The sequence below is a fragment of the Carex rostrata genome, chromosome 9 (assembly GCF_964058835.1).
Source record: "Carex rostrata chromosome 9, lpCarRost1.2, whole genome shotgun sequence".
Lineage (NCBI taxonomy): Eukaryota > Viridiplantae > Streptophyta > Magnoliopsida > Poales > Cyperaceae > Carex > Carex rostrata.
The window spans coordinates 1,795,593-1,867,681 of record NC_135926.1 but is presented as its reverse complement, the minus strand read 5'-3'; the positions used below and the strand labels follow the sequence as shown (position 1 = coordinate 1,867,681).

The following is a 72,089-nucleotide window of genomic DNA, read 5'->3' as shown; positions in this document are numbered from 1 at the left end:
GGAGAAAGAAGTGAAGCCTTTGACCAAAGAGGAGCTTGGCAGGGCTACATGGACTTTGCTTCATACCATTGCAGCTCAGGTGTTTGATATTTTGCCTATATGGCTATTTTTCTTCTCTCTATTATATTTCATTGGCAGTCATTATTTATTGACCTGAACATTTTTTTTTTTTTTTTTTTGCACTAGAAGGCTGACAGAAAATTAGGAATCCAATTAAATATTTTCTCTATTCTTACGCCTTGGTTACGGTACTGTTAATCAGCAAATTGCCTTGGGGAATAATAGTTTAGGTATTTCTGGGAAGCATTCTCTTATGCTTGGTTTCTGTGCTATTTGGGATTTTCCAATTATTGGTCTTATGCTTATACACGTTTTCATTGTCTGCAATTTGATAAATTAATCTCACCTTCTTTTTAACACGTTTCTTGTTACCTATTCAGTATCCAGACCAGCCGACCAGGCAACAAAGACGGGATGCCAAAGAATTGGTATTCATTATATTTCTTTCATCTTTTTTCTCTGTCAAAATTTTTGGGTTTAGGAAGTTTTGGGTTCTGCAGTGTTTAATGTGGTACTGCATCAACCAGTAACAGGTATGGCAGATAGTGGATCTGCCACGGTCTATACCAGTGTATGTCAGACCTTGTGATGCCTAACTTTGTTGGTGGTTCTCTTGTTCAGTTTATCTTCATTTGTTTTTTCCAACAAAATATTCTTTTAACGTGTTCAGTCTCTATTGAAAATTGTTTTGTGTCATTGAATCTGACAATAGGATAAAAGGTTGTGTATTCACTTGTAGATGGCTATCTTGTCACGGATGTACCCCTGCAAAGACTGCCAAGATCATTTTAAGGAAATTTTGAAGTGAGTCATTGTGAATCCTACCTTGATTCTGCAAAATTACATGGTCAATTTCATATTTTCTTTTGAAGTTGCACTTTCTTTTACATTCATATCTTTTAATGTGTCATGTTTCTTATTGGAAACTATATTAAAAGCCACATACCTTTTGGAAGCGTAAGTTCATGAATTCTCATTATTCGGTTCTCACAGAAGCTGTGTTATCAATGTAACTATTTTTGTTGTCATTTTGAAAAACAAGGAATATGTAATCAGAAGATCTCTGTTCTTCCAATACACTGTAAAGAAAATCAATAATGATAAGTTTATTGTTTTTGAAATATCATTCTGAATAGAATATAATTTGTCATGCAAAATAATAAAGTAAGTTAAAATTAGAATATAGCTTGCATTCATTGCTGGAAACATTTTTTTTTAAGAACTGATAGATTTTTTTTGTTAAAATAACAGAAAAAATCAAGGGATGTTTTTTATTATCCGTCCAAGATTTTCTTACTGAGAGATATTGCAAATCGATTATTTTTCTTTTTGTGGGTCAAAGATTTACCTCATTATTGACAATTGTGAAATGAAAAATAAAATAACTGAAGTGTGTGCACTAGCAATGTAGTGAAGTCAGATGCCATTTCGTACTCTTGATGTTTGTATTGTTTTGTATTCGTGAAGTCAGTTTGTACTTGTTTATATCCTTTTGATCATTTCTTTTATGTGGCAGAGCAAATCCTGTGCAGGCTGGATCACAAGAGGAGTTCTCCCAATGGCTATGTCATGTCCATAATGTGGTCAATCGAAGGTAACTAACAGAAATCTTTCTAAATGGGAACATTTGTGTCATAACCTCTGAATGAAATCAACACCAACAATGGAATATTAATTCTCAATTAGAAAGTGAAAACAAGGAATACTTGGTTTATAGTTGCAACAAGAGAAGTAGCAGACATGATCCAGAAAACATGCTGAGTATCTCACATTAACAAGGAAGAGATATAATAGGGTGCATTTTTTTTCCCTGATGAACTAGGAGAAGAGGTAATACACTCTATATGTGATATTGCACTTGTCCTCAAAGTGTACGCCTTATAGTTTGATTATTTGTAGGGGTGTACATGCAATTGAACCTTGGCGTTCTTGTAATTTTGTTTTTACTTGTCCTTGTTATTATTAATAATAATTTTATTTTGCAGCCTTGGCAAGGTGATCTTTCCTTGTCAGAGAGTGAATGCACGGTGGGGCAAGTTAGATTGCAAGGACCGTTCGTGCGACCTTGACGGCACTCCAGAGATTGATATTAAATATTAATACTTGTGCATGTTTTCATTCTGGGTAAGAGCTTATGTAGTGTTTTGGAGGAACTGGTAGAATGAAAATTAAAATTTATACATTTTCTATTTTGGCTTAGACTGAGAATTTAAAACTGCTTGATACAACTGCAAGCATGAGTGTGTCTGTATATGTGCCGAATTGATAAATTGAGAACCCCATAAATTCATACCATGGTTTATATTCCATCTTACAATGTCGGTGCCATCAATCCAAGTCGTCCAATATGACATTTATCGAAAGATTATCTGCTACTATTTTATTGTAAAAGAAAAGATTATCATTATACGTCGCTAAAAATGCAAGATTATTGTCATTATCATGAGTTAAGTTTCTTATAATTCAATTTTACAATGTTATCATCACATCGTTGACACAAGTTTTTATCATATACTAATGAATTTTTATAATTTTTGGTTTATTATTTCCCTTGTTAATATGCTACAAAATTTTAGCGGTGTCTCATATTCTGTAAGCTATTTTATATAGCCGATAGAGTCAGAAAAATCTACATATTAGAGAAAATATAAGAATGGACACTCGGTCATCACTACAAAGGATGCATGCATGCAGCCTATCTTGGACAAGTTGCAAGTATCCTCGCCAATGTGCGTAAAAGATTCCCTTCATTTACTCTCAGCTGTTTTGAGATTCGGGCTAGCGCAGGGTCAGTATTATTTGGGTTTGTAGATTTGTGCAAACTTAAAAGATCGGGATCCATTCCCTTTCACGGTACCGGGGAGGGTGTGAATTCGCCTATCTTACCGATATTTATTATGCTTATGCCACTAATGCATGGCATATCCTTACTTTTCTGAGTCTTGCAATTGATTAAATTGATGGAGAACTTGGTAATTTGATACCTTGGGGAGCAATTTGAGTCCAACACCCGTCGAACTCAAATTTGAGTTTAATAGGTTCTCAGTCTCTCCGATCTGTTTTAAGATCCATGTTAAATCTACATTAATATTAAAGCAGATGTGTACAGATCTTAATGCAAATTAGACGGATTAGGAACCCATTAAACTCAAATATGAATCCGATGGGCGTTGTTGGACCCAAATTTCTCCCTTGAAAATTATTACATTAGCTTCTATGAATTGAGATTAACTGAAAATTTGTTTAGTTTAGAATTACACTGACGAGCAATGGAGAGGAAATAGAATAAAAAATTAATTTCCAATTGCCAGATTAATGATGACAAATGATATTCCAAGTATAAAAGCTTTCAAAAGCACTTTTATTTGAGAAAATTAGCAGTTATTATTCTTTAAAAAGTAAAATTTTGACATTAATACCCTTTCATAAATACATTTATTTTATAATTAATGACTGCTTTCAATTTAACAACTGTCTTGCAATTGCTAATCAATTACATTGATGGAGATGCTCTTAACAATGCAACATGTTTAATGATCTCAATGATCGATCGAGAAATAATCAACGATCAAAATTAGCTCCAAAAATTGATTAATTTAATCTGAGTCCTGACGGATCATTACTCTTAATATGAACCATCAGTGGATCAAGAAATTACATACTCGATATAAAAAATAAAAGATAGAAGATAAATAAAATAAAAAGCAGGTGGTATAGATTTGCATACAACTATAGTAGTATCCATACAAATAATTAGAGGGAGCCGAACCGCAGTATCAACACCTCCAGGCTTTACCGCCGCATTAGCACTTCGGCCCATGTTTTGGTAAAAATAATATTGGAGCCCGGCCCATTATAAGTAATTTCCAGTCTAGGGTTTTGTGTTCAGTATAAAAACCTCTCCTCCAGTTTAGCGCCGCACGTCGCCTCGCCTCTATTCTTCCGAGAAATACATTTCTAGTCGAGGGAGAGAGGAGAGAGGAGAGAGCAGGAAAGAGAGATGGGACACTCTAACGTTTGGAACTCGCATCCGAAGAGCTATGGCCCTGGATCCCGCGCTTGGTATGTCGATTCTCTCTCTCTCTCTCTCTTTTTTTATCTTTTTCAATTGTTAATTTTGTTGCATCGTAACCAGAAAGTGCAGAGATATTGGTATTAGCGATATAAATAGAATCGTTTTGTTATCTGAGATTGATCAGTCGTGATTGCGAATTCAACTGATTTTTTAGTTTGCTGATTTATCATCCGTATAAGAGAGGTCGGTCGTAAGCTGGATTTAATCCAATAGTATGGGTTTATTGATCCGTCAGCTGTATAAGGTTGACCGTCGTGGTTAGGAACGGTTTTACTTTATTTATCCTATCAACTTGGTTTCTCTGCTATAAACTTTTTTGTGTCCTTAATTACATGGGAAATGAATTAAGTGTTGCATATCCAATTTAGTCTTCATACAATGATAGTTAATGGTTAAATGCATGTTGGACTTAATTGCTCGACACATTTCGGATGCATATATTCTCTATCAATGTTAATTTGTGGTATTTTTTATGTTTCATTTGTGATCATTTATATGTATCTGTATGTAGTTCTTTTTGTTGTATTTTTCATCTAATTTCATCAACTTTCATTTGCAAGAAGCATGTAAAAAGAAACATGTCATGTCACACTATCATTATAGGTCTGATTAGCAGCGAGTAAAGAGTACACTAAAGTGTCAGAATCTGCTTAATATAATGATGGCAGTTTGTGTCTTTCCTTAGTTGTATGAGATGATGTTCTTTTATGATAATCAGCTATGTTGACCTTCCTGTTCAACTGGTGTTATTATAATATTTGGATTTTTTATAGCTTTATAAACATATATATAATGTTGGAATCTACAAATAATAGCTTGTTTTAGAGGGTGATTCAATCACCATATGCTGTAATAATGCATTTCTCAAGTTTCTAATATTACTTTCATGTATTGATGTAGCCGTGTGTGTGGCAACCCACATGCCATAATCAGGAAGTACGGACTGATGTGCTGCCGCCAGTGCTTCCGCAGCAACGCCAAGCAGATTGGCTTCATCAAGGTACTATATTTTATTAATGATTTATTTTCTTCTGATGAAGTAAAATGTGAATACACAATGGTGATGCGTGTTTATCACGTGAAGATAAATTGGTTTGTCTCAACCTGTGATGTGCAAAATCTGTTGTTATGACTTATAATTAAGATTTGATTTGCTGGACTGGCCGATCTATGCATTTAATGGTGTACTGTTTTTAAATTTGTTTCTTGGGTATTTGGCCTTTGAATATCTTTGAAATCTTCTTTGGAGTATCATTTTGTTTGATTATTCTGTTTGTGGTGATTGTTTATTTTGAATTATACTACCAAGGGTGACTGCACAGCAATAACTGTGTATATGTTGGTTCCTGAATATGTGTTTTTACTTTTTGTTTGTTTGTTTGTTTACATCTGCAGTACCGCTAAACCAGATGGAATAGAGTGTGGAACTTAGGGATCAAGGAAGTTAACGTGTACTTTGATTTATGCAAAATTCTACACCATGTTACCTGTCTCTTAATATTTCAGTACATCTTGTTTTGCTAGTGAAGAATTATGTGATTCTTTTTTTCTGTGCCAGTTGAACCTGTAGTCAATCTTAATGCTTCTCCTTTTTGATCAATTTACTTGAAAAATAACTAAGTTCCAAGTCTCTTTTTATGGTTTGGAATGCCTACTGGTGATGAATGCAGGTCTTATCTTGTTTCATTTTCCTCCCCTGGAATTTATTTACCCAAGTTCTTTTATGGTTTGGTTTTGTTCTTTTCTAGGGTGTCATGCACTAGATGTGCCTTGCATTTTTTAAATTGTGTTTATATATAACGATAAACATCAAATGTGTATACTGAATCTTATTACTCATTTTGGGGGTTTACCATTTGCTATATGCTTAAAAGAACTGGGTTCTGTTCACTACTAAAACCGACCAGTCCGATTCTGATAACACTGCTTTCAAAAATACATAGAATGGTTCCTCGTTTGTTTTCGTCAATCCTTATTTGTGGTTGAGAATTAAAACTTATGATCAAAATTTAATAATGCAATAAACAACATTTAGTATTTTTTGTCTAAGCAATAGGGTGATAACCATATACATTTTTATGGCATTTGTTAATATTATTTACATACTGCAGTTGTACGGATTACAACTAGATATGCTTATGAACAGATTATTATTTGGAAGTTTTCAATTTGATATTTAAATATATGCTTAGAATAGTAAAAAAAAAATATATAGGGGATTATCGGGTCGAAGTAGATGAGATTTAGGCCCAACGACAAGCCCAGTTTAACAGGTTGAATTTTGAAATAACAATTTGAGCAGGTTTAATGTGTCTAACCTAATTGATCCTCTATATGACTATATTAAATAAGAATGGGTATCATATGAGATATTGTTTAGAGGATGAGAACATAACAGTAATTCTTAATTAGTATAGGTATAGAACAATCTATAAAAACCTTCAAAAGGAAAAGGCGTGCTACTAAATTAGGGATGTGAATAAAATTTGTTTATCTATTTATCCAATCTAAACTAATATTACATGAGATGGGTACGAGTACATATATTTTTGTTAGTGTATTAAATACAAGTACGGATAAGAAAAATATTTAGGGCTTGTTCGGCTACTTCCCACAAAATACTGTTCACGTGGGAAAAATAAAATTCACTTAGGGCCTGTTCGGATGTAATCCCGAAAATACTGTTCACGTGGGAAAAAAAAAATTCACTCAGACTGAATTTTTTTTTTCCCACATAAACAGTAAATTTCAGTTCAAAAATTTTATGTTCCTATTCCTATTCCCATTGTGCAGCCGAACAGGCCCTTAGTTAACACACATTAGAACTATTTCATATGAGCTCTGTCTTATATGAGTGAGGCTACAATACTATGCATAACGAAGATTGATCCGCACTAAGAATTATATTTTCACAAGTCCAAATAATTCATGTGAAATGTTCAGTGTGATTTTTATATAAAAATGTACTTGCAAACTAAAAAATATATATATTTTTATATTATTTTTAAATATAAAATCACCACTTTTGAATGGTCTAGAATATTTAGATCAAGTGATTTTCTATTTATCTCAAAAGTTTCTAAAAAATGTGAAATTTGATATATTTTCATATAAAACTCATATTGAACGGTTCATATTGTATTTGGACATTGAAAAAAAAAATGATATGTAGTACACCAATCTGCGCTATGCAGAGTAGCGTAGCCTCACTCCGTTTTATAGTATATCATCTTTTATGTCGACTCATTTTCACCTCATATATGTTGATCGATACTTCACAAGTGCCAACAGTTATTTATTAAACGAAATTTTATTTACATAGATTTATATATTCGTAACAATTAATTTTAGTTTACAGATTGACAATTATTAGTTGGATACAAAAGATGGACAACAGTGGGTGGATGCCTAAGGCTCTCCATTTCATATTCACTATCCTATATAAGATGAACAAAAATATCATATATGACGATTTGTAGCTATCCATTTAATCATATAATATTGCATATAATGACAATAATTTACATCTAAGCTGCATTTTATATAATTTTATTTAATTAATATTTATATTCTATTATTGTGACTACCAAAAATATAACTTTTATTATATTGTGCAATATTATATACATGATGTTGTTTATTTTTTATCATGAGATTAGGATAAAAAAATTTCTAACTCACAAATACTGAATTTCAATCATGCTCCTCTCACACATAGAACAATGCAAATTATGGTTTAAAGCATTTTAATTATCTGCTTGCTATTTATTTGATCTAAAATTATATAAATTATTATTTTACTTGATTATCATTTAATCATTTGTTATTTATTAATTTTAACAAATAAGGCACAAATAAAAAGTAATAAGAAGAAAATATGCATATAATATTGATTCTTAATTTCAAATTTTGAAGTACTCTTTTACGATTTACCATAAGGTAAAAGCGTGAAAGAGCAACAGAGCAACATGATAACTTTTTTATTCTTCTTCTTTTCATTAAATATCTCTGTTCCTCTCTCTTGGCTCGATTTCCATAGCATCCTCTGCATTTAATCCTCCTCTGCGCCCCATACTCCCTTTCTCTCTCTTTCTTGTGTGAGAAATTAGTAAAATAGAAGGAGATAGGTGTGGGAATGGCAGTGCATTTCAATTCACCTTTCATTTTTATTTATCTGTACTCTGTCAAATTCTATAGGAGTTTTTCCTCTTTACTTAACCTACCCACATATAAGGAAGCAATTCTGTAATTTGAGGGGGAAAAAAATGAGGAGATTCAGACTTTGGATTTTGGTCCTTGTCACAGGATTTGCTCTTGTGATGCTGCTTTTGTCAAACCACGACAGCAATGTCAAAACTGGTAAGTCCTTTTTTTTTTGCCTTTGGTAATGGTTTGGTTTTTTTTATTAGATATTTATTACTGTTTATTTGTAATATGCCTTCCCATTAGAAGTTGATTGAAGCGCAATGGTATTTTAATTAGGGGATATTTTACAACTATCATTTAAGAAGAGCTTGTAGCCTAAAATCTAAAATCATAAAATATGTTCATAAGAGATTAAATGATAAGTTAGCAATGCCAATAGATCATTCGGATTTAAATGGGTAATGTTTATTTTCTCATAGTTCAATTTAAATTTCTAATATAGTTTGCCTGATTGCATGCACCTCTAATTTACAACCACAATCAATTAACAAAATCCATTTTATGGACATAAGTTCTGATTGATACAAGAAAAAATTAGTGAAATTATAGCCATTGTTTGGCTTTTTTCTGCTGCTTTTGATTTAAAATTTTTTCCAGTCCAAATCAAATAGCAGCCCTAACAAAGGAAAGGGAAAGAAAATACGACCGATAAACTTGAAGATGGTATTAATTCACAGATGCATTGAAGACGATTCTGGGTTGACCAATATTTTTGTTTAGCAACTTCACTTTATTTACTTCGTCGAAACTGTGATGGTTATATATATTTGGCGTGTCTGAAACCAGAAATACATTCAATACAGGTTTGAACCATTGGGACAATGATCATTCGGAACTTGCTCACAGAGGAATCAGTGAAGTGATCACTACTACAAGAAGAATAATGAAGGTATTGTTTTGAGAAGACTTCATTAGATTTAGCTATTTCCCGTGTCTCAAATTGACCACCAAACTATGATTTTTCAATTGAAATCTATTTGTCTTTCTTTCTTTCTTATTTTATACTGAATGGAACATTGTGTTAATTACGTCACTCCATTTATTCCAAAATTCAAGTACACCTCAAGATCTTATCGAAAAAGGTACATCTGAAGAAGAATTTTAAACTGATCAGATGATCTCCAGATGAATTTTGACCGATTGCATGTTTTTCATTATTAAAGGTCAGGTACAAAGTACAGTATTTACTACTGATACAAGGTCAAACCCAGTCCAGTGGCAGATGCTTTATTTGAATTAATGTGTTTTTAGACTTACAGTAATGATATAGCTTCAAAGAACACTAGAAAACATGTACTGATTTAAGGCAAGGCTTTAGCCACTCCCAAGTTCAATGAGTTTGGTTGGCGTGCTATCGATAGTATAGCGACATGCCGTGCTATAGTCTCGAAAACCTATTGTATAGGCTTCAAACGATAAATTCACACCGTTGAAACTGATCTACTTCACAAGTGATGCGTTTACATGCAAAGTTTGTGAATTTTCGAACTCATTTCGTACAAAGTCAAGCGGTAAAAATGAAGATTTATAAGTTAATTTAATGCATTCATTTTTCATCATTTTGTTACTACTTGACTTTATACTTATTGAATTCAAAGCCTTATAAATTAATGTTGCATGTAAACACATCACCTTTGAAGTAGATTGGTTTCAAATGGGCTGGATTTGTCATTTGAAATCTATATGATAGCTTTTCGAGGCGATAGCACGGCATGTCGCTACATTGTTGTTGTTTTTTTATCATTAACTGCAATACAAAAGCATATATATATACACAATCTCTTTTAAATTTCTCAGGAAACAAATAGCATGACCAAAGCAAGATCCAAAACTGAAATCAACCCTGAGAACTTCTATGTAGAAGACTACCCTCACTTTGATCCAACTCCAAATTCAAAGGCCAGCATAAAAAATGGGCCGATTGAACATGGGACTCCTCTAATGCCATATATACCTCGACCTACCCCACCTGCTGCTACACCTAGGCATGCATCCGGGTCTGCACCTGGGCCCCTCAACCAACCAGTTTTTTCTCCACCTCCCAATATGTAGCAATTTATCTTCTACGAGTTTGAAAATGGTTATGTTGTATCCTTTTTTCTTTTCCAGATTACGTGTGCTTGTAAGATGTTAGATGTATTATATTTTTCCTACTTTAGGTTGCTTAAAATGCCAAGGAACAGCTTTGTTTAACCCCGGTACTAATTAGCTTTGCACGATTTGTATTCACTCTGCTTATCATTGCTTCTAGTATTGCACGATTGGTATTTCACTTTGGTTATAGTGCTTCTAATATAAAGTTGTACACTTATCTGCTGTAAATCAGAAGTTATTTTATTTTATCCTAAAGTATATCTATGCATCTGCTGTCTAACTCTGGTAAACGGAAACTAAATACATATTATTCACCTCCATTGCAATGTCTAGATGAAGACTCATACAACTGAGTGCTTTGTATTTTTATGAAATTACCTGACATGAATTATGGCTGCTGAATTTGTACTTGAACAATTAATAAGGTGCATATTATAATTTCTTTTTCTTGCAACACAGTACCTAGTATACCGTACACAGGGTATGGTGCGCTTGTTAATCCGAGCGAATTTATATATGCAGTGATTAGGGGTGTCAATGGGTACGATACGGGTAGGGTGGAACTATTTTCATATTTATATCCACTAAGAATTGATCTTACTCATACCCATTAAAATTTTTCCTTACCCTACCTTATCCATACCCGTTAAGATTAGCGGGTAACGAAACGGTAGTGGACAAATAACGAACAATACAAATATAATAGTTTTATTATTTTTACAAATAAACCATTAAAACTTATCATGTCATACATATGCAATCACAATTACTAATATAAAATTAAAATATAAATATGCAATTAATTATAAGTAATAGTTTTTTATTAAGAAAAAAAAATATCACAAATATCTCTTCTAACAAATTCAATTTCTTAACTAAATAATAAATTAACATTAAAATAAAAAAGTAAAATATTTAGCATAATATTTTTCTTATGATATAATTTATTTTATATAATTACCCGTTACCCAACGGGTACGAAATAACATTTACCCGTACCTATACATGTTTATCTAACGAAAAAAAATCCTTACCCATACCCATACCTAATAAGTTAACGACAAAAAAATCTTACCTATATCTGTCTTATCGAATACGATACGGGTAGAGTAAACGGGTGTCATTGACACCCCTAGCAGTGATGAAGCTTTCTGGATATTGAAATTTACTCGATTGCTTTTGAAGTACTCTTGTAACCTGAGCTTAATTTGACTCTACCTATTTTCTGGCATTCTTTAGTGCATGTTTATTTGTTCGTGTGGTGTTGGTAGGGAATTCATAGCAAAGACGATAGTCATTTAGAAAGTAACAATTGCTGGGTTATAATAGTGGCCTTGTTAGTGATTAATTAGTTAGTGAATTGTCTAATCCAAAGTTGAACATGTATGTAATATAATTATGAATTGTATATTGTCATATATGATTGTTACAATTAAGTGATTTAATATGAAATTAAGATATTAGACAATCTATGTATTTAATAGGATGTGTTCTATAAATGTATATAACAATTTAGATAAATATCAAATCATTAATAGATTGATTCTGAGATTTGCAATTCAAAAAACTGCCTATTCAGAGGATTTGTGCGGCCATATGTGTGATCCTATGAGGCTGCACAAAACCAGAGTAAATGTACAGAGATGCACATCGAGTTGGATTGGAAAGATAGAGCCCATGCGGCCATAGGTGTGGCCCATCATGGCAACACTAATTGTGTGCGGCTGTTTGTGCAAAAAGCACGCATGGCAATTTTGTGTCTGGCCGCACAAAATTCCCGAGTTTGGTATTAAGCCTTACAAGCAATTATGTGTGGCCGTTTGTGTAGCGAGGCAAGGTAGCACAAACCGGTACAGGTTAATTTTGGACTTGGGAACGTGGACTGAAAGAAAGGCGGTTTTATAGTACAACCGACTTGGTTTGTGTAGCCGCATGCGTGGTTTGGAAGTGCGCCGCTATATGAGGATAGGTCCTCAAGACACAAGATAACGAACAACTCAGTTTCTAAACAATCACAATTTTACAGATGTGAGTGTCTTCTCTTCTTCTTCCACCATCAAAGAAAAGATATGAGAGATCCATTGAGAAAATTGGAGATATATATATCTCGAGAGCCACATCTTGTTGTCTTGGAAGGCCTAATCTACGACCATACGATGAACCGACAAAAAGGGGGCTTCTTGCCATTGAAGACTTGTCTCACGCACATGGAGACAGTAGGCAGTCTCTTGAAGGATCGAGTTATTTCATGAAAATATCCATGAAATCAGATATTATGTTTTGCATTTCAGATTTAAGTTTATGGTTGACTTCTGACATATGACAGTCCTTAAATTAAGATGAGAATTGCTTTTTGGATGTAATTATTTGATATCTAAATAAAGCGTAATTGTTTGTTCTTTATAATCCAACATTGTCATCATTAGAATGATTTTTTTTTCGCACGAGTTCTTGTAAGGTTATAATCTAATCACTTCCTTTTGATTTATTGATTTTTTTTTTCTTTACCAATAACTGGGGTCTATTATACTTGCCAAACAGGGTTGCAATCAGTTTCAGCATTATATTAATGTGCTATGTTTCCTGGAAATTAAAAAAGTAAGAAAGCTTTTAAAGTACGCTTTTGGAACTAAATAAAACCCAACCATCATTATACAATTCAATGACATATATTTTATGGTATCTCTTGTTCTTCACATTTACAAGTCACAACAGATGGTACAATAATCCATGATTGGTACATTAAGCAGATTAGATGTTTGGTGAATTATTATAATCTTGGTTATGAGGGCGATTAGCACTAGCTAACAAAATTTATGCGTGAACTATCATTCTCTAGATCACAATCACAAGCAAAATTAGAGTCTAGTTATAGATCACATCAATTTTTCTCCTTCATTTATACTATTTTAGGTGGCACTTAATTTCACTGACGGGGCACCTATATTGCTAATACTGCTAACAAACTTTCCTCATTAGTGGAACATGACGTAAATTGATTGAGTACTAAGTTTCTAGTGATTACAACTTTGAAAAGGCCAAGATGTAACCTCAAATGATGCCTCTTCTCTGTTCACATCCATGTTTTTCTCTTGATATGTGGTAGTTTGATTATGTACCAACTACCTATGAAATGCTGTACTGTATTCTTGACTTTCAATAGCACATAAAAATGGTGTATGTTAGTTTAATTTTGTTGTTTTGTGCGTTCAATTTTAATGGTTAGGTAGCAAAAATATGATCATATGAGTCACATGATTGACTCTTTTTAACTTTGGTGAAAACTACTATTATTAATTCTAAAGATAATATAATCAAATACAAGATAACTAACTGCTGACAACAAGCTTCTGCAGCTTTATCTATTATTTTTACTCATCTCAAGTCTAATGATGAATTATTCAAAGAAGAAAAGATATTCTAAACCAGGAGCAACTTTGCTGAAATGATATACTAGACTATACAAACATCTGATTTTAGTAATACCACATGCAAAAAGATACCACCAGCTTCAGTAAAATTTTAATAAACTGAGTCTGCACATATTGAACATTTGGACCAGTATAATTGTACAAAATAATTAAACAAAAACAATCTGACACTGCACATGTGAAATATTAGCCCATATTGAGTATTGACCGCGGTTTAACAAATTAGCCGAATTGAAGGGGGGGAACTGATAAAATAATCGACTGGAGAAAAGTACTTGAAATTGAAAGTTACATACCTGTATATTGCACAATGCACAATGCACATTGCCTAAGCCAATTATTACTCTTCATTTCCCATCCGCACAAAATAAGTCTAATTCATTACCATCTCCACCAACTGTACCAGCACCTGGCTATTCTGAGAAAATGGCGTGGGCTGAGTCATGCATTCTTTGATTCATTATTAATACAAAGAAAAAGAAGTCCATATAAAATGAAGTTTACCTTTATTTACCTTTTCCAATAGAAGGAAAAAGACTCCAGTCGCAAATTTAATTTATGGTTATTTTTGTTTCATTTTTCGAAGTAGATGAAAGGCCTATCATGCTACTAATTATTATGCTTATCAAGTGATGGGAATTTGAATCATTCTTTTTTTTTATAATAATTGTGCTAGTGACTCATCACTTGAGCAATAAGCAATTTGCCATTAATTAGTCTTTTTGAAATCTTCGCATAGGCTGCGAAGTCGTGAGCGGGGCTCGAACTTTCAACCTTGGATAGCCCACAGTCCTAACTTTTTTTCCTAGCCAACTGTACTACCGCTCCATCTCCAATTTGCCTTTAATTAGTCATGCGCTTCATACTTTCATAGGCTATCAAGAAGGATGAAAAGGCAATTACCCAAGAGTTAAGGGACAAATTTAGTAAATTGTCATGGTTTCTTAAATTACTTGAATCTTTGCTGATACACCAAAAGTGAAGTAGATCCTTTTTCTCCCATTTGTGTCAGTGACAAGAGCAGTTCAGATCCGAGACGCAATATGGGCCCCTCAATCTTTCTCTAATTAATAAGCCGTATAATCACATGGCATATGTATATTTTTAGCCAGACTAAATGTGAAATGGAATGTAAAAAGAGTTATCTAGTGGTGCCTATCTGTAAAAGAGATTAGAGAGACCCCAGAAATCAAAAGTGAGGAACAGCAATCACTGTTTTCTTTGTCAATAAACCCTCTTCATTTATCATTATGCTGGTTTAATAATTCTATTTTAGTTTTCTTATGTTGGAAAATATGTTTTCTCAGACATAAATGATAGTAATCAGATCGACTATAAGAAAAAATGACCGATCTTACAAATATTATGGATAATTCTAGTGGACATTAACATTTTATGGCACATTAATATGATATTTAAAAAAATATTGTTCCAACTAAAATTAAATTCATAGATATGTTATTCATCATTTAGATAGAAAATGCATTAATTTTTGTTTAAAACTTGATCGGACATTCATAAAAAAAAGTTCAAATTCAATCATTAATTTTTTTAAATTAATTGATGGAACTCTAAAAGACTTTTCAGTTGGACCAAATTTGATACATGCCATATTTTAGTGATGCAGAGCATATGCAATTTTTTTGTGTTTAAACAACAATTTTACAGATATTGAATGGATGTACTATAAAAATAAAATATAAGCACGAATCAATTTTCCAAATGTTATATACAATGATAGTTATATTGGTTATGTTTCCTTTTGCCCCTACAAACAAACTCTAATTTTTAATGTCATATTGTTGTGTGTAAAACTACTTTATAAATATGGTGGAGTTTAATATTTCCTTTTTCTAAATAGGTAAAAAGGCTATCAAAACCAACTCCTAAGCAATTAAGCAAAAGAGGAAAAAACAGAGTGGGACCAGACAAAAAGCAACTCCTAACACCCACAACAAAGCTTAAATTGCAAATTATAGTGACCTTAAGCCGCTTCACTAAAAAATAATAGTGTTACTTGAACCCAAAAACAGGTTACTTTCAGTATCTTATTTTAGTTCAAAGCTGAGCTTCAATTGAGTGCTACAGAAAATAATGCAAGGTTCAACTGTTCAAGCAAGAAGAGGCAACTTCATGCTATAGCTGATGATTTGGTTTCTAGTTTTCGGCTGATTTGAGGTACGAAATCATTTAGCTTTCATTTTTTGTGTTTGATTGTTTACTCAAGCATGGCGGTTTCTAACTTCTTACAATGCTTGTTACAAAGATTCATGCTATTTTTTAATTTTTGAAAAGCTGTGAAAGAATATTTTGGTTTTGCATTAAAAAGTCACTTGTGCACTAGTTGAAAAATACGAGTATGAATGAGAGATAGATCAGATAATAGTAAGACTGCTAAAATAAATGTAATTCGACAAAGAGTACTCCATTGAAGTGGTTTTTCACATTGTATTGCATGGATACACCATTCGATTGAATAAAAAAAAAGTAGGAAAACTTTACTTATTGTTTAGACTTTCTATATTTTAGAAAGAAAATATTCACTAATAAATATTGATTATAACAGAATTATTTTTATGTTTGTCATTTGATTTTAGAAAATTTCAATAAGATAGTACAACCATCCGATGAAATAAATATGAACTTAATGTACTAGATTGATTTTCGCTAATTATAGACACACAAATATACATATTAGGATCCCGAATCTATTGTTTTGTAAATAGGAACTCATTTAGCATATAAGCGAAATGTATATGCTGCCAAAACAATTATTTACCAGCAGAAATGTCATTAAAAGAACAGTTGATCAAATATCAATGTGCATCTAAACAACATATTTATTATTCGGAATAGTTAGAATAACTGCTATTATTTATTCCTTATAAATGTTGGAATAGCTAACTACTATTCGAAAATGTAAAGAGGAGGAAAAATGATTCTTTCTCGAATTTTCGTCAACACACTTCCGAAATGACAAAATTGACACTACTTTATATTATCTCCACGTTATGACAATTCGTTTAAGACCCCACTTACCTATATTTCTTCCTAATTAGCACCTTGTTAACACTATTATTTATCGGTTATAACTATTCACTATTCTAAATGTACAACCCAAACAACATTTTTTACTAATCCGAATAGCACCATTTTCACACTAATATAAAAATTACTATTTTTTCTCTATTCTTATTTACTATTATCAAATTTTGCTATTCTAGCTATTCTAGCTCTCATCCAAACGTACTTAAGGATGCGTTTGGATGCACTTAAAGCCTCTTTTGCTGATTTGCTTCCTCTCCGGATAATGTCGGTTAGCATGATTCGAAATAACATTGTTCGTAATTATACAACTAAAAAAAAATATACACTATTCGAAAGTAACATAAATTAAAACTATTTCCCATTACTCGGATTAATATTTTTAATTAAACATTAACTAAAATCATACTATTTTGGCATTGTTTCATCCCTGCGTAGAAATGACATAAAATGAAAGCATAAAGAAAGATTAAGCCCACTGATTCACTGAAAATAGTAAAAAGCCCAAAACTCAAATTGGGTCCGATCCGACCCACACTCAATTTGCAACGAGAGCTGAACTTTTGTTGGGGAACCACTGAACCAGAAAAAAGCGAGAGGAGATGAGAGATAGATGCAGTGAGGCTGTGAGGCGAAGCTTTCCAGCGCTAAATCCATGCTGATTTATGTGCAAATCATAAGAGCATGTGCACTGTCGACTTATTTGGTCCCCTTACCTTTCCTTCCATTCGTTGTAGAATCTCCTTGATCTTGATGTTGTCTCTTTACACACAATATTAAACACCTCTCGCAATTAGTTGCTTAAGAACCAAGTACTAACTATAAATGCTACAATTAATTGGTTAATTGGTTAATTGGATTGTGAGTTATAATAAATTTTAGCTTGTGTTTCTACAAACAATTGTGTGACAGAAAGGGATGGTAAGAAAAGGAAAGAGAGACGAGAGAGTTCACTTTCTCTTCATCTCCAAACCGAGGGTACGATGGCATAAGTCAGAATAATTCTTCCCCTACATATCCTTTCTCAAATTTAATCCGCTTAGGCGACCTAATTCATCCGCGATCGCACGTGCCAACATAAGCACTTGTTATTGACCCCGTTACGGATTTTAATTGATTTAATTTTTGCAGCATTCGTAGTGTTGGTATTCGTGTGTCGAGTCACAAAATTTATAACAATTATTCGATAATAATAAATAAACGACTATCTAATAATATTGACAGAGCAATAATTTATGAAGTTGCTTAATTAGATAGCGTCACATGTGAGATAATATTTGAACATTCATCTACTATGCTAATAAATATTTGCTTATGCAGCTTCTGATTTTTTTTCCATTCAAAATTATTTTGTTCCACATTTCATACAAATGAGGACAACTATTCGATGATAATATGATAAAATTCCACAATATGATTTATTTTTCCTGAATTTTTCACCAAATAATTTTTTTGTTTAAAAATCTTATCATGCAAGCTGACTAATTTTGTTGACAATATTCACTTTTAATTAAATTTGTCAACTGCAAGATTACATACTTGTTAGATTACAGTTTCACTATTAATTGAAAAAAAATGTATTGTTGACTAACATTGTTACTATTTTCCGAACAAGACAATCATGTTGGAGAAAAATATTAAATTAGCATTCATGCATTGGATAATTTTCTATATTATTACATTTTATAGGTTTAATCTAATCAAATTTCGAAAGATTATTGACATAGTCATGAAATATATTCAAAATTAAATTTATTTTTCTTCAAGAGACGATACAAACATTTTAAAATAGACTTAACTTGATGTAAAATTTTACTAAGTTATATACATTACAGAAAAAAAAATTAGAATCATTTTAAATTCAAATTTCTGCCTATTACTAAAATTTACATGGTCAATATGCACAATTTTTGAATAAATTATAACAATCGGAGTTTATCGTGGAAAGCTTATACGTAATAATGATTTACGATTTGATCGAAGAAGTGGGGGTCAATTGACTCCATTTAAAAAAAAAAATTATATATATGACCGTTCATATAATTTAGAGTAAAATATAATGGTACTGTAAAGTTAATCATTATTCTTTATAGAAAAATTTTATGTGATTGATTTCAAATGTGCGTTTGACTTTCATAATTTGTAAGTTGGGCTTCACCGCTTCAGCCTCTGATCTTAATACAAATTAAATGAAATAGTATAACAATAGGTGAGGAGTACTAAAAAATTAATTATAACAACTACCAAAGCTCTAAATTGCATTACACATTTATACATTGTAACGAGTAGCTACACTCATTGCTATTGGTAGAGCATTTGAAGCACATCAATTAATTAGACTTCTCATATCATAAACGACTCGACTCATCATTTTATTGATATATCAAAACAAAAAAGTATAGGCCAACAACCCAGAACGGTTTGGTTGGCTGTATTTTTCATGCTACATCAAAGGGGTGTTATTTGAATAGAAGAACGTGACTGCACTTGATCATCTTGTCATGCTTTTTTTTAAATTTTATTTTAGATGGTAAGCAACCAATTAAAGAGAGAAAACGAAATTATTTAGGTAGCATTTGATTGAGACATCATAGCTGGAATTTTCGCTTTAGCGAGTTTCAATTAACGCAAAGAAGGTGATTAATTAGCATTTTTTTAGAGATGTAACAGAATTTTTTATTTTTCGTCCTCATCGAAATGTATACTTAGTCGGTACAAAAAAAAAAAAATCTTAGTTATTTGTTCCACAAAATTAGAAAATTATTATTGTTTTGCTATTATGAGATGAGAGTGGGTGAAAGCGATGTGGATAATATCCGATCCGTATTCGAAAAATTAGATGTAGATATATGATATCTAAATATTTGTGTGGATATAGATACATATATAGTTTTATGTTTCAATTATCTTATCCGAATAATAAATATATACCATATAGTTTAATATATATTATAGACAAATTATGTTATTCATCATTATAATTAGATAAATATTATAAACTTTAGTATTTTTATATTTTTTTAATAAGTATTTAATTCAATCTGTATCCGTATCTGTCTAATATTCGATCCGTATCCCTATTCAGAAAATTAAAAAAGAATATGGATATAGATATGATTTTACCACTATCCGCTCCATATCCGCTCTTTTTTCATCCCTACATGAGAGTCATTTTTAAAATTAAATGCACAAATCATGTTTTGTCATGTTTAAATTAAAATAACTTTTTGTCAAATATGGATCATGTTTAAATTTAAATTAGTGTGATGTACTGTGCTCTGATTTGTGAGGTGAAAATGACCTAAATTTTTTGTTTGTCATTTTGTCTTGAGTTAATTTGTCAAACTAGTTAAGTTGTCAATTTAACTATTTCAGATTGACGCTTATTTATATTTATATCTAAATTGACACGGAGAATTTATTAAGTGAAAACTATATTTACCAGCTGGCTAAGAGATGGAGCAAGTACTCATAGCCTTTAGCAAAAGATGTCATCTTCAATTGAGTACATGATGATTTTTCATTTTGCGTTGGTTGATGATATGACGTAAAATGTCTCTAAAGTAGACTTCATAATAAGTTAGTAAAAAAAAAAAATCTACGCACAGGCGGCATGTTCACATGTGATTTAACATGTAACATGTTGCATAAATAACTACAAGTTTAATCATGTCACCTCTTCATTTTTTTTTTTCACTTTATGCTTCTTATTTTATCACGCCACTTATCATTTATTTTGTTACTTCTTCAACAAGTGAAATGTTTAATTTAGCGAGAGACTAAACATGCCACTTGTCATTTAGTTATAACACATGTTAATTACTTGTTTAAAGTTTAAACACACCACTTATTTTTACTGTTCTTTATAGCCGAACATACGCGATAACCCATTTTGTCAGGGTTACATGAGAAATTTTCCATGTGTTAATCTATATTAACTGAAATGACTTTCAGTAATTGCTTAGTTAATTACTGGTTACTGCCACTGTAATAATACAAAATGGGTGTTTGGAATCTGCAATTTACAGTTCTGAAAGTTTACGACCGAAGGCGCTCTTTTTGTTTCTATCAATTCGGACGTTCTAATCTGACAATTACATGCCTCGTTTCTCTTAATGTATTTCATTAATTGACTACAAATTATGGGAATGATAATTTAATTATTCAATATAATGCACGCCTGCTCTCGCAAGTCTAACATCTAGAACTTATTAGTAGCGTAATTAAAACCCCATCTTCTCCAGGTCTTGGGTTCTAAACTGTGGATATAAGAGTATTTGAATAATTTGCATTTCAGTCCTTCAGTTTATATGTTATTAGCTGTATAGCAATTGAATCCGAGCTCCGTTTGGTTCGTCTCAAGTGGTTTTGCATTGATTTGGATTGGAAGCGACGCTCCATCTGTTATGAATCATGTAGCTAGTGATTACTTCTTGGTTATTTGAAAAGCTACAGAGATAAGAGCATCAGACGATCCATTAAAGAAACAGAGATACAGTATTTATCCAAACTACTTACTACTTCCAGGCTCCAGCTGACTAGCAGCAAGTCATTAAATTGTCTTCTTAAAAGAAATTTCTTTTAGAAAATTTTAGAACCAACTTCCCAACGCCTCGCCTCTCTGTTCTTCTTTTAGAAAAACAAATAAAAATCGTACAGAAATTATTCGCACGCACTCAAGTCTGCATAAATGCATAATAGCACGATTGGTGACAGCTCGAGGACCAACTTGTGACCAAATGCAATATATTTTATATTGCGTACTATATCAACAATTTCTCACGTTAGTTACTCATATATTGACATTATAAACTTTAATTGATGATATTTTTTTTATGTTATCATCAATATTTATTCGCTGAAGAAATTCATTTGATATAAATTAGACGTGAAAAAAGAAATAAAAAATATATATAACCAATTGTTAATTTTTAGATATGTTAATCTTGAATTAATTTTTTTATTAGATTTTAAGACCTTTTTTATGTATGTGATTTGTTATTAAATTGAAATCATAAATTTTAATTAATTACCGACTAAGAGGAATAAGAAATAATCCGCACGCTTAAAGTTAATGTTTAGTAAATAATTATAAAATACGAATAAAAACAAGTCTTAATATAAATACGAAAATACCTCTACCTACCAGATCATACCGTATTGGTTGACATGCTCTAAACAGGGATAGATTTAGTAATTTTAAGAAATGTGAAAATTGGCTGAAATTGTCTAAAGACAAAAGCTAAGAGATGTTAACCAAAATACAGAGTTTACAGGGGCTGTAAAGAAATTTCCAAATAAAAAGAGAGAAAAGATATGAAGAAAGAAAGAAAGAAGACAAAAGTGATACAACGTACTTTCTTTATTTTTCTACTCAGTCTCTCTCTTCACTCTCTTTCTCTCTCTCCTCTGCTCTTCCCCAGGAAGCCAAGCACCGGTCTTCCCCAGTAAGCCAAGCGCGGCCGAAAGAGACTCAGTACTCACCACCGCCACTGTCTTCTCCTTTGCGAGGCAACCTCAATTTCCTCAGGATCTCCCACCACTACCCATGGTGGCCGCTACCACGGCCACCGTCTCCCTTCCCTCCGGCCGTAAATCTACCTCTGATCTCCCCACTCGACCTCGCTCTCCGCTCATCCCCTCCGAAAAGGACAATGCCCCTATATCCCACCATCGCCACCACCGCCGCTCCAATTCCACCTCCACCTCAAGCTCTACCTCATACTCCTCCAGTTCCTCCTCCAGTTCAACCTCCCGCCGCCATCCTTCTCCACTTTTAAACGCTCCTCGCCCCTCCACCCCTCCTACATTGCCCCAATCTCGCTCCCGCTCTGCAGATCGGTCCCGCCCCTCAAGTGGTCCCACCATCGTACCGCCTTCTACCAATGCGGGTGCTAATCTATGTACCACTACTCGAAGCCTCTCAGTCTCCTTCCAAGGAGAGTCTTTCTTCATCCAGACGCTCCGCACCAAATCTTCCTCACCTGGTGGGACCACAGGCGCAGCTAGAAAGCCCACCCCGGAGAAGCGACGCCAGACAGCGCTCTCTGAAAACCGGCCGCATGACAGGTGGCCTGCATCCATGGCCCGGTCTGGTCGGCAACCCAACCCACTTGCAAAGAGCCTTGATTGTTCTCTGGAGAAGAAAGATTCGATTTTAGCTACTGTGCATTTGTTGCAGCAGTCGATGGTATTATCTGATGGTCTGTCAAGGCGAGCCTCATTCGATGGTGGAGATCTCTCCGTTTCATCAGATACAGATAGTGTTTCTTCTGGAAGTAATTCAGGGGTTCATGAGTTTAGCTTGCCACCAAGAGCTAAGGCTACTTCAAGAGGTAAGTTTGGTGGCCTGGTTATAATTGAAGCTGTAACTCCCTTTCCAATTTACCACTCCATATGTTCAGTACTATACCAGTTAGGCCAGTAACAGACTGTCAAAGTTATATTTTTGCTAATGTGAGGGTTATGGGGGTACGTAGCTTATTATGTACAGTTTAAGAAACCCAGCATATGGATGAATTTTTTGGTACTACAATAATGTTGGTAATTGTTACCTGTAATCACTACTGGTACCTGCTGGACTGTAAAATTTCTCTGGAACAATGCTAAGTCCAGTATGAACTATTTTGCCTAATTTTCAATGTCATAGGAAGACAAGCTATAAGGCTTGCCAAAGCATCATATAATGGGAAACCTACATGGTTTGCATAAAATTGCAGGGGTGAAATTCTTTGGGTGTGTAGGTTATAACTTATAACCCCAAGGTCTTTTAGGATTAATCACAATTTTAACATTTTTGAGAAATCAGCAGGCAAATTGACTTGTTAATTGCCCAGGGATAAGCGTGCCTGCCAGATTCTGGCAAGAAACCAACAGCCGACTTCGCCGATTCACGGAATCCAATTCGCGAATGCTAGGATCTGGTTCACCACCTGTTAGGAAATCTCTATCAGACAGCCCCACTTCATCCCCACGTGGGTCCACAAGAGGGTCCCCAAGCCCTCTTAAAACTAGAACGGGATCTGGTACTGGTACAGGTGTGGGAACAGGATCTTCACCTGCAAATGCACCTTCAATTATTAATTTCGCAGCCGAGGTTAGGAGGGCTAAGAAAGGGGAGAACAGAATTGAGGAGGCACACAAGTTGAGGCTGTTGGATAATAGACATCTACAATGGCGCTGTGTCAATGCGCGTGCTAGAGCTGCACTCTCGGCTCAGAGATCGGCTGCTGAGGTAATATAGCCTTTTAATTTGCAGACCTTTTGCCCCCAGATTTAATGCAATTGTTGTTTGTTATTGTATTTGAGAACAGAACTCGACAATATTAGTTACATGCTAGGTAAATGATTTTTACAGTCATCACGATCTAATATCCTTTGCCACAATTTATATTTTTCTGCATCCAATAAATGGTTGGATTTGAACTGCTTGAATCCATATCTACATCCCAAAAAGTTCTGGAATTTGATTATATACCTGTCTGGTTGTATTCACATACAAGTACTGACATTGTACAAGTGTAGGCTGATATGAATACAGATATGAATTTTGATTTTAAGGCAAATATGATCAAATACAGATACTGTCTCTATCTGGATTGAGAAAATCCTGACTATCCAATGAGTAAACTTGGGTTGTATGAAAATGTCTGAATTTCTGTTGTTTAGGAGTTAAAAATGGTTAACAGCTTAGACAAGCAAATGCTCGTTAAAACAAAGAACTGAAAGAAATGCATTCCATCCATAAATCATTTCATATCTTGTGGTAAACACTTATGATTATGTCAGATTTTATTATAAAAGCCTTATGGTAGCTGTCAATATTGCAGTATGATATACTGATGTCAATATTGGAGGAATAGTATTATCCAACATATTGAATTCTTCTTTCTGGAGTAGAACTAGGGTGTTCTTAGGTTCACCAAGTTCCTTGGTGAACTCAAGTAGGGGTGATTAATGAGCGAGCATGAGCGAGTTAGGGTATGCTCATGCTCGCTCATTAAGTAAATGAGCGAGTTGTTAATGAGCGAGTTTAAATGAGCGGATAAATGAGCGAGTTGTAAATGAGCGAGCTTTTAATGAGCGAGTTATGAGCGGCTCACGAGTTATGACTCATAACAAAATTATATAGTGTGCCCATGCATAACAAAATTTGTTAAAAGTCGTCATAACAAAATTCAACAAATTGTCATAATTCATTTAAATGAGAGAGTTGTTATGACTATTACTTGTTTTGGGATTTAGGCGGAGGTTTTAGTTCTGCCGATTTACAAAAAAAAAATGAATATGAAACTATGAATATTAGTATATTACACACGATTAAATGTTACATTGTGCTCACTATATTACACATGATCAAATATGAAACTATGCTTACTATCTATCAATCTTAATGAGGCAAGGTTGATGTTACACAGAATTATATAGGATTAAATGTGGCAAGGATTAGATGTGGCAAATGCTTAATGAGCGAGTTTGGTCATGCTCATGCTCGCTCATTAAGTAAATGAGCGAGTTGTTAATGAGCGAGTTTAAATGAGCGGATAAATGAGCGAGTTTAGACGAGCTTTTAATGAGCGAGTTATGAGCGATTTACTCACCCCTAAACTCAAGTCTAAAACCCTTCAAATCGGCTTCAAATGACGAATCTGAACCATTGAAACCTGCCTACCTTCAGGAGCAGACCCAAGATTTTCGTCGGGGGGGGGGGGCAAAAAAATATCGAATCGGGTTTAAATAACTTATTGGATTTAAACCCATTAACTAATTGGGTACTCGATAAAAAAAACAATGTTTTGACTTATATTTTCCAATACCCTGACTTGTAATTTATGATCCTATAACTTATAATTAATATTACCAATAATAATTCAAGAAATTTATTTTAATTTTAACGCTAAATTTAACCCGAATTACAAATCAAACATCCAGAGGGGGGCAAAAAACATTTTCAGGGAGGGGCAAAGTCGATCGGTACCAATAGATCACCACTAAAACTCGAAATTTAGCTGCCCCCCCTGTGCTACAGTAGATCCGCAGTGGTACATCTACATATGAAAATTTTAAACATTTGAATTAATTTAGTATAAAGTCAAGCGGTCAAAATTAGAAGGTTAATAAATTAATTTTAATGCATTCAATTTTTGAATGTTTTTTTATCACATAACTATGTACAAAATTAATTTCAATTTTTTTTTTTTTACGTGTAGATGCATCACTTATAAAGTAGGTGAGTTTCAACGGTTCAGATTCGTCGTTTAAAGCCGATTCGATGGGTTTTAGACTTGGGTTCACCAAAGGGCTTGGTGAACTTAAGAACACCCTAGTTCTACTCCTTTCTGTGTGTTTAACAGCCAACCTGGGAATGTATCAAAGTCTTATTTCTACCTATGTTCCTATCTAGTATCTACTACTGATCCGTTTTCACCAATAGACTCTGTGTCCATAAGATACCATTTGGACCCACTTGCTGGTTATGTTGTTTAGACCCGTTATTCTAGTTCAATTTGTGTTTGAATTATGTTATCTAGTGGTAACTCCAGTGGCAGTCGCTGTCAGGCTAGAATCATCGTATTCTCATAATGGTTATGGTTGGGGGGATGATAAGTGCAATGTAACTATAAACTTGCATTATCATAAATATATTTATGACTTACTTTTTGGTCCCGTTCGGTTGGGGGGAGGGAGGGGGGTCAGTGAGGTAATCAGTATATTATAATTGTGCCATGCATGATTTAGGCTTTTATATCACAAGAGTACTGGCCAGAGATTTTAATTAACCCAATCATCCCTGCTCTGTTTTACAAAATAACCAACAATGGTGATTGCCTATTAATTTCAAGCCATGCATAAACTGTTTTTTCTTTACCTTTGTTTTGGGTTTATTGGTTGATTAAAAAACAGCAAGTCTTCTTTAATTCATGAAAAAATCCTCATATATAGGATTGCTTTGTTTACCTTAGTGTACATAATTTGATGATACACACTATTTTTTCTCATGATTAATGCAATTATTTTATTATTGAATTCAGAAAAGTTTGTACAATGCATGGAGATGTACATCTGAACTAAGAGATGCTGTGGCAATAAAAAGAATCAAGCTCCAACTCCTGACTCAAAGGCTTAAACTAACATCCATCCTTAGAGGACAAGTATGCCTTACCTTTATATTTTTTCGCACTTAATTTTGTAAATTTAATTAATTAAGCACAGTTTGATCTTTAGAAACTTCACAATCTTCTATTAATTTATAGTTTTATTCATAAATTATAAGTTCCACACTTCCATCATTATATAATGTGAATCAATTAAAACATAGATGTTGGTTGAGTTGGTTCAGGTGTGATCCGTACATGGATCCCAAGATTGCTAGGTTTGGGTCACTGTGTAAGTTGAATTGCTACTATAACTGGACATCAAAATTGTTAGGTTTGGTCAAGAATCACGGGACAGCCCAGATTAGAGTTACTTTCCTGTTATAGTTACTGGAAGATACCATACGGACTAAAACCAGTTTCAAAGCATTATATATATATAGAGAGAGAGGAGGGTTCAAATGCCTCCACCATGCCTCTATTTTTAAAAACTTTAATAACTCAAAATTTAAAACTTAAAAGTCAAAATAAAATCATTAGATGTGATCTATATTATTTTCTCTCTGTGCTCATAAAAAATTATCACATTTCAATTTTGTTTTTATGTGAATCAATAAGTTGAAAAATCAACGTCTATAAATTATCCACATTAGTACATTTTTTACAAGCTCTTGATGACAACCAAAACAAAATTGAAATGCCATAATTTTTTACACGTGCATAGATAAAATGATATAGATCATATCCAACGGTTTTATTTTTACTTCTAAGTTTTAAATTTTGAGTTATTAAAACTTTTAAAAATGGAGGCACGGTGGAAGCACAAAAAATGGAGACATTTGAAGCCTCCTCATATATATATATATATATAGAGAGAGAGAGAGAGAGAGAGAGAGAGATGTTCAATCATTAGATGTTTGAGTTGATAGTAGGTTTACATCTTGTAAAAATTATAGTTCCTTCAAACCTTTATCTACAGTAGAACTTACAAAATAAGAATATCTTGAAATAGCACTGAAAAAAAAATAGAGTATAGCCATTTTCCATATTTCTAGAAATTACATGGCCTTCTAGTTGACTATGTATATATAATATATTCAGATAACCTATTTGGAGGAGTGGTCACTAATTGAGAAGGATCACTCCCATTCTCTAACTGATGCAACTGAAGCGCTAAAAGCAAGCACTCTCCGACTTCCCGTCGTAGGTGGTGCAAAGGTACCCTTCTACCCTGTGTTGAAAATCTATCTCAAAACTGCACCAGTCAGGCTTGTGGCCAATATATAGTTTATTCTGAGACATGAGTGTAATGGTGGCTTTCTAAAAAGCAGGCAGACATACAAGAAGTGAAAGAAGCAGTTGGTACGGCCGTTGATGTGATGAATTCTATGGCAACCTCCATTTGTTCTATACTATCAAAGGTATGCATCCCTGCATGTTTGAAAACTTGGCAGTGGTTGTCAAGAAACATTTTCTCTCTCTTTCAAAGACAAACACACACACCCACTTACACCTATAAGTAACTTATTCTAAAAAAGCATCTCTTAACAGGTAGAAGGGGCTGGTTCATTGGTATCAGAGCTTGCAAAAGTAGCTGCACAAGAGAAGTCTCTTTTGGACCAATCGAGAGATCTATTGTCTACTGTTGCGGCATTGCATGTAAGTTTCTTGGCACCAGTATGGTAACTACAAATCATTGTGGGTACCTACTTGTAACAGGCAGTCTGTTTCAGTATGCCCCCTATGCTATTATTATTTTTTTAATTAATTTAAGGCCTCAAGCCCCTCGGTTTTTGTATCCACCCAAATCCACCTAGCAGGTTTCAAAATTGTCTGCAACACAAAGAGTGTTGCCTTACTCAGCAATGGGCATGGTTGTCATGTTTCTGTGCTAGTTTGTCTTTATGCTTGTGTTTTATGTTTTGCAACTATGTACTGATATGCTGTTAACAAAACAGGTCAAAAAATGTAGTCTTCAGGGGCACGTAATACAGAGGAAACGCAAGCAAGGCCAGATACTTTGTTAGAGCAGTTTTGCAATTTTCACCTACATCTTATCATGATTTACTACTAACATCATACAAACTTGATCAAAGGTTTTCTCTAACTAGAGGCTGTTCCAAGTGGAAATAAAATTGGGTTTGTGTGTGTTTCGAGTGCATGGGTCCTGTATAATTTTCTCTAATTTGTGTATCTTTTGTTGTTTTTTCTTTTGGTGTGGATTTCAGAAACGGATTTGGGTTTGAGCTGCAGTTGTTGCAGTTGCTGTAGATAGTAATACATGGATGAGAGAAAGATGAACTTGTTTGTAAATATGTTGATCAGTTAGTAAGAGAAAAATCTGTCAATTAGATGCCATATTCAAGTCCAGTAAACAAATTTGTTGACAAGCAATTCCACATTATTCTTATCTTATCGTGTATTAAAGAATATTTCTCCTGTTAGAGCACATTTTGAGTTTGTTTTACATAAATCCATCAAGGCGGATGTGCAGGAGATCTGTCGAGTGGCCGTTAATTATCTCCTTCTCATGATTGCTAATGAAATGATAAAATCTTGAGAACTTGTTGAGCGCTTAAAACACAACTTAGCGTTCCATCTGTTTTGACAATGATTGGATTCTAGTTTTAACAAAGAACAGTTAATACATTTGAAAATTTGCAGTTGAATCCGGATTCAAATCCAGTACACAAACAAATTGGAGAATATTTTTCCCGCTGAGCAGTTGACCTTTAATTATCTCCTTTTCATAACTTCTAATGAAATGAGCAAAAGTTTGAAGTTTCATCTGTATTCAGTTTTATGATTTAATACAGAATTTTACACTTGTGAAGCTGTGCTCTCTGGAAACATGTTTTCCACGAGCGAGCCTGATCACTAGTAAAATACGGGACGGGTGTAATCTCCCATAATATCACTAAATATCTTTGAGATATTTGTTCTTTTTATATTTCTGGTAGGAGCAAAAATATATTATACAGGTGAAATCTTGCCATGTTGGCGCACCCATGTGATATGTAAAGAATGATGCGGGGAAGAACTCGAAATGGGCTTGTGGTGGAGAAAACGAATGATTTTCAGCGGAATTTCCTAGTAGTTTATTCGAAATCAAATTATTCCAATAAGATGTATATGCACGGCTCAGATTGAATCTGTATCGAGAGTATACAATATGTACGCTATAGTCACCCCTAGCATCCTAATATCTACAACATCATGATCGTAAGGTTTCCAGACCATGCTTACCGGGCTTAACTACAATTTTAGGGCTTGAAACAGTAGGAAATTAAAAAGAGACCAGTTGTTGGGCTGAATGAGCTACAATGAGCTTGCAGCAGACTTCTTTTACCAGTATATTTTCAATAAATGAGTATGTAACAGTAACCAACAATTATGATATGTTAGTTTATTTTTTTCTGTAACTGAGTAACGCTGTCTGGCTCTGGCCCATAAAATAAAAATGAGTATTTTAATATAAGATTATGGAATGAAATCAAAGAATATGGTTTATCTTTTTTAATTTCTTTGTATTTTACTTTTTCCTGACCTCTCTAATTTATTGGTTTATCTTTTTTAACCAAGCATACTTGAAAAATTATGGCCTGACAGGCTGACACACAACATATTAATTACCTGAGATTCACACAATTATGCTTGTAACACCTTGATTATTGAACATGAATGTTACGTTTGATTATAGAGCAGTGATCTAATTTGGGTTTGAATGGATTTGAAATGATAACTGGCTAATGAACCTATTTCTAAAGGTGCAAGCCGATCTAAATTCCAAGCTAACTCAAACAAATAACTGGTATGAAGACACAAAAAAACATAATAAATAACTGGTCACCATGGTCATAGAAGAAGTAATGAATGATGATAACTGATTTGTTTGATTTGATGCAAAGATTAAAATATTTCCAAGGTTTCTATTAGGCATTACACCTGAATCATATTTGGTCGGAAAAATAAATTTAAAAGGATAATTCTCCATCAATTCCATTGTAAAGCAAGTTTCTGATGGTCATACAAAAAATTAGTCTTCTATTATAATGAAAAATAATATTGTTAGTGTAACTTTTGAAACAAAAGTCTAGGTACAAAGACCTGACTCGTCTTAATTTCACTAAATGCAACAATTAACTATCCACTATTATAAATATAAATATGATGATGGAATCTGTATAAAATATGCATTCTGAATTGAATAAAATTTGTATAATTCTTTTTTAACTCTGAGTTTTCTCTATCGCTGTCAAGTTTTTTTTTTTTAAAAAAAACTATTGGGTTTTCTCTTTTTAAGGATAAACAAATTTTTTTTATCATTTACCAATTATTAGAAACTTCTAATTGTAATTTTGAAATACTCAGTATATATAATATAAGCAAGGTAGAGAACTACGTGAAATTCGTATATTCATAAACCGATTTGAGTGGTTAAAGATCATGATTTTACATGAGAATTCATATATTCATAAAAAAATGGTACATGATTTCACTCGAAATTTTTGAGATAATATTAGGCACTTTATATAAATACACAAGTTTACTAAGTTTAAAAAATATCTAATTTATAAATATTAATAATAAGAGATTAACTTTGGTGATGTGTTACATAGTAAAAATGATTTTTACTCTATGTTTTAGTGCCTGACATCTGTTCTAAAAATCACATGAATCACATCAAATCAATATATTTTTCTATTGAAACTGTCCTCCATTTCATTCACTGAAGGTGTCCAATAAATCACACAACACAATTATTTTCTTTCCAACTCTCTCATGAATCCGTATTCTCTCCAGTATTGCAGAGGATGACCCTCACTTTACGGTTTGAGATTAAATTTCAACTGATTTGATATTCAGGTTGTAATAGGGGGCAGTATTTTTGGGCTTTGAGATTAGTGCCAAGTTAAAAAGAACGGTTTTCAGGTTGTAATAGGGGGCAGTATTTTTGGGCTTTGAGATTAGTGCCAAGTTAAAATGAACGGTTTAGATCTAGTAATTGTAAAAGATTCCCTTATCAGGTATTGGAGAGGATGTGAATTCCTCTCTCATCCGGACCATATGAGAAACAAACGAAAATTAAATAATCTGAAATATAACTCATACGATTTTTAAACGTATCCAATGCACAAAAAATATTTAGTAAATAACTGCTCTTATGTTATTAATCACCATAGCCCATATATTTTTTTAACGATAATAGTTTGATTTTTTCTGGTATATTATCATAACATAATAGTAAAGCTAAACATATTAATAAGACTATATGCTAAACCGCATGTTGCAGTTAGAAACGATTAATCAAAATATATAGTGTATACGATATTTTTATTTTGCGTTTTAAAATATCATTTGTTATTCTAGATTGGACATATATATATATATATATATGCCAAACAAGCACTTTTATTGTTAGCAAAATGACAATTGTGTGACTTAAAATTAAAACTATCTTGAATTATTTAGGGGGTGTTTATTTGTGATACAATTTGAAAGAAACTTCTAATCCGGGAGAACAAATATTGGAATACTAGTAGAAAAAATAAGGAATACCGTCAACAGAAATACAGAAAGGCACCAACTCATAATTTTGAGAGTGTGTTGAATAACTTGACCTCTAACTTATGATTTCGAAATACAGGTACCACAAATGATTTTGATTAAGAAGCTTGATAATTGTACCCCAAACAAAATCTCCGATTACGTCCCTCAAGTAGTTTAACAGAAAAAACTTTCAATATTATCTAACTTTCATTTTCAGCGCTAATATTCAAACATTTAAAGCTTTATTTATAACATTTTACAATGCTACTCGCAAGCATTTAAACCTCTATCTGCAAATAGAGTGGAAAAAACGTGCCGTGCCGTCACTTTGACCTTGTGCCGTGACCAAGTGAACAGTGACCCGTGCCGTGTTGTGACTAAAATGTCAAGGGGTTAGTGTTTGGTAAATGGTCCGGGCAAAACCCGGGCACGGGTAGACATGGTCACGGGCGTCACGGGCACACGGGTACAACGGGCCGGGCATCACGAGTTTTTTTTTTCAAAAATCCTGCCATGCCCGTTTAATACTCGTGCCCGTCACGGGTTCAGGGGCAGGATGGTCCGGTCCGGGTCCGGGTTTTTTATTTTCCTATTTTTTCCGTTTTTTTTCTTTGAAAACCAATAAATGGGGTAGGGGATGGGAGAAATGGGGGGGAATTTTGGTTTAAAATTTGAATTTTAAACCAAAAGTAAAAAAAAAACTGTCCCGGGTTCATGGGCAGCGGCAGAGGCCCGGGTATGGGCACGGGTTCACAGGCACGGACTCACGGGTACGGGTTAATGAGTACGGGGGTCCGGGTAAGCACGAGTTTTTTTTTCCAAAAAATCGGATCCAGCCCGTTTAATACCCGTGCCCGTGTACCCGTGCATACCCATGGCACGGGCACAGTCCGGTCTGGGCACAGGCACGGGCGGACCGGTCCGGGTTGAGCCCGTGGGGTTTTTTACCAAACACTACAAGGGGTGGTCACGGCACGCGAGTCACTCCGTGACTATTCACATTTCGTGTCCAAACGTGACTGGTGACATTTCTCACGTTTAACTATTTTTTTCATAATTTAAGTTAGTTTCTTCAAGATTCACCATTTGATTAAGACCTAACGGTCCTAATTACACTTGACTTGTGTGATTACGTGCTGTGCCGTGACCGGATCTTTCGCGTGCCGTACCGTGACCAAAATGTCAAGGGGTGGTCATGGCACGCGATACGCAAGTCATGGCATGGAACAGTAACACGTGCCGTGCCATTCCGTGCCTGAACCGGCTCCGTCGTGCCATTTTTCCCACACTATCTGCAAGCATTAAAATTCTAAATCTGTAAAGTTTTAACTCCTAACTACTTCTGTTTTCAAGTCAAAAACAGAAAGATTCATTTCACCCACTTGTTTTTATTTTTTTTCTCTAATCATTCTCATCCATTTTGTCGACGATCCGTGATGAATTTTGCGAATCTAAAAATATAAACGTTTTTTACCCGATTTTCTCTTTCAAATGAGATCCATGAAGAATAATTTTCGAGTTATATTTGTGTCGTAATTTTTTTACCACTTTAAATCTCTGTAACTTTCAGTTTTTTTTATTTTGCTTCAAAATAATTTAAACCTTTGTATACAAGCATATAAACCTCATTAATAACACTTTAAATCTTCAGAATAAAACATATAAATCTCATATACAAATAATTTAAACCTCAACAATAACACTTCAAATCATATAAACCTCAACAATAACACTGTATTTACAAAGCTCATGTACAAAGCCTTGAAAATTTTAATGGTTGTAGACTGAAATTTAAAAACTTAAAAATTTAAAGTGCTCATGAGTTTTATTTAAAAAAAAAAACAAATGACTTTAAAATTTCTCAAAAGTATTTCTTCATATATCTTATTTGACAGATAAAATCGAATAGAAAACGTTAGTATTTTTAGATTCGTAAAATTTATCACGGATCATTGGGAAAATAAATTATAATGATCAGAGAAAAAAATAAAAAAATGGGTGAAAAAAATATTTCCTTTTTTGGCTTGAAGACAAAAGTAGTTGAAAGTTAAAACTATTTAGAAATGTTTTCAGACAGATATTTATATGCTTGCGAGTAACATTTTAAAATGTTATAAACATAGCTTTAAATGTTTGGATATTAGCGCTGGAAATAGAAGTTAGACGATATTGAAAGACTTTTTCTATTAAATTATTTGGGGACGCGCTCAGATATGATGGCTCGGGGTATCAAAACATTTCTCTTTGATTAAAGCTGCTAACAAGTAATTTTTACCCTTCTTTTTACGGCCGACAGAATACAGAAATAGATAAAAATAAAAGAAAGGATATGGAAAGAACTCTTCATCAAAAATCTTAGAATTAATAATACGGCTAAATTTTTATCAAAAGTCTCCACTTAAATTACATCAGTAAAATGAAAAATAATAATAAATTAACAGATCTCTGCCTACTTTGCATCGCACCATTGCTTTCTGGCTTCCGCTACCCAGGACAAATTAACAAAAACTACAAAGAAATTACGGTTTATATAAATTAGTGTAATCTAGTACTAAATTGTAAATTCTAAATCCATCAGAACTCACAAACTCTCACTAGTTATTCAAGTTCTTAAGCCATGGGGAGAGATGGCTTAAACCTTTCTTTTCGGATTTAAAGTCTGATGTTAAATTTTAAACTACCGGTGCAAAAAAAAATATTTTAAAGTTATTCATATTTACCCATACAATTAAATAAAAATATTTATTCTAGTTAATATACATCATATATATGATTTATGAGTAATATTAAAATGAATTAGCATAACTATTATTCTGAGTAATATTTTTCTCTAATTGTTTTTATTCTTAATGATAAATGAGTAGGGTTAGCCCCATTGGTTTTGTACCTCATCAAGCCCCAACTTCGTTATCTTTATTTTCAAAATTAAAACAGTTGATCTGAATCGTTCAATATAATCTTCATATTGAAAAGTGCATGGATACAAAATTTTATATTTTTTTGAATATTTTTTGTTATTTTTGTAAGATAGATACAAAATTACTGTTTTTAGAAGGTTATGAACCATTCAAAAACAATGATTTTGTCTCTATCTTAAAAAACAACAAAACAGCAAAATTTATAAAATTTTGCATCCCAAGTACTTTTTAATATAAAAATTATATTGAGCGGTTCAAATCGACTGGTTAAACTTTAAAAATAGAAATAATAATGTTGGAACATGATAGAGTACAAAATCAATGGATCATTTTAATCCCACTCATGACAAATATTGTTAATAAAGGAGCAATTGGGATTTGGGAGAGAACAAAATGATTTGCAAGAGAATAAATTTTAAAAAAAATACAACAATTAGTACGAAAAAGAAAGATAATGATGTCAATCAGTGCTGCTTTGGGGCTTTGTCCTGGAAGATAATTTTGTATTGCTAAAAAAGTTTAATTAGTCTCCATTGGTTATAGAAACTGTTTATATTTTTATTTTTTATTCAATCGAAATTATTAAAATTTTAAGTTCGTGACAAGACGTACATTTGAAAGCAGATTTTAAATTAATTTGAACTTTCAAATAGATAATATATGCTTCCAAATATTAGAATCATGCACTGCTATTTCTTGGTGATTAATATATTAGAATCATGCACTTCATCTTCTTCTTTTTAAAAAAAAATAAAAATGAATGGGTTAAATGCAAACACGCTCAATATATATAACTTATTATACTACTGAGCTTATCTTTCCTGATTTGCATGATATCGATTGTTAGAGAGAGCATGATAGAATCATAAGAAATTAATGAAAATTCAAATCCTCTCATGATGACAAGAGTTAAATGTGTGGTTCATGTCACGTGATTAAAAGGAAAGTTTACAATCGATTTTCTGAGGCAATTTTTTTTGCAATAGAATCTTACGACTAACTTTTTTTTTTGGAAGCGTCTAATTGTCCACAGCCTTTTGTCCACCATTTGTCCACAGCTTTGACTTGCGCGAATACTGTAAAATTACTTCTACATGCTGTATAATTATACAATATATCACATAAAATATATCAGTTAATCACAAAACATTCAGCAACTATTTGAAGTGGTCCCATGATAGTTAGAAAAAGATTGCAACTTGCACAACAGGACAAAATAAATGTACTTTCAAACTGTACTTTCGGAAATTACAGTTATAAGAAGTTATTGGCAGTTAGAGTTAATTATTAGCGTCTGCACTGGGTTGAATCTTGTATACTGTAAAATTAAATCTTGTATACTGTAAAATTAAATCTTGTATACTGGAAAATTGAATCTTGTATACAATAAAATTTTCAATCGAATATTGTATACTGTAAAATTGAATCTTGTATACCGTAAAATTTTCACATAATACTGTAAATTTTCAATTGAATCTTGTATACTGTAAAATTTCTAAAACTAAACCATAAAATAATACCATCTATACTGTAAGATAAAATGTAACAAATGCTACATTTCAGTTTAAACTACAACCTACAAAGAATCATGTATACTGTAAAATTACAAAATATAAACCATAAAATAATACCATGTATACTCTAAAATTGCTAAATCTATACATACATTCATCATCACACAAAAAATCTGTTCACCACAAAACAACATATGTTCACCACAAACAACATCTGTTCAACACAAGATAAAAATATTCACCGCAACATTCAGAATAGCATAATAGCAACAAAAAAACTATGGACAAATAACTTTTACATTAGAAACCTCTTGTGTTCATTGTTCGGATGAGTAAGAAGCCTCTCTATCATCTCTTTCCTCCAGATTTTCACAAGATGAATACTGTAAAATTACAAGATAAAAACTGTAAAATTAACAAATCATCTTTTTCTTCTAGATTTCCACAAGATGAATACTGTAAAATGACAAGATGAATACTGTAAAATTAACAAGGCAATACTGTAAAATTAACAGATTAATACTCCATATCGTCTCTCTATCATCTATTTCCTCCAGATTTTCACAAGATGAATACTGTAAAATGACAAGATGAATACTGTAAAATTAACGGGGCAATACAATAAAATTAACATATCAATACTCCATATCGCCTCTATCATCTCTTTCCTCCAGATTTCATTTGAAATGCTAGATCTGTTACTGCATACAACGAAAACAACAAATTCAACAGAAATAACTTACTAGATTTGAATTTTGCCGTTACGGCCGATCCAAATTATTCTTCTGATCCGATCCGATCATCTCTTTTCTTTTTTCACCCTACAGCAATGAGCAATTATGATAAGTTTCCACAACAATTCAGAACTAGGCTTTACTCAATCTGACAAAATGATTGCCGTAAAGTTCAAAATTGTCTGAACTTTTTAACTTATATCATATTTCAGTATCAGCAAGTCACGATGGTTAACTTTGGGAAGAAATTGATGGCCGACCAAATTGAAGAGTGGGAAAGGTATGTTTTTCTCAAGTTGCAGATGCCACTGGTGGAGGTACTTCCCTGTTGATATTGAACCAGACTTTTTGTTTGAAAATTCGAGTAGGTCAGAATCAGAGAAGAAGAGATCAATAACTAGGATTTTGAGATTTTGTACCTGACATCGACGATCGCCACGCGAGGACCTCCGACCGGTAAGTGAAATTAGGTCACAAGAGAGTAGATAGCTGGAGGCGACATCCGAGCCGATCGATGGCCTGATCTGTCTTCCTGATCACGAATCCAACGGAGTAGATCGCTTTGCCAAGACTCATTATGTCTCCGGCGGTAGACAACGAAAGTTTGACAGTGCACATCGAGAGGAGGTAGAATTTGGGGACGAGGTTTGTTCGATCGAGGGAGATCGAGATGGAGAATAACGAAGAGAAGAGCGATGCCTATCTGTTTGGGGATCAGACCATGGTAGCTCGATAATCATATCCGCCATTAAAGATAGCTTGAGCGAGGATTGAGAAAGAGGGAGCTCTGATTTAGAATCTTGCTAACAGGAGAGAGAGAAAGCAAATATAGAAAGAGGAGACGATTTAGAAAGTCGTTAGGAATTTGACGATTAAATCGCCTTAATGAAGAAAGGGAGGTTTATTAAGTAGTTGTCGGACCGTTAAAATCCGTTAGAATTAGATAAAATTCATTAGTTGTGGACAGATGGTGGACAAAAGGCAGTGGACAGAAACCTTTTCTCTAAATTTTAACTGTTTGATTGATATTATGTAAAAATTTGACGCAATCAAATGATAGAGGGGTTAAGGGAGGGGTGTCGAGACGGATTGATTTTCTTGCAATATGGATATTTTTTTTTTGAAAAAACCATAGATCTATTTTTAAGTAGCTCATAAGTCATAAATCATTGTTTCATATATATTAAATAGACCTGATTTGTTTATTCAAGTTTTTATATGAAAGAATTTAATGTTTTAAAAAATATATATACAAGACATATCAAAGAGTTGACAAATAAATATAAAATGAATGAAGAATTGAAGTTATAAATGATAGTAGTACCTAAAATTCGTTTTTTTCTAACACGTGCCATAAAATATTAGCATATAACAAGTGCGGAGCAAAATTTTGATAGAAAAATATTGCAAAGTGTGCGATATTAAATCCGCAACATGATGAAGCAAGTGGTCGAAGTTGTTTATTGTAGTTGTTGGAGCATTTTATTCAAATTTTATCTACTATATTATATACTTTTAGAGTGAGTCTATGGTACTATGCATATCACGGGTTGTTACCGTGCTACGGCTTTATATTCGAATTTTCAAATCCTAACGGTCGATCCGAACCGTTCATCTTGTTCTCCATATTAATATGTGTTTTGAGACCAAATTTTACATTTTTTGAAATTTTTTACTATTTTTTTAGATATTTAGAAAATCACTTGATCTGAAAATTCTGGACCATCCAAAAACAGTGATTTTCAATAAATCTAAAAAAATAGTAAAAAAATTTCAAAAAATGTAAAATTTGGTCTCCAAACACATATTAATATGGAGAACAAGATGAACGGTTCGGATCGACCGTTAGGATTTGAAAACTCGAATATAGAGCCGTAGCACGGTGCCAAATCGTAATATGCATAGTACCATAGACTCACTCATACTTTTACATTTTAGTTTTTAGTTCTTTATCCAAATTTTTGAGCTTCCTCTAACTAGAAATCTCGTTGTCTATGTTCAAATAAATAGAGATATAGTCAGAATTTTTATCAGAATTAGATAAAAAAAAATTATTAGTATGACTAATAGGTTGTGAATTATTATGACTTAAATAATTTAGTCTCTAGACTGTTTAGGGGGATACGAGACGTGTCCGATGGACATTGGACTAAAATCAGTTTGATACTCATTTAGAGCCGATTTGAATATGATATTCATTGAACACGCCCCGCTCTCGTTCAAAGTTTTGAACAGACAAATTTTTCTCAAAAAGTAAACAATGAATCGATTATACATAGATCTATATTCAATATTTAAAATTCAATAACAGACAGTTATCCGAGTAAGGCTTGGGTGCTATGGATAACATAGAGGGTTATGGTGCTACGGCTCAATATTTGAGTTTTCAAAATCCTAACGGTCGATCCGAACCGTTCATCTTGTTGTCCATATTAATATGTGTTTGGAGACCAAATTTTACATTTTTTGAAAATTTTTTACTATTTTTTTAGCTAGGTAGAAAATCACTTGATCTAAAAAATTATGCACCATTCAGATATTTGATTTTCTACCTATCTAAAAAAATAGTAAAAAATTTTTTCAAAAAATGTAAAATTTGGTTTCCAAACACATATTAATATGGAGAACAAGATGAACGGTTCGAATCGACTATTATAATTTTGAAAACTCGAATATTGAGTCGTAACACCGTAGTCCTCTGTGCTATCCATAGCACCCAAGCCTTACTCCAGTTATCTACCTTTCGTTTAATATAGCTCCGTCATTATAAATAAAAATAACCGGCTTTGTGCTTACTGCTGATTCAATGTGATTTCGTCGTTGCAAATAAAAATGTTTGGATGATCCTCGTGTTACTATTTACCCGACCAACCAAGTTGCATAGTACAATCGCCACAGCAGATTCGATCTCCTATGGAGTCACGGTCATTGGATACCATGAATGGATGCATTTTTTCACATGAGCTTGAGCATGATGGAATTGGCACGGAGTCAAACCGACAGGAGAAGGGGGCAAGCACGCGGCACGAGGCATCAGGTCCAATATGTTGCGCACATTTTTACATTTTTTTATATCACAACACGTGTCAACTTGATGTATCAAGGGTCCCTGGTACCATTCACTATTCACTATTTGCTGTTTGATTTTTTTTCTTTTCTTTTCTTTTTTGTCACAAGAGCTTATTAGTTAGGTTTTTTTTTTTTTTTTTTTTGAGGTGACGTTACCTTGCTTATTAGTTAGTTGGCTTAAGGCTTAAGCTGTGTTGGAACAGTAGATTGAGTTTATGAGGATATATTTAATAAATAATAAAGCACCTGAGGCAAAAGTAACGAACTCTGAATGACATAATCGATGACGTACTGGATGATGTTTACTGGTAGGGGTGTTAACGGATACGATACGGGTCGGGTTGAGATATTTTCATATCCGTATCCGTTATGATAACGAAAAAATATCTTTATCCTTGCCCGTCTTTCTGAATACGGTACGGGTCAGGTAAACGGATAAAAAAGTGACATTAACATTTTGATTTGTGCTTTCGATAAAATATTTTTCAAAATAAAAAAATTAATAAATACAACTAATTTGTATTATGAAAATTTTATGGTATCATCTTCATACAAATATATATCTATATATATAATTATATTTTTAAAAATTATGTTATACGAAAACAGGTAAGATAACGGAAAATAATCATTACCCTTACTGGTACCCAATTAGCTAACGAAAAAAAAATCTTACCCTTATCCGTATTTTCGAATACGATACAGGTCGAGTAAACGGGTAAAAGGGTGCCATTGACACCCCTATTTACTGGGTCAGTAGGTAAAAGAGAACTAACTTAGCATATTATTTTTTTCATTTGTGAGAATTGGTAAAGTAAATAGAAAAAGTAAGAGGTAGAAATAGAAATAAAAAAATGTACCAACTGAAAGTTAAAAAAGTTCGTTAGCAATTATTTGAGCTATTGAAAAAAAATAGTGAACTTAAACAGTACATTATTATATAGAATTAGATTATGGACATTTACGAACCTGAATTTGATTGAATTCGTATCCTCTACATTAACTCAAAAAGATTTCTTTTGAGTTAATGTATATAGACTGTTGGATTAGCTTCAAGATTCATACGAATTAGATCAACACTAATATTAAAGAACCCCATATTTCAGACGAGGATCGAATGGACTCCAACTACGATCAGACGGTCAGTATGTATTAACTCAAAAGATGCTCTTTTGAGTTAATGGAGACGATGCGGACTCGATGTGATTTGCATGAATTGGTCATAAATTATTACGGATGAGTTTTTATAATCCTATTAAAAACTAAAAGATTTAATCACAATCGTCCATCTAACAAGAATGTGCTATTTTTTAGTTTAAAACAATTATATAAGTGTGATTATTGAAGTAAACTTCAACTCTTTAAATTTTGAAACTTTTCGGTTTGGTAGTTCATCTTTCCCACTTACAAAATTTTATATTACCAAATAAAAGGAGTGACTTTTGATAGAACTTGTTATGATTTTTTATTTTTCGTTGGTTTTTTTTACTGTTGTTTAAATTTGAGATATTGTAGATGATGTAATAAACATATTTACTTTTTTGTAAATTTGATAGCCACTACTAATCATTTTTTTTTAAAAACCCAAATTAAAATGATATTTCATTTTAAAAACTAGTTTTTGATGTCATGACTTGAGTCAATATACTACGAGTATGAAATCACATGTTCGAAATTCGAATGAAAAATTCTTTATTTATTATTTAAAAATAAAAACTTGTTTCTCATATTTGTAATCAAACTCCATTAATAGACGACTATACCTAAATATTTATTTCAAAGATGAATTTTCGATTTTTATTTTTATTTTTATTTTAAAAAAATCCATTTTGTAACATCTTGCAAGAATACGAAATATTGTTGTAAGGTACTTAAAATTTGAATGGTGCTTTGTTTTTTTTTTTGTGGTGTACGGTACCACCCTTTTAAAAGTTGTATCTTTTGTACATGGCGTCTTGTATCGCTTTTGACATCTGTCCCTCCTTTTAGCAAAGTTTAGCTGATTACCTCAAGGGGTGTTCAAATGGTTCGGTTTATTTGGTTTTGAACCGAACCGGTAAGATTCGGTTTAAATGGTTCGGTTGTTCGGTTGAATTGGTTCGGTTCGGTTGATTTTGTGACTTAGTTCGGTTTAAATGGTTCGGTTCGGTTTTGATTTCTCAAAACCGATTAAACCGAACCGACCGATTTTATTGATAGGGTCAAGACTTCTAGTATTATTTTGGTTCATTAATCAAAACCGAAGTTTAAATTGGTTCATTAATCAAAACCAAAGTTTAAATTGAGTATTACAGATGTATTGAGTTTTGATTTTTGAGAAAGTTCGGTTCAACCGAACAAACCGAAGTTTAAATCGGTTTAAATGGTTCGGTTTTAATTCGGTTTGCTATTTTAGTTCGGTCCGTTCGGTTGGATTTTCAAACTTCGGTTTTAAGTTTGATTTGATTATTTTAGTTCGGTTTAAACCGAACCGACCGTTTGAACACCCCTAATTACCTCTGCACTTGTATGTAACACCTTCTCCATTCTTAGCTATTGAGGACTTCAATAAAACAAATTATATGTATTTACCCCAACTGTGCCTAAAAGGAAAAAGAAAATTGTGTAGGGTCTAAAAAGGAAAAAAAAATGTTTAGGCCTAAGAGCACTGATATAAGTGATATTAGAGTAGAACAGGGCGTTCCTAAGTTCATCAAGTCTCTTTGTAACTCAATTCTAAAATTTATTGAATTTACTTCAAATAATAAATTCAAACCGTTGAAACTCATCTACCTTACTAGTAAATATTAATGCGTCTACATGCAAAAAATTTAAAATTTTGAATTAATTTAATATAAAGTGAAGCGGTAAAAACTAGAATGTTCAAAAATTAATTTTAATGCAATCATTTTTTTGAATCTTTTTTGACCACTTGACTCTATACAAATTAATTCGAAAATTTAATTTTTTTACATGTAGATGCATCACTCGTAAGGTAGACGAGTTTCAATGGTTTGAATTCGTCATTTAAAGTCGATCCGATAGATTTTAGAATTGACTTCACAAATTTATTTGGTGAACTTAGAAACACCCTAGTTCTACTCATGATATAATGTCAAGCACATTTAAGATGTTTATATTCCACTCCTTCAGTTTACTTGCACAGGCTCTACTCTTGTCAAGGGAAGTTTATGGTTGAAGTTTTATGGAAGAAACCTCTATAACTTATTATCGCATTATATCATCTCAATGTAATTAGTGGATTGTAAATTTAAAGCCATTTTTATAAAGCAAAAAGAGTTCGTTTGATGGACTCCTCTGCCGTCTAATCCGTTTTAAGATACATGTTCGGTCTCTTTAATATTCATATGCACAAATCTTAAAGCATTTCAAATGGCAGAGGAGAGGCAATGTCAACATCTCTATTGTTTGGATCATATGAAGTAACCGGGGCACAATCCAATAGGGGTCCGGATCCCCTAAAGTAATCTAACTTTTGGGTTTTGGATCTAGACTGTTCGATTCAAATCCGTCGTTTGAGATCGTCTCAGAATTCGAATTCGCTGCTCGGGATGTGTGCGTTCCACTTCAGATCTCAGGCGACGGATTCGAATCGAACAGTCTCGATCCAAAACCTAAAAATTGAACTAGCCATCGAATCAAATTCAGTAGCTGTTCTATCTATATCAAGTTTTGTATGTTCTTGATTCTCATAAATCTGTCTGCACGAATCTTAATGCAAGTTGAGCAATTACGATCAAATTTGATCCTATATTTATAATACCGCCGCCAGATTTCCATACGAAGAGAATGCAAGAACTTCTTCCTTTTTGAACGGACAATATTTATTGCGCTTTCACTGCCCGCCACAAGTACATTTGTTTATTTTATAGAGAAGTGAAGATGCGTGTGGGATATGTGATTCTGTCCTTGAAGACATACACGTGGAATGGGCCAAGCACCAGCCCTTGTGCTTTCAAGAGGCACGCTTTCATGTCTCCCCTTTGTTTCCCTTCGCAGTTTGCATGTTGTGAAAAAGATTCTCAATGTTTTTTTTCTTCTTCTGTGCTCAAGCCAATTGAAATATAAAAAAAAAAATAAAGGTAGATTAAGAAAACAACAATAGCAGTATTCAGAGGATACTATTGTATCATCATGGCTACTATTAAATTGAACTCATTCAAGATAAATTTTCAAATAAATTAAATCATTAAATAATTAGAGCGTGTTTGGTAGACAAAAATCTCATGAGAACGAATGGGAATTTGAACAAAATGGGATATTATGGAAATTTTGTTTCCCAACTATTGATGGACTTTTTTTTTTATCAAGTCCTAACTCAATATTTTTTTTTCTCACTGTGGTGTGTTGTGATATCTTTCCCTCTTGCCTTTCTTTGTATGCAGTAGATGCATTTTTTCAGTCAGTATCAATTATATTTTTGTTCATACTAATTTAATTATCATTTTTTTAACCATACCTTCTTTTCAGTATTAACACTGTTGAAAAATATTGCTCTTATAAAATACGAATTCAGATCCGCTGAAATTCCAAAGAGAAATTCAGGTTCCTTGCAATTCCCCTCTCCCTATCTCTCTCCTCTCTCTTCTTTCTCTCTCACTAAAGAGTCCACTTCAGATGGATTATCACAGATTCGAATCGGACAGTCCAGATCTAAAATCCAACTTTCGAGTTACTTCACTAGATTTGAACTCCTTCCTTTATGGACCCTTCTACAGTTGAGTGTATATCCTCTGAGATATCTCAACTTTTGCGTGACCGACATGTCCGGTGCCTATTCGGGGGTGATGTAGGGGGTCAATATTATGTGTGCTTTGAGATTCATGCAGAGCGTATTTAAACGGTTGGAAATTTCCATAAAGTCACGCAGAGTTTGAGATATCTCAGAGGATACGAATTCTCTACAGTTCTACCACCACCAAATCATATTTGGTAGCCCTCTCCAACATTTTATTGGAGGGAAGCCTAGCTGTGCCTCTCTTGACTTGAAACATCCGGAACTGGAACGATAGGAACAAAATAATGTTACAAAACCACCAGAGTACCCAAGAAATTATAAAATCTCACATATTTAGAAACCGGCTACACATGTTTTGCTATGTAATTAATTTTAAAACGACGTTAATTTTGTTTGCTTAATGAAATTTAGTAGGTCTTTGAGCCGTTGAATTATGATTATTTGATTATTGATGTAGAACTATCCAATTCACATGATATATAATGCAATATTACTTCTAATTGATATTCACAGAGCTAATTTGGTTTCAAACAGCGCATTGGTAGCATACTTTTTCATTTGGTCTTTATTAATTGGGTGTTGCGTGAAATTAAACTAGCTCTGTTAATATCTCTATTCATTAATAAAACTGCCATGCTGTAAAGCTGACTTTTTTTTATTAATATCCCCGGAAAATAGGAAATTACAAAAATACCCAGATTTTTTATTTTTAAAAATGTCTAGACTGTCGAGATTCCTGGCAGTCCTGAAATAAAATGGACCGCCATGAATCCTGATTTCCCTTTTTTTTTTGAAAATTCTCAAAATGAAAATACTAAACTAAATTAAACTAAAATTCTCCAAATAATCTATCTCTTTATAGCGTACCCTAGATCTTAATATAAAAAACGCTAATTTAAATTTCAAAATGAAAACACTAAACTAACTTTTTGATAAAACACTAAACTAAATTATCAAAATGATATGTTTTTATTATAGCATACCTATATACAAATATCAAAACGCTAAACGAAATTTGAAAATGAAATTATAACAAAAAAAAACTCTAGATCTTAGACTTCATAAGTTTAAATGAATAATGTGTAAAAAGAGTATGACAAAGGACAAGAAAATCGAAAATAGACCGAAAAAACCTTAATCGGAAACTTCAACTTAAGTTTTGAGGCTCTTTTCTTTATTTTTTGCAATTCGGACTGCGTCACTTGTTCGATAAACAATAGTGGTTCAAAATCCATATCATCTTCTTGCATGCTTTCATAAAAGTGATCATATGTTGAAATCGGACACTCGAGTTCTAAGATACATTTGTTTGAAGTTTTTTCGTCATTTTTCACTTTCTCAGTGAAGATATCGTCTCTCTTGCCTTTTTTCTTGCTCTGGCCTCACTTATTTATGAGAGATGTCTCAGATAAATACATATACAATCTACATGTACTTTCGAAATGAGAGAAATGACTTACAAAAAAAATATACAAAGATGCATTATAACAGCAAGGTGCAGATCGATGATATGGAAAAATTTGTATTTCTTTAATTTATCACGCACAGATCATACAGTAAAACCGTGTACAGTTTTTGGAGCATTTGTGTACACCCGTTTGAAAGAAGGATGCTTCTTATTTTTTTAATTGAACTAATACAATGTTTTTTATTTGTTCTATCATTTAATTAGAATTTTATATTATCCATTTGATAATAATCATTAAAAAAATTAATTAATGAGCAATATTGCTCAATTATTCTTCAATTACTTCTCAATATTTAAAAAAAAAACACTCGATGAGTATGGGAAAAATAAAAAAATCTTGGGTATTTTAGAAAAAAATCCTGGGCGTATTTGTAATTTTCTATTTAGTTGAGGATAATAAAAAATTCGGCTGTAAAGAGTATGGGAAGATGTTTCGGTGGAAAGGGAACTGAATGGGTACTGCTACCGCTGTAAAGAGTGCTCGAATAAATTTAATAACGAGATCATTTATCAATTCGCTTAAAAAATAGTTCGTGGGCAATGCTTGAGAGATCATACTGAGGGGTCATGAAATCACAAATAAAAATGATATAAATTCCTCCGTGCAGCAAAAGGTTGAGAGAATCATTGACTTTAAATCTCGCTTTTTTGAAGAATCGGCTGGAACTTGGGAGACACTATTAGTTAGGATTTTCTCCCAATTTTGGGGGATTTTCGCATTAAAAAAGAAAAGAAAAAGAAATATATATCTTTATTCAAACAAGATATTGATACAGACATCATGCTCGTTCGGGCGCATTAATTCCTAAAAGGAGAGAAGACTCAATTTTATCTTGCATGTTTTAATCTGTGGATTGCATGGCATATTTATTGATTTTGTATAAATTGAGATGGTGGAATAAATCAAGAGGAGGCATGCCTTTATTTTTTTTTTATTTTACGTCAAAATAAAACAATTGATCTATATTATTTTATTCACATTTAAATAATTGTTATTTCTAGATTTAGATTTTATATAGATAAGTATGTTGAAATCGACATCTAGAATTTATTTATATTGATATATTTTTACAAACTTTTTATATTAATAAAAGAATTGAAATGTTGTAATCTTTTACGTATGCATAGAAAAAAATAATATATATATCACATCTAACGTTTTTATTTCGACATTTAAGGTCTAAGTTTTAAGTTATTATAGTTATAAAAATAGAGGGACAAAAAATAGAGGCATTTGAAATCTTCTCGTAAATAGAGAGGTGGTCTAGACCAGATTCAATGTCTCTATCGTTTTCTGATTTATCTCACAAATCAAAGTCTTTCAGATGGCATCTCGATCAGATTTTCTTGTGGTTTATCTTTGGGTTAGTTACATGGTACATGTACATTTTACGTAAATCTATGAGTATCTTGAGAAATATTATTTAATGTATTTTTGTTAGATTAAGAACCGGTGCTAATTGTTACGAATTCTGAAGTTCGGAAAAATTATTTGTCATGAATAAAATTGGGGTTTCGTTTTTGTTATGAATCAAAAAGTATGAGAGACTCGCATGTATAGTATTATTCCTAACATTTTAGTGGAGAGGGATTAATGACAATATGTGTTGTTATTTTAAAAGCATTTTTTTTTCTTATCTTATGAACTATTGATCTTGTCATCTTGTGTTAATTGAACTAAAAAAGATATGAAATTTTTTCACAGATGCAGAAAGAAAAATAAAATCAATAATTTAAATTTGTTGTTTGAATTTTAGAATTTGAAATATTAGTACAGAGGAGAGATTTTTGACAACTTATTAATATCAACATGTGGTAAAGAACTCTCTTCTATATTTATATCTGTAAAATAAATTAATATTGTCTGTTTTGTTTCAAAACTTTTGTGCTTGAAAATGCTAATTTTCCGAAAAAACATGATAAAAGGTTTATTTGACACGAACGCTTGTCCTTTTAAAAAAAATGTTAAGAATCAAACCTTGTCATTATGTTCAAATAAAAAAGTGTAGCATTGTGCAAATCCTGTGGAGAATTCTGAAGAAATTTGCACTCTAAGCGGCGTTTTCAAATAATAAATATTTTTAGCCCCCGTCCCCAGGCCATTTTTGTGAAATAAAAGACTTTTCTATCTTAGGAATATTTGAATTCAATTTTTAAATCGTTAATTTGAAAAATCTAGCCTTTTCGGATATATTTATTATTTTGTTCCTCTCTAATATTTTTAAATAGATTCAATGTTTTTATTATAGTATAACAGTAGAGTCGATGTGATTGGTTTTCAAAATTGAATTACTGCGTTCTGTCACCTGATTTTTCACTTTTTAGTCCCCTCAGATTAATTACGGGCATTTCAGTGATTATTATAGTTAATTAAATGTTATCTATCACGAACAAAATCTCCACTACAATTTACTAATTATTAAATTAAATAATAAATTTATTAATTAAATAACAGCTTACAATTCTTGACTTGTGTGAATTAGATTTCTTCAGTAACTTAAGTATCTAGCTTGATGTTAATCTCATTTCATAACTGTCAAGAGTCACTATTTAATTGTCAAATGAACCAACATAATTGTCAATAAACAATAATAAATATTTACTTAAAAACAACTTAATTTTTATTAATATAGTTTCGAAGTTGCTATTTTTTAACATCGAATCAACAATCATGTATTCTTCAATATAACAATTAGATACTTGTTCTTAATTATTAGTTTATTACGCATTAATTTGTGATACTCAACAAGAAATAAATATCTAAAAATAAACTAGATTGACCGATGTTTGAATGTACTGTTTACCAAATGGGTCGGGTCGGGTTCAGTCGGTCCGAACCCGTCGGGACCATGGTTCCCACGGTCTTTGGGTCCAGAGGATTTGCTAGGGTCAGGTCCAACGAGTCCTATTTGGGGGAGTTGGACCAAACCCGTGCTAGACCCTTGGTCCAAAATTAGCATGAGTTGGTCTGGGTCGGGTCCGAGTCTGGTTTTTTTAAAAAAAAAAAGTGGATTGTTTCTGGCTGAAACAGATCTGTTTCTGTTTAGTCCGATCCGGTCCAGATTTAGGCAGGTCTCAAATTGGTCCGGATCGAGAGTTTGGGCAGGTCGGGTTTTCGGGAGTCTAGTTCAAAAAACCAATTCAAACTCTTGTTAGATCCATCCTAAAATTAGTCCAGACTGGTTTGAAATCTAGCTAGAATCGGATCGATTAGAAGGCGGTCCACGGTTCGGTCGGATCGGATCTGACGCTGTCAGATTTTTTCAATTCACTATTTGAATGTAATCCTGTCTCCTGACCTTTCCACCAAATATAATAATAAAAATATCGTACCGGATTTTTTCTTCTAGTTCCTGCTTTTCAGTTTCATTTATTAGTAAAAGAAAGAAATAATAGTGGTGCGGCTAGCATGATGAAATTTATGTTTCCGAAGCATATGCAGATCTCAAAAGAAGAGGATGCTATGATAACAAAGGTCAGCTCTGAGCTCAAATTACGATCTGACACGCCACTCGTATGTACTGATTCAAGTCGCTACCAGTAATTGAATGAACTCACTCTTAGGTCTCTTTCAGGTCATAGGACTGCTAGGCGCTTGTCAAGCTATACTGTATAGAAACACAAAAAAAAAGCTATACTACTATAGGTTCTCAAATTTAAAATAGCTTTAATTACTAGGTTGTTCGTTAAATTTATTATTGTTGATTGACTAAAAGTCAAAAAGATACCAGAACTCTTAATTCAAGTAAAACAAAAATCTAATATGAATTATAAGACACTTTAGATCAGGAGCACAATTGGCTAGAAAAATATCATAGAGTTGTTATATTCAAAGGTTGAGAGTTCGATTTTTCCTCACGAATCTTGATAGCTACTACCAAGTTTTCAAAAAAAAGTTTTAGTGATGATACTTATTTAATGTAAAAGCATTTTTCAAAACAAGAACGGTAGCATTTACAAGAATCACGTCTGTTTTAGTGATTAAAACATTGTTCTTTGTATAAAATATTGCGTGCACAAAAAAATTTATTTGACAACTTTTGACCCTCATTCATGATAAAAAAATATTGTAACATTTATTTAAATAACATGACAGCAATATCGCAATCGATCACAAAATATTAAGGATAATCTTGAAGAGATGCTAATTTAACTTTAAAAAAAAGGCACTCTTTAGGTTTTTTAACTTTACCCCATTAAATGGGATGAAAACTGATATTTGATATCCGAATTACTAAACTTTGGATATGGTTTTGAATTTAGAATGTTAGTATAAATTATTTTCTGTATTCATATATAGAGTTAGGCTGGGGTGCTATGGATAGCATAGAGGCCTCTATGCTACGGCTCAATATTCGAGTTTTCAAAATTCAAACGGTCGATCCGAACCGTTCATCTTATTCTCCATATTAATATCTGCTTGGAGACCAAATTTTATAATTTTCTGAATTTTTTTACTATTTATTAAGCCACTTTGAAAATCGCTAATCCAACGGTTTTACTGTTTTGTGCAGCCACCGTTGGATCAACAATTTTGTAAAATACTTAATAAATAGTAAAAAAATTCAGAAAAATGTAAAATTTGGTCTCCAAGCAGATATTAATATGGAGAATAAGATGAACGGTTCGAATCGACCATTTGGATTTTAAAAACTCGAATATTGAGCCATAGCATAGAGGCCTCTATGCTATCCATAGCACCCCAGCCTAACTCTTCATATATATATATATATATATATATATATATATATATATAGGCTGTGGCTAATTTGCTGCCGGCAGTGCTGCCACTGTTTTTTTATTTTGTGATGTCCAAACAATAAATCCAAACCATTAGATGTTTAATCTATATTATAATCTACTTGGAGACCAAATTATACATTTTTTTGAATTTTTTTACTATATATTAAGCTGGTTTGAAAACTACTGATTTCAATGCTGCAGAAATTTACTGAAATCAGCGGTTTTCAAACCAGCTTAATATATAGTAAAAAAATTCCAAAAAATGTAAAATTTGGTCTCCAAGTAGATTATAATATAGATTAAACATCTAACGGTTTGGATTTGTTGTTTGAACATCACACGGCTAAATATAGCCCCGGCAGCACCTCTGCTGAAATGCTGCCAGCAGCAATTTAGACAGACCCTATATATATATATATATATATATATATATATATATATATATATATATGAGGTAGGCTAATATACAATCGATTGTTCCTAGCCTCCCGTACAACCAAGTCGTTTTCCGAATTTTAAAGTCCAAATGATCGATCCAAACCGTTAGATGTGATCTCCATATTAAAATGTGCTAGAAGACCAAATTTTATATTTTTTGGAATTTTTTTACTATTTATTAAGCCACTTTGAAAATCACTGATCCAACGGTAGCTTCTGATTTGACTGTTTGGTTAAGCCACTGTTGGATCAGCGATTTTCAAAGTGGCTTAATAAATAGTAAAAAAATTCCAAAAAAATGTAAAATTTGGTCTCCTAGCACATTTTAACATGGAGATCACATCTAACGGTTTGGATCAATCATTTGGACTTTAAAAATCGGAAAACGATTTGGTTGCACGGGAGGCTAGGAACAATCGATTGTTTATTAGCCTACCTCTATATATATATATATATATATATATATATATAGAGGAGGGTTCAAATGCCTCCATGTTTTTGTGCCTCCATCATGCCTCCATCTCTTTCCATCATTTTCAAAGTTCAAACAGTCGATCCGAACCGCTCAATCTAACCTTCATACTAAAATATGTTTGGAGACCAAATTTTATATTTTTAGGAATTTTTTTACTATTTTTTTAGATAGGTACAAAATCAGTAAATCTGAACCATCTAAAAACAGTATTTTTGTACCTATCTAAAAAAATAGTAAAAAAATTCCTAAAACTATAAAATTTGGTCTCCAAACATATTTTAGTATGGAGGTTAGATTGAGCGGTTCGGATCGACTGTTTGAACTTTGAAAATGATGGAGAAAAATGGAGGCATGATGGAGGCACAAAAACATGGAGGCATTTGAACCCTCCTCATATATATAATTATATAGAGTTAGGCTGGGGTGCTATGGATAGCATAGTGGCCTCTATGCTACGGCTCAATATTCGAGTTTTCAAAATCCAAACGGTCGATCCGAACCGTTCATCTTATTCTCCATATTAATATCTGCTTGGAGACCAAATTTTACATTTTTCTGAATTTTTTTACTATTTATTAAGTATTTTACAAAATTGTTGATCCAACGGTGGCTGCACAAAACAGTAAAACCGTTGGATTAGCGATTTTCAAAGTGGCTTAATAAATAGTAAAAAAATTCAGAAAATTATAAAATTTGGTCTCCAAGCAGATATTAATATGGAGAATAAGATGAACGGTTCGGATCGACCGTTTGGATTTTGAAAACTCGAATATTGAGCCGTAGCATAGAGGCCACTATGCTATCCATAGCACCCAAGCCTAACTCAATTATATATATATATATTTTAAAGTTATTCGAGAAAAATTTGTTTCCAATTTCAAATTATTACAAAATAATTATGTTTCTCACCGTATAATACGATATTTTCTGTAAAATTGATAGTTGATAGTTTAGCATTATTGTAATATTTTTTTTCCTTACCTATCCAGTAGAGTATTAATTATACCCGTTAAGGGTATACCCTACCCTACCCGCCCGTGCCCGAGCCCGGGTATGGGTCGGGTACTCGGGTACGCGGGTACGGGCAAAAAACGGACTGGACCGATTTTTTTGGACAAATACCCGACCATACCCGTACCCGACCTTACCCGTACCCGACTTTACCCTACCCGGGTACCCGTCTACCCTTACCCGACTTTACCCGACTTTACCCTACCCGGGTACCCGTCTACCCTTACCCGTACCCGTACCCTTATACCCGACCCAATAATTCAAACCCCAAATTCAAATTTCCCCCCCAAATTCAATTTAATTTCTGTTTTTAAAATTCTGTTTTTTAATTTCTGTTTTTAAAATTCTGTTTTTATTTCTATTTTTTAATTTCTGTTTTTAAAATTCTGTTTTTATTTCTGTTTTTTAATTTCTATTTTTTATTTTTTGTGTTTTAATTTCTGTTTTTTAATTTATGTTTTTAAAATTCTGTTTTTAAAATTCTGTTTTTATTTCTGTTTTTGAAATTCTGTTTTTTTTTTCTGTTTTTAAAATTCTGTTTTTAATTTCTGTTTTATAATTTCTGTTTTTAAAATTCTGTTTTAATTTCTGCTTTTTAATTTCTGTTTTTTAATTTCTGTTTTTTAATTTCTGTTTTTTTATTTATATTTATATTTTATTGTTTTAAAGTAAAAAAAAAACATAATAAAAACAGAAAAAAAAATAACAGAAAAAAAAAACGAAAACAAAAAAACCAGAAAAAAACAGCAAAAAAAAAAAAAAAAAATACCCGTACCCGCCCTACCCGTACCCGGACCGCCCAACCCGTCAAGGGTACACGGGTACGGGTATAGGACGGGTAGGGTATGGTTTTTGAAAAAAATACCCGACATACCCGTACCCGTATACCCTAGTACCCGTCATATCCGTACCCGAGACGTACCCGTACCCGCTCGACCATTAATACACTACCTATCCAGTGATAAACTGATAATCACTCTCATATAATACCCGGTGATTTTTTGTTTTGTTCAGAAAATAAATTTCCTCGTTTAGTCCAATGAAGATTTTGACGTAGAATTGAAGTCTTTCTACTGGGAAAAGAAGAAAAGAAATCCGTTGTAGATATTGTATTTTGTTCTTCTCAAGACAACATTGGTAAAGGGGCTCGTTTGGAATATTCCAGGAATAGCAGGCCTCCAAAGTAACTTTACTGGCTTAAACTCACAATTGAGCAGACAAACAAACAGCTCTCTTTTCTGCTAAAATAAAAACATTTCTCTTTACCCGACACTATCCGAACCCCTAGAAAAAAGAGAGTGAGAGACAGAGAGGTAGTAAATACCACTAATAAATGAATGGTAATAAAAAGGAGAGAAAGGAAGAAGGAAAGCAGAGCACTACTCTCATATTGGAGATCCCTGCTCTGTCTAAAGAGAGGAGAGAGAGAGAGATAGTGAGAGAGAAAGGTGGTAGCTCTGAAGAGTATCTGGTTGGATTCTTCCTAGTGAAGAGGTAAACTCTACATGCTCGCTCTCTCTCTTGCTTTTTTTTTTTTTGGTTGACACTGACAACGGCAACATATACTGAGAAAAAAGAGAGCGAGAGATTCACAAAAAAAATAAAAGGGCGAATCAGAGAGAAAAGAGATGTTGGGCATGGGAGGTGCCATGATGGGCCTCTGCTGTTGCTGTGTAGTGGCTCATTAGAGGACACCTGACAAGGCTATTCAGTTTCTTTTCTTTATTTTGCCTTTGTTTTATTTTCATTTGCTTAACATCACTTTGTGTCGTCTCGCTCTCTCTCGGTCGCTCCGACTCTCCCTCGAAAAGATCTAGAATCTCTCCTCTTGGCATGCATTCAGTCTCATTACCACATACCAAGTAAGTTTGTAATTGCTCTTTTATTTCATTTTCTCTACATGAATTGCTAATGCTTTTCTTTGTGTGTAGCAAGTCCTATGTTGTGTCAATCTATTATTAGCACCATTAATAATATTTACTTGGAGAGTTGGAGTCTTTTATTTATTTATTTTTTGTTTCTTGTCTAATGACTTGTGCTGCTGTGCATTAGTAATTTAAAACACCAACTCAAAGTTCTTGACACTTTCTCCTTTTATTTTGTCTCCAAGTTGGTACTTTTTCCATGATTCTTCTCAAAATAACGAATCACAGAATGCCTTTTTTTTTTTTCCTGTAAATCAAGCGAAACAAATTTTCTTGACATTTCCTCTATCTATTTTGTCTCCAAGTTGGTACTTTTTTCCAGCTTCTGGTCTCATACCACGCTAACAATATATAGTAGCCTCACATGTTTCCTCTGTCGTAAATTGTGTCTTTTGCTGTATATATGTATTTAATATCTCTCTCCACATACCTCGCATGTTAGTTTCTCTCAATGCATTTTTTGTATGTTCTCTTAGGAATTCAGACCCTTTTGTAAGACTAGCAAAATACCAAGTCTCTCCTATGCATATTTCATCAGTACTGATTCATTCATTTATTTTATTTCAGGGCAAGTTTTTCACCACAACAACAACTTGCAAGGAATGTGCATTAGATCTTAACATCTCAAGAAAAGCTCAAAGGGAAGGAAGAGAAAAACAAATAATTTAATCAATTGAGGAGAAGGGATTTCGTGCTAGGTTGTGTGGGCTCTTGTACCAGTAGATTAAACAACAAGAATATTTTATACCGTGTCTCTTGGTTTATTGCTATATGTACTCATTTTGACCCAAACCTCCTGGAATATTTGTCAATATACTCCGCGGGTTTTTTTAGAGGGGCCTGGTACTGTTTTATATATCGAGAACCACTGGGGTTGGAGAAGTTGCAATTTGAAATTGGAAGCTTTTGAAGGGCTAAAATGAAGTTTATGAAGCTTGGATCAAAACCTGACTCCTTTCAGACAGATGGAAATGATGTTAGGTGATTTAATCTATTATTACATTTTCTTTAGTATCGTTTAACTATGCCATGGAATGGTGCAAACTTTAGTGTTTTGTTATTCTTTTTGTTTTTGTTTTGTACATGGTTTTTCTTTACTTATCTGGTTTTAGCTACGAACTTTTTCATGAAACAACTGATGTTGATCCAAGTGCTAAGCTTATTTAGTAATTCATTTGGTAATTGCCTGTATATTACAGTACCTGGATTGCTAGAAAATTTGAGACAAGTCTTTATCTGATTTTGGTTGTTCTTTGCTCTCAGTAGTTTCTGATGGAATCGGTTGTGTGCTTACACCCCAAATAATTGCTCTATTAGTTTAATTATGCCTAAATTGGTTTCAACCAATTGCAGGATAGTGGCGACGGAAATGGCTACTGACATCATAATTCATGTAGGGGAAGTCAAGTTCCATCTACACAAGGTACAACTTTCTTTTACTTGAAGATTTGGGGTCTCATATCTCTCTTTTGTTATTGTCTTGTACTGGTAAGTACTATATGCATTGTTCTGGCCTTAACCAAACAAAACTCAAAACCCATCGTCTGTCTTAAAGTTTGTCCTCTTAAAAGTAATCACGAATGCAATACTAAGCCAATAGTAAGATATGGGCCGGCATCTATCATTAATTGCTAGTCAATTTCTCTCATCTCTTTTTCTATCTCACAATTCAATACATAATAATGCAGTTCCCCCTTCTCTCAAAAAGTGGCCGAATCCAAAAGCTCCTTGCATCTCCTACTGACTTAGCCAACAATATCCATCTCAATGATGTCCCTGGTGGTGCCACCTCCTTTGAGATTTGTGCAAAGTTCTGCTATGGCACGACTGTGACTCTCAACCCTCATAATGTCATCTCCACTCGGTGTGCAGCTGAGTACCTTGAAATGCATGAATCAATCGAAAAAGGCAACCTGGTCTACAAAATTGATGTTTTTCTATCAAGTGTTTTCCGTAGCTGGAAAGATTCCATTATTACCCTTCAGACCATGAAAACCCTCAAATCATGGTGTGAAGATTTGAATCTAGTGGATCGTTGCATGGAGTGCATTGCAAGTAAGGCTTCTGTTGATGTGTCAAAGGTTGAGTGGTCATACACGTACAACCGAAAGAAACTTGCTCCAGCGGTGGTACCAAAAGATTGGTGGGTTGATGATTTAACGGAGGTTGAGTTGGATCAGTTCAAACAGATAATTGATACAATAAAAACCAAGGGGAGGGTTTCATACCAAGTGATAGGTGAGGCTGTAAAAACCTACACTTACAAGCGGGTCCCTGGTTTGAGCAAGGTGTCAGTTATTCAAGGAGACGCAAAAGTGAAATCTCTTGTAGAAACTGTTACATGGTTGTTGCCAAACGAAAGAGGTTCAGTTTCTTGTAGCTTCCTCCTCAAGCTACTACGAGCTGCATGCATGTTACGTTGTGCCAAAGCATGCAAAAATGAACTGGTGAAAAGAATTGGCAAGCAGTTAGAAGAGGCTTCAGTAACTGATCTCTTAATTCCTACCATAGATGGAGAGCTAACCATATATGACATAGATATGGTTCTTAACATAGTAGAAGAATTCGTGATGCAAGATAGTGACAATGGTGGTGTCAAGGATATGGAGAGGTCAGGCATGCTTTTCTGCAATAAGAAAGGTTTAGTGGCGAAGTTAATTGACGGTTATCTTGCTGAAGTGGCAAAAGATCCAAATATGCCTCTGTTGAAGTTTCTAGATTTGGCCGAGATGATACCAAGTGAGTCAAGACCCGTGCATGACGGGATCTACCGTGCTGTTGATATATATCTCAAGGTGAGTCATATTCTTAATTAAATCAGGTATTTTTTTAAGTTGAGATCTAAGTATATTTTGCAAAGTTTGCAATGCCAGTTTTCACCACAAAATACCAGTCTATTACGAACAGTTCATCAGATCATTGCATATACGAGGTAAGAAACTTTTTTATAAGGAGATAAGGAGCAATATATACAACCAGATTCAGGCACATTAAATGAAAGTACCTATATCTGTACTAACAAAAGCAAGTAAAAAGTAGTAATTAAGAATTTTAAAGTGCACCATGTTAACTGTTTGAAACTCAAATAGGAGCACCAAAACATAAGCAAAGGTGAGAAGAAGAAGCTTTGCTCGCTACTTGACTGCAAAAGGCTCTCCCCTGATGCATGTGCCCATGCTGTTCAAAACGACCGTTTGCCTCTCCGCCTTGTTGTCCAGCTCCTTTTCCATGAGCAATCTCGTTCTTCTGCCTCTGCCTCTGTCTCTAGTGACAGTAACAGAGCTGACAATTCAAGTGTCGTAACTTCCTATGGAAGTTCCCGCTCTGCTGCCACCACTCTCACCACCACCACCACCACTACAACCACCACTGAGGATGATAGTTGGGATGGTGTAAATGGTGTGAATACAGTGAAGGTGAAGACAAATGTGACACCTAAGAAAATACTGGGAAAGATTTTGCCTGTGAAAGGTAATGGGAATGGTATGCTGGTGAGTAGTGGGTCAGATTCGTCGGGCAGTCCTGAAGGGATTGCAAAGGCTACACCGGCAAGGAAAGTACGATAGTTGGTTACCTAGTGAAGGTTGTTTGGTTTTAAGGTTCAGGGATAGCACTAGTGTTGTAGTTGATTCTCCTTTTTCTTATTTTTTTTTTCTTTCTGTGTTTTCTGAAAGATGGTGAGACAGCAAGCAGGATGGATTTTAAGAACTGGTACGCTGTGGTAGTTTACGTTGATTGTTAGCTTGTTAAATTTAAACTAAGAACTGTTTTCATTTAATGCATCCTATAACATTAAGTTCTTTTGAAGGCGAAAAGATCGAAATATTTTTGTTGCTCTTGTGGTCTGGCCTCGTCGTGTTATCATAGAGAAACTTTTCAAGATCACTGTTTATATTCTGTATATGTGAAACCCTGTTACGCTGGCCATTACATTTTATTACCGAACAGTTAGAACTCATTGCTAGACAATATTTCTCCATGGCAGTCTTTTCATAGCACCGAACTGGTTAAGTACGTCTGTTTGAACTGATAAGTCCACTTCCCTTGCCTGTCTCTATTAATTTTAATTGCTTTGTCTCACCGCTAAGTTTATAAGAGGGCCAATCCTCATGCTTTGATAAGTAACCACAAGCTATAAGTTGAGCTTTTACCATTTTAGCAGAAATGAGGTGCATTCTCTTGTTCCTTGCACTACTCTTTCTACTTCCTCTGAGTCAATCTTCTTTCACATCACAAGCACAAGCTCTCCTCCTTTGGAAAGCAGTATCCACTCTCCAGACTCAACAACCGCTTTCATCTTGGAATCTGCATGTCCATCCTTGTAACTGGACTGGAATCACTTGCCGTAACACTAACAAAAGAAGGCAAGTGATTACTAAAATTTCTCTTTCCCATGAAGGTATAATTGGAAAATTAGATGCTCTTAATTTCTCTGCTCTTTCATCCATTAGAACGTTTAATCTCAGTGATAATAACTTCAGCGGAGTAATTCCTCTGTCAATATGTTTCTTCTCAAAACTCACCTATCTTGATCTCTCTGATAATGTTCTTTATGGTTTGATCCCGTCAAGCATTGGAAACTTGACAAACCTAAAAGTTCTGTATATTGGGAGCAATACTCTCTGGACCAATCCCTTCTGAAATTGGTGAACTTACACATTTGACAGATTTATAACTACATGATAACTGGCTAAGTGGAGATATACCTACTAATATAGAAAACTTAACTAATCTTGTCTATATGTATCTTTGGAGTAATAATCTAACTGGACCGACCGATCCCTCCTGAAATTGGTAAACTTACAAATTTGATTGGTTTAAGCCTAGCAGCAAACTTTTTGAGTAGAGAAATACCTACTAATTTAGGTAACTTAACCAATCTTACCTATCTGTATCTCTGGGATAATATTCTTGTTGGATCGATTCCTCATGAAATTGATAAACTTACACATTTGATAATTTTAAGCCTACCAGAAAATTCTTTGAGTGGAGAAATATCTACTATTCTAGGAAACTTAACTAATCTTGTCTATCTGTATCTTTGGGATAATAATATCTACGGATCGATTCCTTCTGAAATTGGCAGACTTACACAATTGACAAATTTAGCACTATCAATGAACTTTTTAAGTGGAGAAATTCCAATTGCTCTTGAAAACCTAAGTAATATGAACACTTTAATTCTGGAGAGGAATACTCTCTCTGGATGGATCCCTCCAACAATTGGTTTGCTAACAAAGATGATGAGTCTAACCCTATCTTCAAATTCTTTGAGCGGAGAAATTCCTTCTACTTTTGGAAACTTGACCATGATTGAAAATTTATTCATTATGAGCAATAGATTATTTGGATCAATACCTCATGAAATGAATAATCTAACAAGGTTAGTTCAATTTTTTTTTTGAGCTACAACAACCTTTCTGGATCTGTACCTGCTGATTTGTGCAAAGGCAAGTTCTTGAAGGGATTGCTTTGCACGATAACAAATTTGAAGGTCCAATTCCAAGTAGTTTGAAAAATTGCAGTAGTTTAACAAAAGTTAATACCAATTGAGATTTAAGCTCAAATTTTTTTACCGGAGAAATACCAATTGAGATAGCGAACTTAATAATGTTACAAAATCTCAATCTATCTCACAACAATCTAACTGGTTAGATTCCATCTTCATTGGGTGACTTGTTAAGCTTGTCAACCATAGATTTGTCATACAATCAACTAGAGGGTCCAGTGCCCGACAAAAAGTTCTTTCAGAAATCTCCACAACAATGGTTTGTACACAACACAAATCTTTGTGGCACTGTTCAGGATTTGTCATTGTGTGATGGATTTGTTAAAGGTAAGAATGGATCAACTAGACTACGAAAGGTTAAGTTGATTACAACTCTAACTTGTGGTAGTGCACTACTAATCTCTTTCTTACTCTGGCAACTTTACCTCCTATACACAAAAACGAGAAAAGAAAAATCAGGGCACATTCCTATGAAAGGTGACATTTTTTCCGTGTGGAATTTTGATGGGAGAGATGTGTATGAGTATATTATAAAGGCAAAAGAAGAATTTTAATGAGAAATATTGCATTGGAAGCGAAGGCAACACAAGAGTTTACAAAGTGACTTTAGCACTAGATAACCTCATAGTAGCTGTAATGAAAATTTACTTGGCAGGTGGTGAAACATCACTAGATGTTGAAGCTTTCCACAGAGAAATTCGCACTATTACCCAAATTCGACACCGCAACATTGCTAAATTATTTGATTATTGTTCCTCACCTCAAAATAAATTTCTTATATACAAGTATTATGAGAAGAGAGATTTACATAACGTTCTCAATTGTGAGGCTGTAATAGAATTGGATTGGGAAAAGAGGAATTCTATATTGAAAGATGTTGCATGTGCTCTCTCACATTTGCATCATGATTGTAAATTTGTAATCCACCAATAGTACATCAGGATGTAACTTGCAAAAACATCTTACTTGATTCTGAGTTTACAGCATGTATCTCGGATTTTGGCACTGCTAAATTTCTCAAGCTGGAGTCTTCTAATTGAAGCATGCTTGCTGGTACATAGCACCAGGTTATTTATACACCACCCAATTATCGTATTTTAGTTTCCATTAATTAATATACTTGTATTGAAGAATGGAAATAATTGCAATCTGATTTATTTTTTTATGCAGAACTAGCATATACCATGAAGATGACTGACAAATGTGACGCATATAGCTTTGGAGTAATCGTGTTGGAATTGCTTATAGGAAAGCATCCCGGAGATTTGATCAATCTATCTACTTCCGGCAAAGAGGAGATCATACTCCAAGATTTCCTTGACCAACGCATTGAACCACCAACGGGAATAGTCATCAATGATATTCTCAAATTGATTCAGATTGCATATAGGTGCTTAAATAATAACCCGACACTCCGCCCAACAATGCAGCAAGTGGTGAATTGTATCTGAAAGTGAATAACTAAGTGCTTCATAGATTCTGGTAGTTTCTCTATTTGAAGATTAATTCGCTATGGGATATTAGAATTCATTTGTAGAATATATATGTACTCATTTTGATATTATGTATTTGAAAGTGTTTCTGAATTATTGATATTTACTTGTTCCACGTATGCGTGGTGAGAAAAATTTATCGTGTACATAAAATTATCATAATAAAATGTTTGGTGTGATTTTCATTATTATTCACAATATCTCTGTTTAATATTATTTAATGGAGAGAGTACAAAGACTAATATATATTTCTCACTTACACTCATTCATACATCACTGATCTCTCACTCTGATACATATGAACCTCTTGTTAGTTATGTGTTATAAAAATTATCTTATGTTGATTATTTTTAAATGTTATGTTTATGAATTGGATGTTATATGCATTTTATTTCATGAAATTTATATTTATTTTTAAAATTGTTCAAAAAAATGCTCTTGATCTTGAACTATGTATAGAATTCTATATGATGACAAATACAAATTTCTAAAATGTTCATTGTTTTACTTTAAAAATGTGACACTTACACAACTGGTCTTCATACAACTCAAGTGTTGCGGGACATGTCTGAAATGTCACCCATCGTTCACAGAAATTGACTCTACACCATTGTAATGATAAAGAAGCAGTGTTGTCATTAGAGCATTTTTTGATAAAAATAAAAATAAATACGGTACAATGCATAAAAAGAGAATATTAAAGAGAAAAGAAAAATAAAAAAAGGAAATATATGAGACCAATGGTTATACACGAAAAATAAGCTGCCTGTCGAACAAAATAATAGAAAAATAGAGAAAATAAGTCGCTACTGGATCAAACTATGCAAATCCAAATTAGTTACCGGATAAAAAATTTGAAGGGCTTCGGATAACTTTTAAATAAATGGATCATAAGCCTTTCATGCATTATTGGCCACCTTATAATTGGACTTGTGCCACTTTCGTAGCCCATCAGACCACATCGTTTATAATGGTGATAAAATTATGAGAATCCGCATTCTAACGGTGCACATTTATAAGCCGTTAAAGCTGTCCAAATTACTCATTTGAGCTGAATGGTTTTAAATTATGATTTCCACTGATGTAATGATAATAATTGAGCGGCCAAATCACTCCTGAATCAATGATGCTGATAATGGTTGTGGCGGTGGTTATCCACATTTGACAATCTTTAGTCATAAATACAAATGTAAATTGGTTCACTAAAATTTGTTGTGCGCTAATGTGATAGTAAAAATTAAAAAAATAGCAATGAAATTGGGATGGATAAAATGAAAACGGTGCATATTTAATTATGTTTTCACGTGTCAATGTGATAAATATATACAAATTTAAGTTAGCATATGATGCTCTCATAAAATTGAGATCAATGCATGAAATAAGATCACACTGCTTTATCGGTGCAAAGGATATATATATTAATTTGGGTAAATTTCGCTGTAGGTCACTAAATTTTGTTATTTGTCACGAATTGGTCACTTAAATTTGATTTGTCCCTTTTAAGTCACTCAACTTTGTTATTTGTCCCAATTAAGTCCCTCTACACTTTTCCATCCAAAATTTTAACAGAATATTCCTATTCCGTCCAAAAAATTAACGGAATATACTCATTCCATCCAAAATATTAATGGAATGAGCATATTCCATCCAAAATACTAACGGAATTAGTATATTCCGTTAAAATTTTGGATGGAAAAAATAGAGGGACTTGATTGGGACAAATAACAAAATTGAATGACTCAAAAGGAACAAATCAAACTTGAGTGACCAATTCGTGACAAATAACAAAGTTTAGTGACCTACAGCGAAATTTACCCTATTAATTTATTACATTGTAGCCGTGTAATGTTATAATTGGTTCTGAGTGCGAATCCACACCATCAAAGAAACTGAAGCGAATAACCTGGCGTAACACATGAAATATTAATATTCACCGTTATAATGATAGTAATAGCACAATATCTGGGAATTAAAAAAATTGAATGTTGGCTCATTTAATTTGAGGATCACAAGGTTGGCCGATTTAATCAAGCATGATTCTTGGCAGCAATAGCGCCCTCTTGCGCTATAAAAAAATGACTTAGGAATCTGAGGAGAGGACAGAGAGACCGGGAGATAGAGTCAAAATTATATTCAAATTTAGATAGATAATTAAATTGAGTGAAGATATAGAGATCACCGAAAAAAAAGTGGTTAATTGAGTGAAAACAATACAAAAAAGGGTACAACTTCCTTCGCCGAATAAGAAAGAAAGGTAAAAAGAGGATTTTAATTGCATTATTCATGAGTTGAACACTTGATCTTTGATTCTCTTGTCCCTCTTTTTTTCTCATATTTTTATAAACAAACAAAATAATTGATTTTTAAGCGAAAGTCACAACAAGTTTGAAATAGTTCACTGTCACTTTCGAACTCGAAGCACTCGGTGTGGTAGGGTACCGGTTGGGCAAAACCATCACACAAACACTCGCTACTTCCGGACTCGAAGCACTTGGTGCTCGTAGGGTGCTGGCTGGGCAAAATTACACAAACATTCGCTACCATCGAACTCGAAGCACTTGGTGCGCGTAGGGTGTTGGTGGGGTGATTCAATGGGCTCAAAACACTTGGTAGAGTAGGGTGCCAACAAAAAAGGATCCGAAGCACTCGGTGCGTGTAGGATGCCACAAATTATACTAATGACGTATGCGAGTGAGACAAAAATGTTGTCAAAATTCTCTATTAATTAGACATGAAAATATATTTGAACGAATAAAATTGAGAACGAGATGCTGCCGAAAATTTAAAAGAATAGAAAGAGGAATGTGCTAGGTGATGCTCTGATGTTTTGATCATATCATAACGTTGATCATGTATATCAACCGATTGAAGTTACTTTGGAGAAATAAAAATGTGCTCGGAAATATCAACTAAATATAAATAACATATCCCGTTGACTGTCATTTTGATTGAAAATAAAAGAAAATAAAATGGTTTAAGGATTTTCATGAAGACACCAACTTCACTCATTCACATAAATACTATTGGATGGCGTTAAAGAATTGTCTTTGCAACTGAATTAAAGACTGGTTCTTGGTACCATGAAAATGCTTGGAACCATTCATAACATTTTATAAGAATAGCGGAATAGCAGCTAATCCGAGCTATTTCTTTATTGAGAATAGTATTTTTTTTTCATCCAAACGTGCTGTGTTGAGAATAATTCGTCAGGAATAGCAGCTATTCCTGTGTCATCCAAACGTATTAGATCAATGAATAAGCAAATTGAACTCTATAACATCATCTCAGCTGTGCTTCTGGCCTCTTATTTAGGAAAGTCATAATTAGGCATGAGGCCCATAATGGGTAAAATCCAGGAGCAAAAGGGACACTTTGGGCTCTAATAATATTCGGGCTATTTCTCCATTAGAGCAAAAGTAAGAATTTGTACGGAACGAGAATTCATGAACTGGAATTTTTTTGTAATATGTTTTTGTGGAATTCCTTGTACACAAAAAATGGACAATATAGTATAAAAAAAAAAAGGAATTTTGTGCGCAATTTGATAATTGTGATGAGAACTTAATCAAATTTGATCGAACTATATTTTTTATTGAGTTTTGATAATTACATATTACAAAAGTACCAGTCGACACTTGAACCAAAATTGAAAATAGTTTACCAAAATAATTACATTTGAAAAATTAATCAAGGTTCTAAATAGCGCGCTATAACGATATTATAGCATTTTCGAATCATAAAAGCTATGACACTATCAGCGCTATAGTGCAGCAACACAATATAGGCATAGCTTTTTTTTTTTTTTTTTAATTATTTTGCTATGATGCGATAATCAGATTTAGTATAAAGAAAATGAACATGTAGGTTAATTTAGTAACCATTTAAAAATTAGATTTAAAATTAATCATAAACATTACTATTTCAAATAATGAAGCAATGTTTAATGCTTCCATAATTTTAAATGAAAATAATTACATCAGCAGTGTAATCAACTTCAAAATAAAACTCTTGATGAAATGTACTGTGTTTACTGATTAATAGTATATGTTTTTTTTTTATTTCATGAGAAAGATAATAATATTATTAATATTCCTTTTATTAAAGAGTCCGGTAAATCTCTGCATCTAAAATTGTGTACTAGATCTAGGGCTGGCAAAAAAATTCGAGGTTCGTAATTCGATTCGGGTTTGATTCGGGTTTGATTCGAGTTTAATTCGATTCGAAATAGGTTCGAATTGGAACGAACCAAACCAGGTTCGGTTCGGAATTAAACCAAACCAAACCCAAACCTAGCCTGGTTCGATCGAAATAGGTTCGTGATTTTTTTGTGGTTCGAATCTCATAAAATCACCAACCATTCATATTACCCGATTAAATCGAATCTCATAAAATCCAACCGTTCATTTTACCCGATCAGATCAAAATACAAAAGGGCCATTCATTTAACCTAGCCGTCCCAGACTCCCCGTCTCCCACGCTCTCATCTCGCTCTCTCTCTAACTCGCTCTCATCTCGCTCTCATGTCGCTCTAAACCCTAACTTGGCCGTCGCTCCTCTCTGTCTCGCAAGTCGCAACTACTCTCTCTCCTCTCTCTAAGCCAACAGTACACCTCACGATCGGTTTCAGTACTGCACTAGACGGGCTTTGGAGCTAGGGTTTGGGCTTTGGAGCTAGGGTTTGGACTTCGGAGCTAGGATTCTAGCACTGACCTAGGGTTTCAGTACACCTCCGTCGATTGGAAGTCTTTCACTGACCTAGGGTTCCAGCACCGTCGTTAGCAAGGCGATTGAACACCAACAAAGGTAACCGATATACTGGTAAATCTCTACTTATCTGAATCTGATATACTGGTATATCCTTTAGTAAGAAACTGGTTCTTAGGCTCATCCATATTGAATCCGATATACTGGTTCTTATACTGGTCATTACCAGTAACTTATCTGAATCCTTGATGTAAATCTCTACTTTCATGCTCATCCATATTCTTTTATTTGCTTGCAAGTGGGTTTTGGCAATGAGAAGCATGGTCACCTCGCTCTCTGTATAATTCGGAGGCAATTTTTCTGCCAAGTTCTTAGGCTTAGTATTGAAGTTGGTAACCTAGACAGAGTAGCAATGTGAGTTCTTTTTTTTATTTTTATTCTTAATTAGAGTGATTTTTGAACTTAATGTTGCTGACCTGTTGGAGATTTATGAACTGGATTATTAATTTGAGTTATATTTTATCCTTTCCTACAGATTTGAGCCCTTCTCAATTGCGTAGAGTTGGATCTGTTGTTTCAGTTGCGGATTGGCAAATTAGTTTAGGTATGTTCCTTATAATTAATTTTAGTAATTTACTTGGGGATTCTTTTTATTTTATCTTTTATGTACTTGCTGATTTGCTAATTTGAGTTTAGGTATGTTCAAGATCATATACTTGCTGATTTGCTAATTTTAGTAATTTTAGTAATTTACTTGGGGATTCTTTGCATATTTAATTATACTTGCTAATTTGCACCTTTTCTATTTTAATTAGACTTGCTAATTTGCACCTTTTCTATTTAATTATTCAAATAGCTTTCACACTTATCTTTTGTTTTTGTTAATATTTTCAGCAAGCAGTCAAAGAAGAGGAGAACCTTGAAGTGAAAATACCGATGACAAAAATTGATTAGAGAAGCTTAATATTTCAGCATGCTCAACAGGTAACTGATTAGTGAAAATACTATTTTCTTGTTCTAGCTTTGCTTGGCTGCTGATATGAATGGTTGAAATATTATTTTCTTGTTCTAGCTTTGCTTGGCTGCTGATCTAAATGGTTGTGTTGGCTGTGTTGGCTGTGTTGGATGTGCTGTGTTGTGCTTCTCTGTCAGTTGGCTGTGTTGACTATGTTGTGTTGGCTGTGTTGATTGTGTTGTGTTGGCTGTGCTGGTTGTGCTTTTCTGTAAGCTGGTTGTGTTGACTATGTTGTGTGTTGGTTGTGCTGGTTGTGCTTATCTGTAAGCTGGTTGTGTTGACTATGTTGTGTGTTGGCTGTGCTGGTTGTGCTTCTCTCTAAGCTGGTTGTAGCTCCTCTCTGTGTTGACTATGTTAAGTGCTTTTACTGTCATGCCTTACCTGTTTTGCTGGCATGTCTGTAAGTTGTTGGCTATAGATATTAGGATGGGTGTAATTGTGTTTTGCCTATGGTCAATGATGTAAATAATCGACATGGCTGAAACCTTGACACTGCTTCTTTTGGAGTTCAGTGTCTAGTTTAGGATGCCACATATGATACTACACATGATACTGAGACCTATTATGGCATTGGTTTTCTGTTTCGGGTAGCTTTCTATATTATGTTTCGGGTAGCTTTCTATTTTCTGTTTCGGGTAGCTTTCTATTTTCTGTCTATTTTTCATTTGAACTATTGTATGTGATTGGTTGTGCTATTGTATGCTGTTTAATGGATTAATCAATGGATTGTTTAATGGATTGTTCTATTTTCTGTTTATTTTTGCACTTTGTTTAATGGATTGTTCAAAATCAGATCTCATTTCGAACCTATTTCGAACCAAACCGAACCAGTTCGAATATGTACCGAACCAAACCCGAACTGATCTTTGAGGTTTGAAATCAGAATCAATTTCGAACCAGTTTGGTTCGAAATTATTTCGAATCCGAACCCGAACCTGGGTTAGGTTTGGTTTGGTTCGGTTCGTTGCCAGCCCTAACTAGATCTGCGGTTCTTAATATTATAAATAATTAATATAATGAAATAAATACCATAACTGTAAATTTAGCAGTGAGCATGTGAATATATATATATATATTTTTGGACTCAGATGTAGGTTAAAATTTCCCACGGAATTGTTAGCTTTATGGTATTCCCAAAATTGTTACCATTGAGCACTATGCTGGAATTAAAATCCCTCTTCTCTGAAAGTTCCCAGTAAATAATAACCGACTTGGACCTCGGTTTGCGACATCTAAAAGCAAAAATATTATGCAACCTTTCACACTCGTTTGGAGTTCTTTTATGTTGAATTGACATAATTTTGTGTGTTCATTATCGGTGAAAAGGCTAGCATTAAATGAGGCCTACCTAGTACCTAGGTGAGAAAGTAAACCATTCTTTTCAAGAAATGCGAAGAACAGTCGTACGATTGAAATCCTATTCAAAAAACACGGTGCTTGCTCTCAAAGAAACAAGGTGTGAGAAGAGCAAGAAATTCCATTGCATGCTCCAAATGGGTAGGGTTTATATCTGGCATGTAGGTCAAACAACTAGAAACCAGTAGCAACATCATGCACACTTTTATACGGGGTCCACAATAGGCCCACTTGTCTCTTGGAAAAAAGGTTCCGACCTCCCGGTTAGCCCACATACCAGGAGCCCATTTGGAATTTGGTTCTGCACAGTGGGCCCCAATGCTTTCGTTTGTGTCTGAATGTTGGGAATCTTTTGTGACTCCGAAATTGCACCCCAGATTAATGAAATGATGCGTCATACGCTAATGTGAATTGTCCTGCTTACAGAGGGTTTTTTTTTTTTTTTTTTTTTTGCTAGAAGAATAAAAATAGGACTAAAACTGTTTCCATTCAAAGAAGCATTGTATAGTATTTTTTGGGGGCAATTATTGATGTATGTAGGTTATATATGAGATTAAATTACAGTAAAACTGTTAGGTTATTCAAAGAAAAATAAGAGATCATTTATTCATTTTGTGTTGATAGAGTTAGCATAGCTTATTAGTTGAATATTAGAGGAAAATGCTTAAAATATGAAAATTTATATAATTAAGTTGATACTTCCAGATATAAAATGATATGCTATATTATTACTAACAAACTTTAAATATATATAGCATATAAAATAGAACAAAAGTCTCAAGAGCCATTAATATTAAAAAGATTTAACAATAAAAATATAAATGTAAAATAGATGGTCATAGACCTAGAAACTTTACAAACTAATACACGTTTTAATGTTGCAAGAGAGATATATATGAAATAGATTACTATATATTCTAATTAACGAAAATAATAAGATATAATAGAGATCGTAAGTTTATCTAAATTTATAAACCGAGTTCTGAAAAATAAAAAATAAAAATATTACTTCGGGGCTCACCCAAGATTGCTCAAGGTGGTCCATAATATAGCTCCGTTTTTTAAACCTCGATTGCATGTGTAAATATCTTCAAAAAAATATCATAAAATGTATTAAAATTCACAAACGGCTCCAAAAGAGGAAATAAAAAATGAAAAATGATGTGCTAATAGCGAGCGCCACGTATCAACCAATAATATAACGAGTTCGTGGGGATTCGTTGTGTGGTGTGAGCTTAAAAAGGCAATAGTAGGGTTTTGTTGACTTCTGGGTTTGGGGCCCACTTTGAGGTTTGTGGGGTCTGCTTGTTCTCTCTTTATTGTAGTCAAGTTAACAAAAAGTTCAAAACAGAGAATAAGAGCGATTAATTGTTGTTTGGAAGGGGATTATCAAGTAAAAGTATTTTGTTGTGTGTTAGTACAAAATGGTCCACTACATGACTACTTGTCAGTTGATGCTGTATAACTGTACTTCAGGTGAGAAGCATGAAACCAAAGCTGGTATGAGATGCTTAAAGAAAAAGAGGATCATGAATTTGAGGATCTGTTTGGTCCCCAAATCCAAACCTTGTTTTTAAACATTATTATTAAACAGCTGTTTTTTTGTAAAAACATTGTGGCAGTTTGAATCCCTTTATTATACATAAAAGAGAAAGAAAAAACACACCTTTGTCACTGATAACTTTCTAATTTCGCTACAAAATAGTTGTTATATTGCATAGCTATTTTTTGATGCATTGCTGCAAAATTTAAAAAAAAAAAAAAAAAAAAATCTAACTTCATTAGTGATTGTTATTTTTCAATAAATGAAATAACTAGTTTGTTAAGTATTTAGATTATTTTGATAAAAACATGTTTTCAAAATCAATTACAAAGATGAGCCATGTAAAATAGAAAACTTAGTAGCTAGAGACATACTCCCGACATAACAAAAAGAGGAAGCATCAAATTGCATTTTCAAACTTCTTTATAATACCAATATGTTTTTGTTTTGTTTTGTTTTGGAAAGTAGTGGATAAATCCGCCGAGGCGCCGATTGATTGAAATCAATTCAGATCCAATCTTAGTACATAAAACACGTACCAAGAACAAGATCATATCATACATCAGTTTAGTTACAAAACATAACTATTATGTTTTCAGCATGGACTGGATTGGAATGAATTTTGACCCTGAACGGTTCAAATTCAAGCTCAAAATATGAGTTACTTTAGATGATTCCGCCAAAAATCTTCCTCATCAATTTACGGTATATTTCTTTTGTTATTATTTTTATGCTTCTGAAATTATACTTTAAAACACCAAAAATTATAGAAGTATGCTAAAACTTAAAATGATGATAGAATTACGTTCTATTACATAATCTTTATCTAGAGTAAAACTAGGATGTTCTCAAGCTCATCAAGGTGTTTGGTGAGCTTAACT

At 33.3% G+C, this 72,089-nt stretch overlaps 5 protein-coding genes and 1 long non-coding RNA gene across 8 annotated transcripts in view; 5 read left to right on the top strand and 1 right to left on the bottom strand.

Moving 5' to 3' along the window:
- ERV1 (Erv1/Alr family protein) overlaps positions 1-2,369 on the top strand; it is a 2,687-nt gene extending 318 nt beyond the window's left edge. Inside the window, exons 2-6 of the mRNA XM_078307901.1 lie at positions 2-79; positions 441-488; positions 800-864; positions 1,577-1,654; positions 2,046-2,369. Coding sequence (XP_078164027.1) covers positions 2-79; positions 441-488; positions 800-864; positions 1,577-1,654; positions 2,046-2,160 — 384 coding nt within the window. The 3' untranslated portion in view covers positions 2,161-2,369. The remainder of the gene's footprint in view (position 1; positions 80-440; positions 489-799; positions 865-1,576; positions 1,655-2,045) is intronic.
- Positions 2,370-3,948: 1,579 nt separating this feature from the next.
- LOC144559006 (small ribosomal subunit protein uS14z/uS14y/uS14x) lies at positions 3,949-5,735 on the top strand. Its single transcript, XM_078307903.1, has 3 exons — positions 3,949-4,122; positions 5,036-5,135; positions 5,531-5,735. Exons 1-3 carry the CDS (start codon positions 4,061-4,063, stop codon positions 5,537-5,539), a joined length of 171 nt encoding a protein of 56 aa, XP_078164029.1. The 5' UTR covers positions 3,949-4,060; the 3' UTR covers positions 5,540-5,735.
- Positions 5,736-8,302: 2,567 nt separating this feature from the next.
- Positions 8,303-10,619, top strand: LOC144559005 (uncharacterized). The gene is made up of 3 exons (XM_078307902.1): positions 8,303-8,494; positions 9,145-9,230; positions 10,139-10,619. The coding sequence occupies exons 1-3, from the start codon at positions 8,401-8,403 to the stop codon at positions 10,391-10,393; spliced, it is 435 nt and encodes a 144-aa protein (XP_078164028.1). The 5' UTR covers positions 8,303-8,400; the 3' UTR covers positions 10,394-10,619.
- A 5,243-nt stretch (positions 10,620-15,862) lies between these two features.
- On the top strand, positions 15,863-29,454 carry QWRF2 (QWRF motif protein (DUF566)). Of its 3 annotated transcripts, none has more exons than XM_078307900.1 (8): positions 15,863-16,044; positions 22,335-23,246; positions 23,748-24,145; positions 26,943-27,062; positions 28,107-28,223; positions 28,337-28,426; positions 28,557-28,664; positions 28,964-29,454. In XM_078307900.1, the coding sequence occupies exons 2-8, from the start codon at positions 22,460-22,462 to the stop codon at positions 29,030-29,032; spliced, it is 1,689 nt and encodes a 562-aa protein (XP_078164026.1). In that variant the 5' UTR covers positions 15,863-16,044; positions 22,335-22,459; the 3' UTR covers positions 29,033-29,454. The 3 variants fall into 3 exon arrangements, with proteins under 3 accessions (XP_078164026.1, XP_078164024.1, XP_078164025.1); XM_078307898.1 differs by having other exon boundaries at positions 15,887-16,044; positions 28,334-28,426; XM_078307899.1 differs by lacking the exon at positions 15,863-16,044 and having other exon boundaries at positions 22,264-23,246.
- Positions 29,455-37,267: 7,813 nt separating this feature from the next.
- On the bottom strand, positions 37,268-38,476 carry LOC144558966 (uncharacterized). Its single transcript, XR_013513067.1, has 3 exons — positions 38,141-38,476; positions 37,731-37,808; positions 37,268-37,370 (listed from the first exon to the last, which is right to left on the bottom strand). It is a non-coding gene; the product is annotated as an uncharacterized LOC144558966 (long non-coding RNA).
- A 17,616-nt stretch (positions 38,477-56,092) lies between these two features.
- On the top strand, positions 56,093-59,366 carry LOC144559839 (phototropic-responsive NPH3 family protein NPY4-like). Its single transcript, XM_078308986.1, has 4 exons — positions 56,093-56,569; positions 56,942-57,011; positions 57,277-58,383; positions 58,678-59,366. The coding sequence occupies exons 1-4, from the start codon at positions 56,508-56,510 to the stop codon at positions 59,152-59,154; spliced, it is 1,716 nt and encodes a 571-aa protein (XP_078165112.1). The 5' UTR covers positions 56,093-56,507; the 3' UTR covers positions 59,155-59,366.
- The last annotated feature ends 12,723 nt before the right edge of the window (positions 59,367-72,089 follow it).

What these genes read in the sequence shown, in the direction of transcription:
- LOC144559006 (XM_078307903.1), top strand. Translation starts at nt 4,061, where the DNA reads ATGGGACACTCTAACGTTTGGAACTCGCATCCGAAGAGCTATGGCCCT. An exon ending in GGCCCTGGATCCCGCGCTTG is followed by an intron (nt 4,123 to 5,035) that starts GTATGTCGATTC and finishes GTATTGATGTAG; the next exon opens with CCGTGTGTGTGGCAACCCAC.
- LOC144559005 (XM_078307902.1), top strand. Translation starts at nt 8,401, where the DNA reads ATGAGGAGATTCAGACTTTGGATTTTGGTCCTTGTCACAGGATTTGCT. An exon ending in CGACAGCAATGTCAAAACTG is followed by an intron (nt 8,495 to 9,144) that starts GTAAGTCCTTTT and finishes CATTCAATACAG; the next exon opens with GTTTGAACCATTGGGACAAT. An exon ending in CTACAAGAAGAATAATGAAG is followed by an intron (nt 9,231 to 10,138) that starts GTATTGTTTTGA and finishes TAAATTTCTCAG; the next exon opens with GAAACAAATAGCATGACCAA.
- QWRF2 (XM_078307898.1), top strand. Translation starts at nt 22,460, where the DNA reads ATGGTGGCCGCTACCACGGCCACCGTCTCCCTTCCCTCCGGCCGTAAA. An exon ending in AGCTAAGGCTACTTCAAGAG is followed by an intron (nt 23,247 to 23,747) that starts GTAAGTTTGGTG and finishes TTAATTGCCCAG; the next exon opens with GGATAAGCGTGCCTGCCAGA. An exon ending in CATCCATCCTTAGAGGACAA is followed by an intron (nt 27,063 to 28,106) that starts GTATGCCTTACC and finishes TAATATATTCAG; the next exon opens with ATAACCTATTTGGAGGAGTG.
- LOC144559839 (XM_078308986.1), top strand. Translation starts at nt 56,508, where the DNA reads ATGAAGTTTATGAAGCTTGGATCAAAACCTGACTCCTTTCAGACAGAT. An exon ending in ACAGATGGAAATGATGTTAG is followed by an intron (nt 56,570 to 56,941) that starts GTGATTTAATCT and finishes AACCAATTGCAG; the next exon opens with GATAGTGGCGACGGAAATGG. An exon ending in CTGTTGATATATATCTCAAG is followed by an intron (nt 58,384 to 58,677) that starts GTGAGTCATATT and finishes AAACTCAAATAG; the next exon opens with GAGCACCAAAACATAAGCAA.